This window comes from Juglans regia, chromosome 4, assembly GCF_001411555.2.
Source record: "Juglans regia cultivar Chandler chromosome 4, Walnut 2.0, whole genome shotgun sequence".
In the NCBI taxonomy this organism is placed as follows: Eukaryota; Viridiplantae; Streptophyta; class Magnoliopsida; order Fagales; family Juglandaceae; genus Juglans; species Juglans regia.
Window position 1 is genome coordinate 19,956,196 of NC_049904.1, and position 60,948 is coordinate 20,017,143.

At 35.2% G+C, this 60,948-nt stretch overlaps 2 protein-coding genes across 2 annotated transcripts; both read right to left on the reverse strand.

Annotated features, from left to right (window-relative positions):
* Positions 1-16,389: 16,389 nt before the first annotated feature.
* Positions 16,390-28,650, reverse strand: LOC109015190 (probable LRR receptor-like serine/threonine-protein kinase At3g47570). Its single transcript, XM_035689213.1, has 7 exons — positions 28,633-28,650; positions 27,959-28,574; positions 21,812-21,871; positions 19,601-20,242; positions 19,430-19,501; positions 16,960-18,957; positions 16,390-16,742 (listed from the first exon to the last, which is right to left on the reverse strand). Exons 1-7 carry the CDS (start codon positions 28,648-28,650, stop codon positions 16,390-16,392), a joined length of 3,759 nt encoding a protein of 1,252 aa, XP_035545106.1.
* Positions 28,651-55,436: 26,786 nt separating this feature from the next.
* LOC108995787 (probable LRR receptor-like serine/threonine-protein kinase At3g47570) lies at positions 55,437-60,251 on the reverse strand. The gene is made up of 6 exons (XM_035689066.1): positions 59,973-60,251; positions 59,397-59,465; positions 59,223-59,294; positions 59,051-59,122; positions 56,241-58,238; positions 55,437-56,044 (listed from the first exon to the last, which is right to left on the reverse strand). The coding sequence occupies exons 1-6, from the start codon at positions 60,226-60,228 to the stop codon at positions 55,692-55,694; spliced, it is 2,820 nt and encodes a 939-aa protein (XP_035544959.1). The 5' UTR covers positions 60,229-60,251; the 3' UTR covers positions 55,437-55,691.
* Positions 60,252-60,948: the final 697 nt, after the last annotated feature.

The window sequence follows — 60,948 nt, forward strand, 5'->3', positions numbered from 1 at the left end:
TTGGAGTATTGTGGAGAGGGATTTTGTTTGTGCAGTGCATGGTTTTCTTCGAGGAGCAGAATTGCCTTGTTTTTCTTATTACGTCAGCTCCTGTACTTATTCCAAAGGTTGAAAACCCAGCGTCCTTTTATAAGTTTAGGACAATCAATTTATGTTTTGTGTGTTTATAAAGTGTGCTCCAAGATTCTTGTAGATCGTTGTAGTAACTTATAATGAGTAGAGAATTGCGACTATCGTCTGGTGCAGTAAAAATCGCTGCAAATGACTATTTGTAGCGATTTTAGGGGTTATTTTCAGCGAAAATTAGTGCCGAAAAAGGCCCTGTTTCTTATAGTGTGTAGATCGTTTGGCTACTATTTTGCCGTGCATTATATCTTAGGAACAAGGTGCTTTTATTAACGAAAAGAGTATATTTGAGAATATTAGGCTTACTCAGGAGATGGTCCATTGTATTAACAAATCTGTGAGGGGTGGAAATATTATCCTTAAAATTGATATGGCTAAAGCTTATAATAATGTAGATTGAGAGTTTTTGTTCTATGTGTTGGAAGGTTTTGGTTTTTCTAAGGTGGTGTGTGATTGAGCTTCGTTATTGTATATTTTATACACTTAAAACCAATAAATCTTAATTATTTCATTATTTTATTGTTAGTTTTAGATGGAAAAATAGTTGAGAGGGAAAAATCCGAGTTATGATTTAAATTAATTAATAGCATAGTTTATGCTTGATTTTAGTACTTGTGATTTAATTTGATAATATTTCTTCACATGCACATGCAACAGACCTTTAATATTTTTCATTTCTTTTGTTTAGTTTTATTTTTGTCTTTATTTATTTATTTTATTTTTGTTTATCTAGTTTTATTTCTGTTTTTATTTATTTATTCATTATTTATTTGTTTGTTTAGTTTTATTTTCGTTTGTCTTGCAGCTACTCTGACGCACGGCAGCACCACCAGCAACGCTGCACCTCCACGGTTGCTCCAACACAACCCGTGAGCCATGCATGCACCATTGCGCACCTCCACGTAAAAGCTACATCACCACGCAGCAACCTCCTCCTCACGGCCTCCACCCGTTGCCTACCACCAACGCACACGAAACCATCGCCACCACCTTACCTCCACGATGCATTGCATGCACACGTCCTTTGCCCAGTCCATCCACTGCCACAACACGTCCAACAGCTCACTACCTCTGCACAACCCACTTGCACGGCCAAGAACCACAGTGCACCTGCTCCCACTGAAGCTTTATGCACAGCGCAACTGCACCTCTCCACCAGCCGTGAACCACCTTGCCTGCAGCGAACTCCTCCTCCACGTGAAAACATCCGATGCACTGCACCGCATACACAACATCACAACTTATTAACAGATGATAATGCTGCTGCTACACAAAAGGAGCACAACACTGCTGCTACACGAAAGGAGCACAATAGAGCACCTATACCTGCCGAATCTGTTCCTTCCGAATATTCTAACAAACTTCCTACATTGTATAACTGTTTAGGGGTAGTTTAGTATATTCAGTTGTATATAATATTCCTTTCTTCTTAGATAAATAGACTACTGTACAGCACAATAAGCGATATATACAATTTTACAGAAGAAATCAATATCGTCTTCTCCATTCTTACTCTCTTTTCGTCTAATGGCAAGCACACTAAACCAAACCTCATGCCAAATCTGACATGGTATCAGAGCCACAGGTTATTTGAAAGGCTCTCCAACTCAAGTTTGCCGACTCAACAAAAGTCTCTATGGCTTGTAATCTTACAGTAGGAGCAGTAAGATTTGTCTCTCTTGGCAGCAAAATTGGAAGGTTTGGGAGAAAATTTCCGAGCAGCCAAGGCAACTGTATCAACACTAGGAACAGCCGAAGTAATGTGTCGATGTCGCTCTTGTTGTTGAATATAGGAGAAAACCTTAGTAACGGGTGGCACTGGGTCAATGAGCATGAGCTGGTCCCAAACGTTGGTGAAAGAGTCATGAAGGCCCATGAGAAATTGAATCACGCAGTCCCTTTGATAGCGGTCAGAGATAACCTTCGTTGGCACAAGAACAAACAGGTAGCGGGTCATATATAGAAAATTCATCCCAAAGAGATTTTAACTTACCATAGTAGATACTGACAGTATCAGTGTCTTGGGATAAATTGGCGAGGGCCTTGTTCAACTCATAGATACGAGGTCCGTTTTGGGGAGAAAAAGGCTCCTGCAACTCATCCCATAATTTATGGGCATCATCCACGAAGGCTACTGAGGGTCGAAGAGGCAAAGTAATGGAGTTTTGAAGCCAGGATACAAGCATGTCATTACATCGTTCCCAAAGACTAAAAAGAGGGTCAGCGGTTGAAGATGGTTTGGAAATGTCTCCATTGATAAATCCAAGCTTATTTTTGGCCCGAAGAGCTCGTTGAATGGCACGAGACCAGGTAGGATAATTTTCTGTTGTAAGGGGTTCGGTTACAAGCAAAATGCTTGGGTTATAAGAAGTCTCAAGTCGGTATGGGTTGATTGGGTTGTTGAGGTCTCCAAATTTGAAGGTGGGAGGTTTGATGATGGGAGGATCGGTGGTGGCCATTTTCACCTCTCCAAACTGAGGAATTCACTTGCTTCTCCTTCCGCCAATCATCTTCAAACAGTTCACTCCCCCCACCCACATACTTCTAACACAGCTGGTATTTCTTATTCCTTATCATCTTCTTTTCATTCTTCTATACCATGGATCATTGATACGGGTGCTACTGACCATATGGTTTGTAGCCCTCTTTTTTTACTCATGTAACATCCTCAGTTTCGTACTCTGTCAAACTCCCCAATGGCGACTCTGTCCCTGTCACTCATGTTGGTATTGTGCAAATAACAACCACTCTTATTCTCCAAAATGTTTTATGTGTTCTGACATTTTCCTTTAATTTACTATCTGCTGGAAAGCTTGCCAAACAACTTAACTGTTCTCTTATATTTCTCTCTGATGTGTGTTTTATACAGGGCCTTTCTCCTTGGACAACGATTGGGAAGGGTAACATGACACATGGACTCTATCACCTCCACACCGAAAATGTCTCGCCTCATGCCCTGGTGCATACACTATCTCAGAATTTCCACCATCACAACTTTGTTTCAGCTGTGTACAGCCTATCGACAGCACCTTTGATTTATGGCACTGTCGATTAGGCCATACATCACCTTCCCGATTGCAACTTATCAATGAACCTCATGTACTAATTCAATTAAATACAAAGAAAAATTTACCTTGTTTAATTTGTCCTCTCGCCAAACAAACACGTTTGCCTTTTCCTTCTAGCACTCATTCTACTCACGCTTGCTTTGATTTAGTTCATTGTGACATATGGGGGCCACACTCAATACCAGCCCACGATGGTTCACGTTTTTTTCTTACCATTGTTGACGACTTCTCTCGTTGTACTTGGGTATACATTTTGAAAAATAAATCCGATGCACGGACTTGTCTTAAAACTTTTTGCAATTTAGTTGTTACCCAATTCAACACTCGAGTCAAAATTTTACGTAGCGACAATGGTTTAGAATTTTCCATGAACAATTTCTACTCTGACCATGGCATCATTCATAAAAAATCTTGTGTCGAGACTCCTCAACAAAATGGTTTAGTTGAGCGAAAACATAGACACCTTCTTCAAGTCGCCCGGGCTCTTAGATTTCAATCTAGCATCCCTTTACAATTTTGGTCCGATTGTATACTCACCACAACATATTTAATAAATCGGGTTCCTACTCCAATTCTTCAAAACAGGTCCCCTTTTGAAGTTCTTTTTCAAAAACCTCCTTCATATTCACATCTTCGAGTTTTTTTGTGCCTCGCCTTTGCATCCACCATTTCTCAAAATCGCCACAAATTTGACCCCCGAAGTAGACGATGTGCCTTTCTTGGGTACCCTTTTGGCTTTAAAGGCTATCGTCTACTTGATCTCGACACACACAAAATATTTGTTTCTAGGGATGTTATATTCCATGAACATTTATTTCCCTTCCACACTCCTCTTCTTCCCCATTCTTCTACTCCTTCCCATACTCCTTTTCTTCCCAACATCCAACTCCCTGACCCTGACTCAATTCCTGCTGCTACACAAAACCTACATTCACACAGTTCACCCGAGACACCCACTAACCTGGACCCAACTTCATCCGAAACATTCGTGCCTCCCACTTCCCTTGCAAACCCACCTTATCGACGCTCCACACGTACGCGTCGACCTCCCCCCCATCTTCATGATTTCATTTGTCCTTCCCATACCACCCCTCCACCATCTCAGAACATGCAATACTCTTCTTCACAAGATATCCATGCTGCCAGCAATACCTCTTCCTCATCATTGTCCTCGGCGATGCCATGTATTTCAGGTAAACCTTTTCCTCTATCTTCTTCTCTTTCTTTTCATAAACTGTCACCTTCTTATCATGCATTTGCATCTTCCATTTCTTCTACTTTTGAACCTACCTCTTATGGTGAAGCAATTAAAAACCCGAACTGGTGCAAAGCTATGATTTCAGAAATATTAGCTCTCGAACTTAACAATACTTGGACTTTAGTTGAGCTGCTTCCTCACAAACACTCAATCGGTTCCAGATGGGTTTTCAAACTTAAGCATAATTCTGATGGAACTATTGAGCGATACAAGGCGCGCCTAGTCGCCAAAGGTTTCACCCAACAAGAAGGTCTTGACTATAACGAAACCTTCTCACCCGTGGCCAAGTTGGTCACCTTCCGTACTCTCTTGGCAGTGGCTTCTATTAAAGGCTGGTTTCTACGACAATTTGATGTCCAAAATGCCTTCCTCCATGGTGACTTAGAGGAGGAAGTGTACATGCGAAAGCCTCCTGGCTATTTGAAAGGCTCTCCAACTCAAGTTTGCCGACTCAACAAAAGTCTCTATGGCTTGAAACAAGCTTCGAGACAATGGTACTCTAAATTTTCTAATGCCTTAATTGTCTTTGGTTTTCAGCAATCCAAGGCGGATTACAGCCTCTTCACACGCCTACACGACGGTTCATTCACGGCCCTTCTAGTCTATGTCGATGACATCATCGTGACCAGCTCCTCCTTGGATTCCATTGCTGATCATCAAAGCTTTCTCAATAATCATTTTCGCATCAAATGTCTTGGAGACCTTAGATATTTTCTCGGCATCGAAGTAGCCCGATCATCCAAAGGGATTTCGATTTGCCAACGGAAATATTCTTTGGATATTTTATCTGATGCTGGTTCTCTTGGCACTCGTCCACTCAAGTTACCAATGGATCAAAATCTGAAACTTAGAAAAGATGACAGCACGGTTCTCTCCGATCCTCTACCTTATCGGCGCTTAGTTGGTCGCTTAATTTACCTCACAATTACTCGGCCTGATATCAGCTATGCTGTCCATGTTTTGAGTCAATTCATGACTACACCGAGCTCTTCACATCTACACGTTGCTCAACAGGTCCTTAGATACATCAAGAATGCCCCAGGCCAAGGTCTTCTCTTTCCTTCCGATTCTGCACTTTTACTTCAAGGTTACACAGATTCGGATTGGGCCTCTTGCCCTGATTCTCGACGCTCCATCACGGGTTTTTGTATCTTCCTCGGTACTTCACTCATTTCATGGCGTTCGAAGAAACAATCTGTAGTATCTCGCTCCTCGGCTGAAGCCGAATATAGGGCAATGGCCACCACTTCTTGTGAATTACAATGGCTGTCTTATATCCTTAAAGATTTGAACATCTCTCTCTCGCTACCAGTTGACTTGTACTGCGACAATCAAGCTGCACTCAGCATTGCTGCGAATCCCATCTTCCACGAACGCACTAAACATATTGAGCTCAATTGCCACCTCATCCGAGATAAAATACAAAGTGGTTTCCTCCGCACCTGCCATGTTCGTTCGGCCTCACAGCTTGTAGATATTTTCACAAAAGCATTACCTTCATGTCAATTCACATTTTTTCTTTCCAAGATGGGAATAGAGAATATCTATTATCCATCTTGCAGGGGGATATTAACAGATGATAATGCTGCTGCTACACAAAAGGAGCACAACACTACTGCTACACGAAAGGAGCACAACAGAGCACCTATACCTGCCGAATCTGTTCCTTCCGAATATTCTAACAAACTTCCTACAATGTATAACTGTTTAGGGGTAGTTTAGTATATTCAGTTGTATATAATATTCCTTTCTTCTTAGATAAATAGACTACTGAACAGCACAATAAGCGATATATACAATTTTACAGAAGAAATCAATATCGTCTTCTCCATCCTTACTCTCTTTTCGTCTAATGGCAAGCACACTAAACCAAACCTCATGCCAAATCTAACACAACTGTGAGCCAGCCGTGGTTCCTCCTCTGTTTTTCTAACCTAAAACAGAGTATTTCATTTTCCTCTTTGAGCCACTGCGCCATCCGTGAGCTACTGCACCTTCTGTCCCGTGATACATGGTGAAGACGTCACTAACTCAAGAACCACCCAGTTGTCCGTGACCTCCACCGTCCGCAGCCCCACGTTGCATGCATGAAGCGGAAACTCCTCTCAGGCTCGCCATGGTTGCCAAAACAAATAGCCCTCAGTTTCTAACCCTAGGTAAACTGATGCAAAGGATCCGAGTAAGAAGATGTTGAGTTGTCTGTACGTTGACTCTGCTAAAATACCTTAAGGTGACATATTAGTATAAAGAGAGCAGGAAATCATGATCCTTCCTTAATTGGGACAATTTTAGGCACGTTTTAGTATTTTGACCATAACTTTAGCTAGCTATAGGATATTAAAATCGTGCATATGACCCAAATTCAGAAAGTTTTTTTCGGCGCTCAAGGCGTGGGCACTAGGGCTGTGCATAAAACATTTGGACCCGGCCCGTCCGTGTGGCCCGACCCGACCCGACCAAAATAGCGGGTTGAAGTAATGTACGGGTCGAACCCGCTAAAACCGCTATAAAGAAAAAAAAAAGGGCGATTGACACTTGAAATTCAATCTCTTCAAACAATATCTCAGAAACCCTAGCCTCCATCAAGAACGACGATGCCATCTCCAGCCGCTGCGGCCTCTGTGGCTTCCATCAACGTAAAATCGCAACCCAGCTTAGTTCAAACATCGGCAACCTTTGAAAAAGTCCCAAAACCTTCCAAATCCAGACACGGCTTCCATCACGCTCTCTGTTTCTCTGCCATGGCTACTGTTGAAGCTTCTTCGCATGCCCCAACGCCGTTGCTGAAAGATGAGCTTTGAGCCTTACCACCTCATCATCGTCCAAGATGGTGATCCTTCGAAGACCATCAACGTCCCTGATGGCTTCGATTACGAGCTCTATAACCACAACGACATCAACAGGATTCTGGGTCCCAAAGCCTCCTGCATTTCCTTCAAGGACTTTGCTTGCCGCTGCTTTGGGTGTCTAAGAAGAAGTATATTTTCACAATTGAGGGCGACTGCTTTGTAAGTTCTTTGATTTATGGTGCTAATGGGTTTGGTTTTCTGGTATGAAGGTGCAGATCTTGCACGTTGCTTGTTTTGGGAATTTTAGCTTGCTTTTCCAACTTCGATTTTCCTTTATTTTCCCTAGAAAATTTGAAGTGATGGGGTGAGGATGCTTTCAAGTTGTCTGTAATAGTGGGCGCTGGTTAAATTTGAAAATTCAAGAAAGGGATTATACATGGATATGTAAGGTTTTTTTGATCTGTTTGTACACGATTCGGACTCCCATTTCCTACTTCCAATGTCGGGTCGGGTCTGCCCATAGCTGTTTGGCCCGTTTTAAAGTCGAGTCGGATCGGATCGGGCCCAAACATGGACCGGGTTGGTCGGGTTGCAGCCCTAGTGGGCACCAAGCTATGCTCGGCCATTTATTTTTCCTTGCACCTTTAATTTCTGTTTATTTACATTACTGTCATTTATTTTTCTTGCACTTTTAATTCCGCTATTTAAATTAATGTCATTTATTTTTCTTGCTCTTTTAAATTTCAGTCTATTAATTTCAGCAATTTTAATTTACGTTCTTGCATTTTAATTCCTTATTTTTTATTGCTACACTTAAATCCAACAAACATGAATTTGGTTCATGACCATTAAATTTTCATTTTCATTGCACTCCTCCATTCATTATACATATCACCTCTTTTATTTTTTATTTTCTCTTTATAAATATTTTTACCATTTCACACGAGTTTGATTTTTAAGCATTTTTCCTAGGGAGACGATCTAGTAATTTAATCCTAATTATTACGCGACACTCTCCTATACTTGAGATAACCTTTGTACTGCTCATTTTTTAGTGATTCAAGTTTTTGGCTCCATTGTCGGGGAATCGAGTCTTGGCGTAAATTTAAACTTGTGATTTTATTTTCATTTTTTTATTCGTTGTCCTCCTTATTATTAAAAAAAAACATTTTCACCTACTACTCTGTCGCTTGAATCTTCTCTTTACTATTTGGATTGATGTTTCATGTCTTGGGTGAAAGACAGTTCAAATAGATTGTGTAGATTTGCATCATGCACTGAAAGAAGTTTACATAGCTTAGAGATAATACCCCTTCTATCCCTTCTACAAGCAACGGCACTGAAACAGAACAAGCCATGGTTGAACTTGCATCACGCACTCTTAGAGATTATTTGCAGCCCACTCACACCATTACAACTTCATGCATTGTGTTACCTAATGATGCACCTAATTTTTCTATAAAGCATGGCAAGATGTTTGTAATACCTTTGTTCCACAGGATGGATGCTGAGAATCCTTACCAACATCTATCAGATTTTGAGTTGGTTTGCACGACATTCATCAATAGGACCAATACTGATGAATACAATTGACTTCATTTATTTCCTTTGTCTCTATAGGACAAAGAAAAAATTTGGTTTAATTCTTTGAGGTCTAATTCTATTTCTAGCTGGTCTGATATGCAACATGAGTTTTTATAGAAATTCTTCCCTTTTTAGAGAACTCAGTTGATATAAGAGAAAATCAACTAGTTGAATCAAAGACCCAACGAAACTTTCCAGAATAGATGGAAAAGATTTAAGGATTTTATGCACATTTGCCCACATCACGATTTTGAATCCAGGATGCTAGGGAATTATGTTTACACCAGTCTCTCACTCCAGAATGCAAGCAATTTGTCCAAACCATGTGCATCGGAGAATTCTTTAGCAAGGAACCTAATGAAGCACTATCATTTTTTGACTATCTTGCCAAGAGTGTCCAACAATGGAACACTCGAACTAATCGAGTTCCATCGACCGCATAGCCACTGAGGGCTATTGTTGGTGGAGGCAGATATGAGCTAAAGGAGGACACTGATATTGAAGCCCGAATAGCTGTATTAACCAGAAGATTGGAGGTCATGGAAATGGAAAAAGTAAAGGCCGTGAAAGCTACAGAGGCTTGCTTTTTATGCGTTGATTCAAACCACAAGACCCAATACTGCCTAATCATGCTAGTATTTCAAGAGAATGGGTCTGAACAGATGCAATCAGCTAATTGGGTCAACAGAGCATAAAATCAAACTTTCTGAAATATATATAATCCTGGGCGAAGGAATCACCCAAATTTCTGGGGGAGGAATGATCAGCTTGGCCGTTCTCCACCATCTTCTTAGCTACCATTTCATCAGGTTGTTCCTCACCTCCAGTAGCAACCATATCAGATTCCTTTGAGCTATCCTTTTGTAGCACCTCCAGAATTTTAGTCTCATGTAGCTGCACATAGTTCTCAGCTTCAATCATCTACGAAGAAGTCTCTAGACGACAATATGGCACAGATGGCCAATACGCTTAAGCAATCCATGCAGAGCTAGGCCACCACAAATAATCAAAACCCTCAAGCCATAAATGAACTGCGAGGCACCATAAATAAGATGAATACAACACTGAGAACTCTGGAGAAAGGGAAGTTTTTGGCACAACCTCAACCTAATCCTCAAGTGTAGAGGCAACAACTACATGTACATAATGTATCAGGGGATGTTATTGGGACAACAAAGGTCGTTCTTACTTTGAGAAGTGGAAAGGAAATCCCCCAACCGAAAATGATCATGGATAGACAAGAAACTGCCCCTACACCTGAAGATGTAACAAAGCTTGAAGAAGTTGAAAAGGAAGCAGAGGTGGTGAGACCGGAGTTGAAGAGGCCTGAAATTTCACATGCTGAAACAAGTAGAGGGTACCAACCTTTCGTTCCCTATCCTCAGAGATTGGCAACTGGCCAAAAGAATAAATACCACACTGAGATCCATGAAATCTTCAAACAAGTGAAGATTAATATTCCACTATTGGAAGCCATACAACAAGTTTCTTCATATGCAAAATTTCTAAAGGACTTATGTACAGTGAAGATGAAGCTTATTGTAAAAAAGAAAGCTTTCCTAAATGAGCAAGTCAGTGCATTGATAATGAACGAGACTCTTTAGAAGTTTGGCAATCCCAACTCTCCCAACGTTTCCATTATGATCGGTGAGTCACGCATTGGGAGACCTTTACTTGATTTGGAGAGTAGTGTGAACTTACTACCATTCTTGGTATATGAGCATATGGGACTGGGGGAGCTGAGAAAGACCTTCATCATGCTACAGTTGGCTCATGCAAGGTGAAACGAAAACATCAAGCGGTGCAATATTGCAATTCCAACTATCTTATGTGGCATTCGTACTGTAAAAATCGCAATTCCATTTAGTAAGGCACCAAGTGAACAAATGGGAATTTTAGAGTGGAAGCAAAATGTCAAGCAGTGCATAAGAAAATATACTCCACTATAAAATGAAAACCAACGTTGGATTGCTCTTTCGATTCTATACTGTCATCCTCTCTTCATTTTTGGATTTCCATTTTTCACTTCTACCTCTTCTACTCCTTCTCCTTCCATGGCATCCAATGCTGGCAATTATTTTAGTGGCGATGCTGACCCTTACTGATCAAGGTGCTTTCATCTCCACTTGATGCTTCTCTACTTTCGAAATTTTGGGTCTGATTATTTCACAAGAACTAACAGTCATATTGCAAGGTTTTCATTGTTTTTTTTTTAATTGGATGATTATTGTTAACAATGACTATGTTTGTAAAAGTGTTCTGCATTTTTGGGTTTACAGAGGGGGCCTTAGCACGATGTTGTATAGAAGGAGCTTGTATATCTACCGATTTCTTTTTCATTTTTCCTGGAAAGGGTGTCACGAATACATGAGGGTGGTGAAATGTGGGGAAGTATTGGGGCTGAGAGGGAAGGAGAGATGAAACTCATCGTGAGACCATGAGAGACATGCAACGAACTAGGGGTGTCGGAAACTCTTTGGCGGAGGTTTCTGTGGGATCCCAATGTGGTGAGGTGTTGCTGATGGTGGCTTGCAGCGGTTCAAGTGGAGAAGGCTTGTTCTCTATTTTCAGGAGTTTGGAACATAGGTTTTGCAAGCTATAAACAAACTAAAGCGCAAGAATTTCATAATAACTTCTTCCTACGCATGCAACAAACAACCAAACCATGTAAGTTCAATCAACCAACGTCGATGGAAAAACATTCATGAAATAGTGTACCCAAAGACATTAGGGAAATAAAAGAAAAATAAAAATTTTCGTCAATGAATGCAGAAATTGCATGTAACCAAGTTCTTGATATGGCTATGGTAGCAAAACCTCCAACACATGAACAACCATGACCCTTCGATACATGACTCATAAAGAAAGATAAAAAAAAACCAGTAGAGAGAAAGCAAAACCTCCTTATCCTAAAGAGAGACCCTCTCGCTACCAGAGGAAACAATTGACTTTGAGGTCCAATCCAAGTGATGCTTCTTGCCCATCAAAGAAGGAGGATGTGCGTTCCGCGGGAAGTGAATGAGGTCAAAACCACTCAGGGACAAAGATCTTCGTTAGCTAACTGTTTTTAACCAACCTTTCAGATCTAAGATAGTGTCTTGGATCAACAAACATAAAATACAATGTTTTTTTTCGAGTACATGTAGATATTATTTTAGAGAATTTTCAGATGACACCCCCACCACACTACATTGGAACCTAAAGAGAAGTGAGAAATGAGAATCCAACCCTCCCCACGTAAATCCAAAAGATACCAAACATGGTGCGTGATTTTCTTATAGAAGCTATATTCTTCTATCCTCCCTCTGTGGCCGAGCATGAGCGTTCCCTTAAATTTGAATGATCTATCAGTCCAAGACTCCGAATGCTCATCGCATTTTGACATGAGTATGTGAAGTCTTTGAGTTTGATTGAGGATTATTGGTGTCTTCCAAGGATTCTTTGGGGTTACCATTTACAAAGGGAGATCTGGGTGTGGTAGAACACGGATGTTATATGCAATTTCTCCCCAAATCTGTATTTGGGGTACTATAATCTTATCTGGGTGTTGGTGATTTCGACGAAAAATGCAGTGTGAATGCATATATTAAATAGAAATAGATTTATGAGTTGAATAATTTGAAGTTAAACTAATCTTTACATCTTTTATTTATACACACTATTTTCTAGATATGCATTTGAATTTTAAGATATATCCAGTATATGTATTCTTTTCAAGATATAAGAAACGAAAAAATTAACATGAAAGAGATCTACCATTGGTGCAACTTTTTTTGGATTAGATTAATTGTTTTAAGTTTGTGACTATTTCTATTCCTCAGTAAAATTAAAAATGGAAAATTCTAGACTAGCACGCTATAGAAGACGAATGATTATAAATGATTTGTACCACTACTATTGATAAAATGGTTATAAGTTATTTAATTTATAACTTAAATAAATTAATAGTTTTAAGTTTGTGACTATTTCTATTCTTCAGTAAAATTAAAAAAGGAAAATGCTAGACTAGCACATCGCAGAAGACAAATGATTATAAATGAAATAGGAAGTGGAGGAAGAATGCGTCATGATGGTAAACAAAGTAGTGACAGTATAAGTGATGACATAGTTGTGCGACGTAGATGACAAACCATAATGGATGATATAGGAAGTGCAGCAAGAATGCATGTTGTTGGTGAACGATGAATAGATATTGCAATAGATGAATATCTAAATATATATCTATAAAATCCAACATAAATAACGGTCTGCACATTGAGGATCATAAATATAAAGTTTGGGATACACTCATGTGATGCAACCGCAAATTTGTTGAATAATCATATGCTGGTGTTGTCTCCATTTTGTGACACGTGTGTAGGTGATACACATAAATGAATCACTTTTATAATTTGAATAATACTAGATATAGTTATAAATTGTGTCGTATACTTATTTTGAAAAAAACAAAGTTTACTATTAAAAAAAATTATTTTTTTACATAGGTCTCATATTTATTCACTTCTTTTAGAAAAGAATACACGATGGGCACTCATTGCGATATTGCTTCTACATGGATGAAAGAAATAGATACAAAAGGTTCATGCTTTACATAAAAAGAGAAAGAAAAAGAGAAATTGGGTACCTCTAATTAGTTACGTTTCAAAATGAATCTCATTGTGAAAATTGCTTCTACATGGATGTTTGTTTTGTAAAGCAACTCCGCAATGTTTCCTATTTTTTTTAGTAGTGCTACATGTACTTAAATTTTTACTTACAATTTTATTTGCAAGACTCATTTTATTAGTTTTCTTTTGGAATTCAAATTTTAAATTTCAAATTTCATGATTTTTAACATATCAATAATTGACATGTGGAGAAGTAAGTTTTTTGTAAGTTTTCTTAAGTGCATTTAGCATTTTCCTTCTTTTTTATGTAACTCGTAAGAGTTTTTTTGGCTTTGCACAGATTTCTTGGAACTAAGAAGTTAGAATTATTCTTTGGTTTCTTCATCCTTTTTATTTGGTTTAAAAGTAGTTGAGGATGGAATGGGCTAAATAATGACCACAACCCAATGCAAGATTCTTGAAGCCCAGATAGGTGTAATAAAGCCCAGCCAATGAAAGGAGAAAACATCTTCTATTCTTCTGAAAGGAAAAAGACTACAAAAGTTAGAAAGTATAGGATTAATACGCAGCATTAACGCTAGACTACTAAGACTACTACATGAAAGAGACACAACTACAAGATGGAGGGTATAATACCAGATAGGGGTGGCAATATGTGGCATGATCCATTAACCTAATATGAACATGATACGAGCGAGTTTGAGTTTAGTCTTAACGGGTTTGAGTTAAAACGAGTTGACTCGATAAGACACAATTGCTTAATGGGTTGATAACAGGTCAATCTGTTTTGATTCATTATAACTCGTTATGACTCGTTAAAAAAGTTAAAGTTACAAATATACCATTATACCTAAAATTAAAATTGTTGGGATTTTAATTTCAATATTTTTATTGTTTGAATTGTAATTTTCTACTTGTAGTTAGTTTTTAATTTTTTTTTATAGATATTGTGATTTTAATATTTATATAAAATTATGCTAAACTTAATAAGGTTAAACAGGTTAATTTCGGGTTTGTTCGACTCATTTACATAAACGAGTTGGGTTGTGTCATGTCAACCTATTATATTAATGGGTCGGGTTAAAATTTGAGATTTTGATACGATAAACTTAACAGGTCGTGTTCAGGTTGACCCATATAGTATAATATACATACCTTGACACGATACGAACACGACATGTTAATATGATTTGACACCCTAATTATTACCAAGAGTGTTGGATCTATAAAGAAATTCATTTATCTGGTTTAATTTAATATGTCATATCTAATTTATAATATAACATATTATATAAACTATATCATTTTATAAATTTTTATATTTTTTATAAGATTTTTTAATCAAACAAGAATTTTTCATAATCAAAAGACTCGATAACAGAAAAAATGATCCAAACTTATTTACCAAAGACTGTATAAATGTGTAAGAGTGGCATTGGGAAAAATCCCTCACTATTATAAGACTATGCTAAGAGTTAGTTTGGGAACACATGTATTCTCAAATATTTTCATATATTTCCTCTCAAATATCACTCAAACGTAAAATATTTTTCAATTTCAAATTTTTATTTCTTTCATCTAATCATTATATAACTATTACAATTTTCACAAACTTTCAAACAAAATACAAAAATAAATACTACTTTTTCAAATTTCAAAATGATAATGATATTAATGACAATATTAATTATAATATATATATATATCACTACAAGAAAAACGAGTATTTGTGACAGATTATTTATGACGAGAATAACAAATTGTGATGAAAAAATACTTATTTTAGTAGAAAATAGTCATTTTTGTAGAAAATACCTGATCACAGATAATCAATTTTCTTATAGTAATTCAAACAATATTTTGATTTTATAATATTTTTGTGCAATTTTTCTCTCATTTCTCGAAACTTAACTAAACATCATAACTAAAATCATTTTATTACTATTTATAAGTAATTTATTACCATTTGTAGATATTTTGAAATATTCTAAGTGTCCAAACTAGGCCTAAGTGTCGACTTTATTTATGTTTTAGATGAGTATGACTTTTTTATCCAGTTTGATCCAAAATATCGCATCTATTGCCCATGCTTCAACTATTGCTTGGAACATTTACATTATTGTAATAGAAAGGTTCATTTTCCGGTTGGCTTGTTGTTTGCAACAAACTAGCAAGAAACTTGATGAAGCTTATTAATAAGAGGTCGGCATTCAGGTTGATGATAGTGAAGCCGAAATTTTGTTTAAAGTAGATTGTGCGCTAATGTATCTCCATCACTTAGGTATGAATTTATGTTCAAACTAGCTTTATGGAAGGATAAATGACTGATTCGGACCTAACCACAATGCCAAACATCAATAGTGTGAAGATCTGAGGCTTAAGGCCAAGCGAGACCTCCACTGATAGAGAAAAATTTAGAATTTTTGGGTCGTCCTATTTTTAAGACTTCGTTCCCTAGTGTAATTGGAGGGCCTATATATAGCCCCCCTCCCTTTAGATGAATGGTACAAATAGATTCTCTCTCACATATGTGTATCTCTTTAATCTCGACATTTAAGCAGTGAAATATGTGAGTATTGTTCTAGTTTTATCACGACCATCGACGATGACGATCTCAGATGAACAACTACGATGGAGAAGTTTGTGGAACAACCTCACTAGATGTGCGATTTGGTGATGAGGTAATATCGCTTCTATCGTGTATTCTGACCAAGTTTTTCTAGCACCTAGATATACAAGAGATAGATGACACGATACATTCATAACATTAATTGACATAAAAGTTGTAGTTTGGGGATAAAATGACAACTTAGATGGTTCCACGATAATATTGCAAAAGAACTAATAGTTTAAGGTGTAAATTGTAATTTTTTCTAAAAATAATGAAGCATAACACCTAAATCCCAAACATAAGAGGCACAAACATGAGGGAGTTGTAAGTAAACCTGACACTCAACTTAGCCTCTTCTACTATCTAGTACAAACTTTAATTTGACCTTATTGAGTTTCGCTGAAATATTTTTTATGTCAATTCTTTGTGTAGGTGACTCTGCACAACAATCCAAAGCCAATCTCATAACTGAAGATATGCAGTCCTCCATGGCAGCACGTTCTTTTTCATTTCTCAACAAATTGGCATCAACAATATCGAGTATTGAAGTGAGTAGTGATTCATCCACCCAACGCTTCAAGGTCAATTCTCCAATAAACATGCTATCTGTAGGCTTCTTTCTTGTGAATGTTTCCATTAGTAAAATGCCATAACTATACACATCGCCTCTTGTGGAAACAACTCCTTCTAATCCATACTCTGTGGATAACATTCTAACTCATCAGATATACTTTCTCATTTTATAATAGTGAACAAACAAATCTGAAAAAAACTAGTACTTGTAGATCAAGACTCAATATATATATATATATATGTTATTCTGGACTCAAAAGATATTTAATTGCATGTGAATGAGTCGAAGGATGAACATGAAGGATGAACATGCAATTTGAATTGGAAAAGTTTGAAAATTTACCTGGTGCCATGTACCCAAAAGTAGCAAGAGTCATGGTATGCATCATAGAGTCCCGATCATCTAAGAGTTTGGCCATGCCAAAATCGGCAACATGTGCAACCATTTCTTCATCTAATAAGACATTGCTAGGCTTCAGATCACAATGAATAATTGTTGTTGAATAACCATGATGAAGGTATTCTAATGCTGATGCGATATCAATCATGATATTTAGCCTTTGTAAGATATTCAGATAGTGATCTTGAGAGTGCAACCATTTCTCTAAGTTTCCATTATGCATGTATTCCAATACAAGGGCTTTGAAGTCAATATTGCTGCAAATGGTGATGATTTTGACAAGATTTCGATGACGAATATTTCTTAGCACTTCACACTCTGCATCAAAACTTTTGAATGCCCCTTTCACTTGCAAGTTCATAATTTTGATTGCAATATTCATCCCATCTGAAAGTGTTCCTTGGTATACTGACCCAAAACTTCCTTCACCAAGTAAATTATTAGAGTTGAATCCATTCGTTGCTTGTACAAGTTGTTGATGAGAAATTCTTCTCCATGTAACTAAAGGGTACAAGTCTGCTCGAGCAGGAGATTTTGGATTCCACTTTTTCCATTTTCTCCAAGCAAATGCAAGGGTCACTACAAGCATTATAAACCCAATTGTTGGCAATACATACCTTAGCATATGTGACCATTTTGTCTTCTTTCTTCGAGGATCACCTTCTTTACATGGGGGAACTTTCAATCGAGTTGCACCACAAAGTGCATTGTTTGACATAAATGATGTAGCTGAGAAGTTTTGAAATGGTCCACTTGTGGGAATTTCTCCTTGTAGTTTATTGAATGAGAGATTTAGATATTTGAGGTAATGGAGTCGTTCTAAGGACTTGGGAATCTCTCCAGATAAATTGTTATCGGAAAGATCCAAAAACTCCAAGCTTACCAATTCACCAAAAGATTCAGGAATTGAGCCTTGTAATCGATTTATTGCCAATGAGAGATTAGTCAAATCTTTGAGACCACCAATTGTTTTAGGAATTTCACCTGATAGTTGATTTCTTGACAAATTCAATCTCCTCAAGACCTTCATTTTCTCAATCTCAGATGAAAGAGAGCCACTTAAAGAATTGGATGAGAAGTCAACCTCCAAGAGATCTGTAAGCCTCCACAAGCTCAATGGAATCATAGAAGTTAATTGATTGAAGCCTAAGTAGAGAGCTCTTAGCGAAGTCATATTATCTATGCATCTAGGAATGTGTCCCGATAGATCATTACCAACTAAAAATAATTCAAACAATCTCCTTAGATAACATAGTTCTGTTGGTATGGTTCCCTTTAGTCTATTACCATCAAGGCCCAAACTTTGAAGCATGCGCAAACTTCCTATTGTGGTTGGAACAAGTCCTCTCAATTCATTGCTGGATAAGGTCAACGTAGTCAAACCACTTAAATTCCCGATCTCTATTGGAATGCTACCCTTAAGTTTGCAATCATATAGGTAAAGTGTTTGAAGAGAAAGAGAGAGGTTTCCAATGGACTTGGGAAGGAAGCCATTCAAGTGATTTTTGCTCAAAGCTAAATAAACGAGATTTATACAATTGGAAAAATAGGAGAAAATACTCAATTCTAGAGATTCAACTGTCAAATCATTGAATCCTAGGTCAAGCACCTGGAGGGATCTTAAATTTCCAAGCAATTTTGGAATTATGCCTGAGAATGAGTTCCAAGATAAGTCTACGAGAGCAAGCTGTGAAGTATTAGAGATAGAGTTGGGAATTGTTCCGCTCAATTTATTTACCCCAAGAAAAAGTCGTTGAAGATTTGGAAGGAAGAGACCCATATTTGATGGAAGATGGCCTGATAGGTTATTTGCCCCCATTCCAAGCCATCTTAATGTTGAGATATTGAAGATGCCAAATGGAATTGTGCCAAAAAAACCATTGGCTCCAATTTCAAAAACCTCTAGATTTTGCAGATTACCAATTTGATATGGTATTAAACCTGTTACAATATGAATAGTCATTGGTATTTTCTATTCAAGATGATAAAGAAGATATAATGAACCTAGAATACTCATTAGTAGTAAGAAAATTAATAACCATGACCTCAAATATTAGGGTTGGCACATTTCGAGTTGAATTCAGGCTCCTTTCCCAGTTCAAATTATACCATGCATGGAGGTGTCACAAATTGTTAGGAATGTTTCTGGGTCCTCTTGTGATTGTGTTACTAGACTTGTTGAAATCTTCTAGTTTCAATATATTTTAAAAGAAGTATTTTGTACTTCAATTTGAAATTAATTGTTCAATCAGAGATGATCATAGAACATGTATACTAAATCAATAATGGTATCGATGTAATTGACTCATATAAGACTATATAAGCATACCTTCAAAGTACGATCAAAAAACATGTCAACTAAATGATCAATAGCCTTATCTATGTGAATTGTTTCAAATAAGACAAAGAATACCTTCAAATTTGTTGTCATCAAGGTATAGCTCTGTAAGCATAGTTAAATTCCCTATTTCTGGGGGTAGTTTTCCTGTAAATTTATTAGTCAATAAATATAGAATTTGGGAATGTTTGTATTTGAACAAAAAGGATAATTATATTTTGGAGGTTGATAGTCGAGTAAACATACCTTTGAATTTGTTTTCACCAAGGTTTAGGTTTGTAAGCATGGTTAAATTCCCTATTTTCGGGAGTTCACCTGACAATTGATTACTAGAAATAGAAAGATACTGAAGATTGGGAAGATAATCAAACATATGTGTAGATAGTCCACCATATAGCATATTCTTGCCAAGTTCAATGTTTTGTAGTGAAGATATGTTGAAGAAAATGGAGGACATCGGTCCTGAAAGCTTGTTCGCTCCAAGATAAATTTTTTGCAAGGAAGATATCTTGAAGATAGAGGAAGGTATGGTGCCTGAAAGCTGATTGTATCCAAGACTAATAACTTGCAATGAAGATATGTTAGATAGAGATGGTGGAATAGTACCTATGAAATTGTTACCATATAGGTACAAAGATTGAAGATTTTTTAGCAACCCAATCCAAGATGGAATTTCTCCGCTCAATTCATTGAATCCAAAGTTAAAGATTTTCAACCGAGTAAGATGAGACAACTCATTTGGAAATGAGCCATGAAAACTGTTGTTTCTTATGCTTAGGCTAACAAGGAACGAAAGGTTCCCGATGTGCGGAGGAATGGTACCAACAAGGCCCATGTAGGAAAGGTTTAAAGCTTTGACTCGGAGATGTTTAGAACCACAGATGACACCTGCCCAATTGCAAACGGAAGTATTAGTAGAGGACCAATTTTTTGTCAAATGATTTTGGGGATCAAAAGAAATATGAGCTTTCAAGGCAAGAAGAGCAGATTGATCCGTGGTAATGTTAGGAGTTAACGCTGCCAAGGCAATGCTGAACCCGCACACAAAATAAAGCATCAGGAAACTTGTTGGGGAAGCCATGTGAAGTGTATGTTGGTTTAGGCACTCAAATTGAGGATTAACAAGTGATACTGATGTTTAAAAGAGATTGCAGCCAAAGAGGGAGGGAGGGAGAGGGTGGTTTGCGCGTTGTTGCCATCATTGACTTGTGCGGTAAAATTAACCATGATGCATGTGTTGAAGTCAAGGCATGCATCATGCTTAATGCATCATGAACATTAAAAAAATAAAATAATGTTCATTATTCTTTTATCAATATCCATGATGTAGCATCAAACATTATGAATGATTTGATATAAGGCTTCCGCAATATCAAAGTGATCACCCACTTAAGATTATAAATTATGCAAATATCAACGACAATCATTCACATTTTAGAAAATTGTTGTATGCTTGACACCACTTTTCAAAGGGTCTAATATCAACATTAAGGATGCAATTACTGCTGTTTTGACCAAAACATTACAAATTGCTCCTCACGTTTCTAAATAGTTTGGGAAAAAAAAAAAACATTGCTTCGACGGGGAAACGGATCGATCTCCAACTCGGAGACATTACATGATCAATTTCTTTCAACTTTGACCTGCTTTAATATATATAATAAATTATTAAAATTATTAATTAACACCTCAATTAATTATCAAATCTTTAAAATTTGGTAAAAATTACGTCATATGTGTCAGTTTTATGGATTTTAACGATCAGATTTGAACTGAGTGCAAATTTCTAAACTTTAGTAGTTATGCTAGTTTAGAGTGCTGAATATTAAAAAAAAAAAAAACAAACAACCATCAAATTAGCTATTAAATGCAATTTTGTTGAGGAATCAAAGCAACAAAAAAAAAAAAACACTTGTAATTAATATATAAATATATATATACACACACACACACACATATCTAAGGGACAACACAAATATCATAGTTTCTTGTTCAACAAGATTAAGAAAATCAAGAAAAATTGAATTTAATATAAGAATCAAGCATCATAATTTATAATCTTGTCCGATCCTTTTGTGCCCACATTATTATTCCTAATTGTAACTAAGGTCATTGGTTGTGTCACCAATATTGCTACTTCATTTAAGAGAAATCTGGAAAACTTTTTTCCAAACTCCAATCCGCAGGATAACATAAATGAAATTCTATTTTTCTTCTCTGTTTTTCGTTCCTCTGTACTCTGTGCCCTGTTCTTTATTTCTCTTTCAGTTTTTGAGATAAGTTTCATTGGATGCTCAAGTTTTATCATGGTATTAGAGCAATTCATCAAGATGTCAAATTTCTTGTAAAATTCACTAACGCTTCTCTTCTCTTACTTTGCTGTTCTGAATCTTTGTGATGATCCTACAAGGATTACCAAGATTCATGAAGAGTGTAAAATCCATTAAGGAGACTTACCCAAGCTGCAAAAACCAGGATTGCCAAGATTCCCAACTTCAACCCCAATTTGCTTCTCTCCTGCAATGTTGGGAGCATGTCTACACACAATGATAGATATGTTACAATCCGATCAACAGAAAATGAGAAGAATTCCTGTTATTGCTCTAATATTTGTAGACTTCTATTTGTGTGTATTTTAACAAGGTAATGGATTAAACAAGTCTCATGAGAGGAATCGCATGACTTCTATATTATTTGGGCGGCCTCAAAGACCCAAGATTTGTAAGTAAGGTTGTAAATGGACTAAGTTGTTCATGCTCAACTCATCAACTTGACTTGATTTTTGTTCTTTTAAGAAAAACATAAGTTTTGAATATTATAAATTAATTACTGTACTGATATGTATTTATTTATAAAAACTATATTATTGATATTAATTCAAAGTTGTTTTGCCAAAGTTTGTAGATAGAGTTAAGAGATTACCCTCCTCCACGATCATGTAGAAACTTCAATTTGATCTTGCTAAGTCTAGCTAAAACATTTTTAATATCAATCCTCTATTAAGGTAAATATGCACAATAATGCAAAGCCAAGTCCATAGTTTTTAATATGCCATCAAAAGAACATAAGCATGAGCGAGCGTTCACAACCCAAAAAGCATTATCAAATGTATAAACGGTCATTCCACAAATCTTTACAAATCCACTTATGTCACTTGACACTTATCTCACCACACTTTTCTAACCTACCATACTAACATGCCTGAATCTTGTATTATGACCATCAGATTAATCAGTAGATATGATAAAAAGATATTCCTTTATACAAATTAGTGATCTACTGGTAAATTCTGAGTTCCATTTACTGAACTAATATTTTGGCTGATGTTTTCAATCTCCTATCCTTCCTTTACTCTTTTTGGGTTGAATTCAGTGATTGAGTCATGCCAGGTGAAAATTTTAGATGTGATGTGGCTATTTTTAATGGCTAGTGTTTGATTATGGGTGATTCTAATGAGATTGATATATAAATTGTAATTTTATGGTGTTGATATTTTATATATCACTATGTGTAGTACTTGAGGAACTTTGTTGGAAGCAAAGGTGTTCAAATAGAAATTTAGGTACTAGTGTGTATTGATGGCTGAATGGAGATGGGTTAGTAGAAGTATCAAATCAAGTGAGATGTTTGAGTTTGTGCAAAAGAGCTATTCAGAGATGGGTATCACACTCACATTGGAAAACTTAAAATGGTGCATTTTAAATGACTTGCTTGATAACAAAAGCTTTATGAGAGTAATTTTCAATTTTAATTGGTATGTTTTCTTTAAGTTAATTAGTTTTGCGTAGAGTAAAGATGATTTATAATGAGCTGTTCCATTTTATATTTAAGATTAAATAAGTAGAGCTGATTGTAACTATTTTTGCAAGTCGTGCAGGTATGTGATTAGTTAATACCAATAACTGAAACTTCAAATCCTATTTTGAGCATGGATTATCCTTGGTATATATACTTGATTATTACTCTAGACTAAAATGTACCGAAGGAAAGTAGAATTAGCATATTTACGACTAAATTGAAATGGGAAAAAAATAAAAATAATAAAAAAAGCATTCCTTTATTCCTTGAAGTTCAATAACTTGGAAGCTTACAAGTTGTCCACTTATGTTAGTCTTGGACTTGGGATGAGCTAACGTTTGTAATTGGCTTGTTTTTAATCGTGAAACATGGTCCTTATCTTCAAAAGTGATGGTTATATAAAAAATTCTAATAAATAATCACTTCTTTTTTTAACAAATTTTAATCTATTTATTAAGATAGAAGTGCTACATATACAAAGAGTACATAAAAATAAATTCACAAACTGATATAATTTTATGTGATCCGTTAGATTTACTTTATAATAAAAATAACTTTATAGCTACCGTTTTGACTAAAATAAAGAAAGAAAATAATGGGATTAGCTCTTTTTGCCAAAATTTTGAATACCGTACATGACGCCGTACCGGTCAAGGCACTAGAACGAAATATTATGGTACCGGTATCGTTTCGTGTACCATTTCAAAATAGTTGATATATGAATAAATTATATATAAATATATATATTATAAATAGCCTAGTCTGAATTGGAGGTCAAAAAATGAGCTTGTAGTTTGAAAAAATTAAAAAAAAAAAGAATAAAAAATTAAAAGCCCGAAATATTGGCCAATACGGGCCGAAATACAAGCCGGTACGAGTCGAAATATCGACTAGTGCGAAATATATGTAATACCTGTACCAGACCAGTAGCCAGTACAACATATACTGGCCATACTGGCTAGTACAGTACAGTATTTAAAACAATGCTTTTTGCCCCCATCTTTTTTGTTTAGAACTTCTCTAGTTATATTTTTTTGGGTAGGGGGTGGAGATAGCCATAGGTAAAACCAGGTAGCAAGCTCCTAGGCAAGGGAAAGCTAGCTAAAGTAAAACAATAAGGAGAAAACTAAGAATACAAAAGGGAAAGTAAGGCTTGATTGAGTAAGGTAGGGTTCTTTTGAAAGGGGCACGACACAACCATCTATCACTCTCGATTATGGCTTCCTCCAATGCTAAAGACCATTGGAAAGACACTAGGAACCAGAGCATGTCTGGCCGGACATAAACCTAGCTTTTCCGGAGAATAAGATTTTTTATAATCTATCCATTCTGACACTATTTATAATTTAAAAGCAATTGAGCATGGAGTTTATACAGGAGTTTTATAAAAGTTGAGTTTCATTTGACCATGTAATGCTCGTTTGTATAGGACTTAGCTTTTATAATTTGAACAAAGATACAGTATATTTGGTCCCGTTTGAATTGAGAGATAAGATGAGTTGAGATACTTTATGAGTTAAAATTTATAAATAGTAATAACTCATCTCTCAATTCAAATCAGCATAAACTCTACTATATCTAATCAAAAATCTGTAAAAAATCTTGGACGTACTATATTATGAACATCTTCAAACAAGGTTTATTGGCATTGATTTGATGATGTCTATGAGAGGTGTTTGGTGAGAATGAGTTACTATGGCCAAACATACCGATAAGACAACAGTAATTAGGGATACAATTCTCAATCAACAATCCCCATTTCAAGGGTACTTAGGGTAGATACAAGATCGTACTAATCTGACCATTCATAGGATGCAATCGTGAAAGATTCAGTCATATGTTTAAGTTGGTCAAAGTTATTTTAATGAATCACTTTTGCTTTTGCCTTAATTGGCATAGAATGCATACATATCATATGATTGCCGTTTATCACCTATGTCGTGTGTTAGCGTAGCCACGTGAAAGATTCACGTGAATGGTGATAGAATTTTTCTATTATTTATTTTTTAAAAAATTTAATTACTCACAATTTTCCTTTTAATAACTTTGTATTATATAAAGGCCAAATCGCATACCTTGCGCCTTGAATAATGGGCCAAAAATCAAATAAATATAAAGGTTGACACTCATGTGATGCATCTGCAAATTTGATGGCTAATCGTACACAGGTGTTGTCTCCATTTTGTGACACGTGTGTAGACTATGCACATAAATGAATCAATTTTGTAATTTCAATAATGCTAAATATAATTATTCTTCGGTTTCATTATCCTTTTTATTTGGTTTAAAAGTAGGTGAGGATGGATTGGGCCAAATAATGACCACAACCCAATGCAAGATTCCTGAGCTCATATGGGTGTAATAAAGCCCAACCAAAGAAAGCACCTTCTATTCTTCTAGAAGGAAAAAGACCACAAAAGTTGGAAAGTGGTATGGTTGTGTTTGGGAAGTGAGGATTTTTAAAGTATTCTATAAAAAATAGTGAAAAAATAATGAAAAAATAATAATAGAATATTGAATAGAAGTAAAAGTACGTAAAAAATAATATTAAAATAGTGAATAGTAATAAAGTATTCTCAGAATACTTGAGAATACCTTGACACCCAAACTAAATTCCCAGAAATGCTAAACTACTGAGACTGCAACATAAAAGAGACACAACTACAAGATAGAAGGTATAATACTAGGAGTGTTAGATCTATAAAGAAATTCATTTATCTATTTTATAACGTGATACATCATATCTATTTTATAATATAACATATTATATAAACTATTTCATTTTATAAATTTTTATATTTTTTATAAGTTTTTTTAATAAATCAAGAATTTTTTATAATAAGAAAACTCGGTAACAAAAAAAATGATCCAAACTAGTTTACCAAAAACTATATAAATGTGTAAGAGTGGCATTGGGAAAAATCCCTCACTATTATAAGACTATAGAGCTAGTTTGGGAACACATGTACTCTCAAATATTTTCTTATATTTCCTCTCAAACATCACTCAAATAAAAAACACTTTTCAATTTCAAATTTTTAATTTTTTCATCTAATCATTGCCTAATCATTAAAATTTTCACAAACTTCTAAACAAAATACAAAAAAGAAATATTACTTTTTCAAATTTCAAAACAACAATAATATTAAAAGACTATATTCTAATAATATTTTTGTTCAACTTTTTTCTCTCTTTTCACAAAACTCAATAAAATATCTTAACACAAACTATTTTGTTACTATTCATAAACATTTTTACTACTATTTACAAATATTTTGAAATACTCTAAGTATCCAAATTAGGCCTAAGTATTAACTTTATTTATGTTTTAGATGAGTACGACTTTTTATCCAGTTTGATCCAAAATATCGCATCTATTGCCCATGCTTCAACTATTGCTAGGAACATAATTTACATTATTGTAATAGAAAGGTTCATTTGTCGGTTAGCTTGTCGTTTGAACAAACTAGCTAGCTAGAAACTTGGTGAAGCTTATTAATGAGAGGTTGGCCATGTTTATAGTAGCTTTATTGTGCACAAATGTATCTCCATCACTTAGGCCGACCATGTATGTATGAGGTTAATTTGTGCTTAAACTAGCTTTATGGAAGGATAAATGATTGTTCTGGACCTAAACCCAGTGCCAAACATCAGTATAGTGAAGATATGAGGCTTAAGGCCATGCAAGACCTCCATTGATAGAGGAAAAATTAGAATTTTTGGGTTTGTCCCACTGTTAAGACTTGGTTGCCTAGTGTAAATGGAGGGGCTGTATATACCCCTCTCTTCCTTTAGATGATTGGTACAAATAGAATCTCTCTCTCAAATACGAATATCTCTCTAATCTCGAAATTTTAGCAGTGAAATATGTGAGTGTTGTTCTGGTTTTACCACATGACACATTTCACCTTTGACGATGACTATTTCAGGCAAACAACTACGATGGAGAAGTTTGTGGAACAACCTCACTATATCTATGATTTGCCGACGAGGTAATATCACTTGCTCTGTGTATTCTAATCTAATTTTTATCGCACTTAGATATATGAGAAATAGATGACACGATACATTCATAGCATTAATTGACAGAAAAAGTTGTAGTTTGGGGACAAAATGACAACTTCCACCATAATATTGCAAAAAAACTAATAGTTTAAGGTGTAAATTGTAATTTTTTCTAAAAATAATGAAGCATAACGCCTAAATCCCAAACAAGGCACAAACATGAGGGAGTTGTAAGCAAACTTGACACTCAACTTAGCTTCTCCTACTACCTAGTACAAACTTCAATTTGACCTTTTTGAGTGTTGCTGAAACATTTTTTTATGTCAATTCTTTGTGTAGGTGACTTTGCACAACAATCTAAAGACAATCTGATAACTGAAGATATGCAGTCCTCCATGGCAACATGTTCTTTTTCATTTCTCAACAAATTGGCATCAACAATATCGAGTATTGAAGCGAGCAGTGATTCATCTACCTAGTGTTTTAAGGTCATTTCTCCATTAGACATACCATACGTAGGCTTCTTTCTTGTGAAAGTTTCCATTAGTAGAATGCCATAACTATGCACATCACCTCTTGACAACTCCTTCTAATCCATATTTTGTGGATAACATTCTATTTCATCATATATACTATCTTATTTTATAATAATGAATAAACAAATCAGAAAAAAACTAGTACTTGTAGATCAAGACTCAATATATATATATATATTGCTCTGGACTCAAAAGATACTTAATTGCATGTGAATGAGTAGAAGGATGAACATGCAATTTGAAATGGAAAAGTTTGAAAATTTACCTGGTGCCATGTACCCTAAAGCAGCAAGAGTCATGGTCTGCATCTTAGAGTCCCTATCATCTAAGAGTTTGGCCATGCCAAAATCGGCAACATGTGCAACCATTTCTTCATCTAATAAGACATTGCTAGGTTTTAGATCACAATAAATAATTGTTGTTGAATGACCATGATGAAGGTATTCTAATGTTGATGCGATATCAATCATGATATTGAGCCTTTGTAAGATATTCAGATAGTGATCTTGAGAGTGCAACCATTTCTTTAAGTTTCCATTAGGCATGTATTCCAATACAAGGGCTTTGAAGTCAATATTGCTACAAATGGTGATGATTTTGACAAGATTTCGATGACAAATATTTCGTAGCACCTCACACTTTGCATCAAAACTTTTGAATGGCCCTTTCACTTGCAAGTTCACAATTTTGATTGCAATATTCATCCCATCTGAAAGTGTTCCTTGGTATACTGACCCAAAACATCCTTCCCCAAGTAAATTATTAGAGTTGAATCCATTCGTTGCTTGTACAAGTTGCTGGTGAGAAATTCTTCTCCATGTAACTAGAGGGTACACGTCTGCTTGAGCAGGAGATTTTGAGTTCCTCTTTTTCCCTCTTTTCTAAGCAAATGCAAGGGTCACTACAAGCATTATAACCCCAATTGCTGGCAATACATACCTTAGCATATGTGGCCATGTTGTCTTCCTTTTGTGAGGGTCACCTTCTTCACATGAGGGAACTTTCAATCGAGCTACACCACAAAGTATGTTGTTTGACATAAATGATGCAGTTGAGAAGTTTAGAAATGGTCCACTTGTGGGAATTTCTCCTTGTAGTTTATTGAATGAGATATTTAGATATTTGAGGTAATGGAGTCCTTCTAAGGACTTGGAAATCTCTCCAGATAAATTGTTATCGGAAAGATCTAAGAACTTCAAGCTTACTAGTTCACCAAAAGATACAGGAATTGAGCCTTGTAGTCAATTTATTGCCAAGGAGAGATTAGTCAAATCTTTGAGACCACCAATTCTTTTGGGGATATCACCTGATAGTTAATTTCTTGACAAATTCAATATCCTCAAGACCTTCATTTTCTCAATCTTTGATAGGTTATTTGCCTCCATTCCAATCCATCTTTTTATTGAGATATTGAAGATCCCAAATGGAATTGTGCCGAAAAAACCATTGACTCCAATTTCGAAAACCACTAAATTTTGCAGATTACCAATCTTCTCTTCAAGATGATAAAGAAGATATAATGAACCTAGAATACTCATTAGCAGTAAGAAAATTAATAACCATGACCTCAAATCATGGGGCTGGCACATTTCAGGTTGAAATCTGGCTTCTCTCCCAGTTCAAATTACATCATGGAGGTGTCACAAATAGTTATGAATGTTTCTGGGTTCTCTTGCTATTTTGTTACTAGACTTGTTGAAATATTCTAGTATCAATATATTTTGAACAAAGTATTTTGTACTTCAAATTGAAATTAATTCTTCAATCAGAGATGATCATAGAACATGTATACTAAATCAATAATGGTATCGATGTAATTGACTCATATAAGACTATATAAGCATACCTTCAAAGTACGATCAGAAAACATGTCTACTAATGATCAATAGCCTTATCTATCTAAGACTAAGAATATATACCTTCAAAGTTGTTGTAGGTAAGGTATAACTCCGTAAGCATGGTTAAGTTTCCTATTTCTAAGGGTAGTCTTCCTGAAAATTTATTAGTCAATAAATATAGAATTTGCTACTATTTGTATTTGAACAAAAAGGATAACTATATATTGGAGGTTGATAGCTGACTAAACATACCTTCAAAGTTGTTGTCATGAAGGTATAGCTTTGTAAGCATAGTTAAATTCCATATTTTCGGGAGTTCACCTGACAATTGATTACAAGAAATAGAAAGATACTATACATTGGGAAGATGATCAAACATATGGGTAGATAGGCCACCATATAGCATATTGTAGCCAAGTGCAATGACTTATAGTGAAGTTATGTCGAAGAAAATGGAGGACATCAGTCCTGAAAGCTTGTTCATTACAAGATTAATTTCTTGAAAGGAATATATCTTGAAGATAGAGGAAGGTATGGTGCCTGAAAGCTGATTGTCTCCAAGAGTAATAACTTGCAATGAAGATATGTTTGACAGAGATGGTGGAATAGTACCTATGAAGTTGTTATCGTCAAGATACAATCTTCTAATTTTAGTTAGCGATCCCATCTGTGATGCTATTGCTCCATTGAATTCATTGTATCGAAAGTCAAAGAATTTCAACCAAGTAAGATGAGACAACTCAATTGGGATTGAGCCATGAAAACTATTGTTTTGGATGCTTAGCCTCACAAGAAATGAAAGGTTTCCGATATGCAGAGGAATGGTACCTACAAGGCCCATGAAAGAAAGGTTTAATACCATGACTCGATTATTCCTAGAACCACATATGACACCTACCCAATTGCAAACGGAAGTAGTATTAGTACTGGACCATCTTTTGTCAAATGATTTTGGGGATCAAAAGAAATATGAGCTTTCAAGACAAGAAGAGCAGATTGATCTGTGGTAATGTTGGGAGCTAGGGGTGAAAATCGACCCCTTCGGTGCGATTTTTGGACAAAACCAACGCCGACCGACCCTTAAGTTTTGGGGGAGAAAACCGGCCGAAACCGGTCGATGGGGAGGATAAATGCCAACGCCGGCTGATGCTTCATTTCTGTGCCAGTTCACGGCCGGTTCTCAGACCAAGCTTCGTCTGAGATAGTAGAGAGAGAGAGAGAGGATGAGAACTGAGACACGAGGAGGAAGACATGATGAAGAAGACGGATTGATATTGAAACGACACTGTTCTACTTATTTGTTTTAATACGTTATAAATAAAACGACGTCATTTGGTTTATTACCAAACGACGCTATTTGGTTTCTATAGGAATAAACGACGCCGTTCTACTTAAACTTAAGTAGAACAGCGTTATTTTGAGCACAGAGTATGTAAAAAAAATTAATTTCTTTAGTCGGCCAGTTCAGCGGTTCGAACCGACGCTGAACCGGCCAATATCAGTTTTCTCAATTTTGTATTGCTCTCCAACCGATTCTTCACCGGGTTTGGTCGGTTCTGAGCTCGGCCAGCCGGTTTGAGTTGGTCCCGATCGATTCTTCGGTTTGTTGTACATGCCTATTAATGGGAGCTGCTGCAAAGGCAATGATAAACCCGCACACAAAATAAAGTATCAAGAAACTTGTTGGGGCAGCCATGTGAAGTGTATGTCGGTTTAGGCACTCAAATTGAGGATTAACAAGTAAGACTGATGTTCAAAAGAGAGAGGGAGGGAGGGAGGGAGGGAGGGAGAGGGTGGTTTGCGCGTTGTTGCCATCATTGACTTGTGTAGTAAAATTAACGTGGAAAGACCGCCAATTCGTGCTGCATGCGTTGAAGTCAAGGCTAGCAAGCGACTACATTAAAAATAATAATTATAATAATGTTCATTATTCTTTCATCAATTAGGAAATTATTTCGTATAAGAATAAAATTATTGTCTAGGTTGATCAAGACTCATTCTCAGGTAAGGCTTTCGCAATATCAAAGTGATCACCCACATGATGATCAATACTTAAGATTATAAGATTGCTCTTTGAAGAAAAATTATGCAGATATCAACGTCAATCATTGTGCACATTTTAGAAAATTGTTGTAAGCTCGACACCACTTTTCAAAGGGTCTAATATCATAACATGAACGATGCAATTACTGCTGTTTTTGACCAAAACCCTACAGATTGCTCCCCAGGTTTATAAATAGTTTGAAAAAAAAAAAAAACACCTCAATTAATAATCAAAATCTTTAAAATTTGGTAAAAGTTACGTCATACGTGTTATTTTTATGGATTTTAACGAACAAATTTGAACTCAGAGTGAAAATTTCTAAACTTTAGTAGTTATGGATTTCATTATCAGTTTTAGCCTCGTCTGTTTTTACAGATGAGATGATATGAGATTAAAATTAAAAGTTAAATAAAATATTATTAGAATATATTTTTTTAATATTATTTTTCTTTTGAGATTTGAAAATCTTGAATTATTTATTTTATTTTGTATGAGAATTTGAAAAATTTATAAAATTTAGATGAGATGAGATGAGTTGAGAGAAGTTGTGAAAACAAACGAGAAATCAAATTAACATACTGACTATTAAAAAAAACTATCAAATTAGCTATTAAGTGCAATTTCGTTGAGGAATCAAAGCAACAAAAAAAATAAAATAAAAAAATAAAGAAAGAGAAAAAAGTAGAAAACTAGACATAATTTTGCATAATCTAATATGACAACATATATAGAAGAATATTGTCAACAAACAAAATCACTCAAAAAGAAAAAAAAATCATATAATGAAGAGAAATGTATATATTCCGTGCAACGTCAATTGTGATATTGATCATATCTTTGAAGGAAATCTGGAAAGCTTTTTTCCAAACTCCAATCAGGCTCTACAACCAAGTGTCTAAATTAATCAAGACTGCAGAAAGTTAATAATGTGATATTAGATGATTGGAGATTATTTATTCTATTTCACTTGTAAACCTATCATCTAATGCCATATTATGGGATGATTAGAGCAAAATGATAATTGAGATGAGTGGCTCTACAGCCACAGTACATGGGGATCCTAAACGATTGGGGGAGTCCGTGCATTTTTTTTTAGCTTTTTTTTCATGTACTTTTTTAATACTTTTAAATATTTAAAAAAAATTTACAACATCATTAAAAAATATTTCTTTAATCATTAAAAAAAAAAAACCACTGTCGGGATCCCCATGTGCGGCTTTAGCATTTCTGTTTATATATTTAAGATGTCATCATTCTTTTAAGTTAAAAAAAAGTCATAAAAGACTGATAGAAACAAAGGAAAAATATTTTGTATTTGAATGATATTTCATAAATAATGAAATTATGAAAAGTTTTGAGAAGTTTTAAGAAGTTTGGTGGTGTCCAAATATGGCATCAATTTTTTAAATTGTTTTACTTAATCGTTTATGAATTATTTTTTAAAGATTTATAATTTTTTTATTTTTAATAAAAAACATGTTTAATTTAAAAAATAGTTGAATATTTTAAAACATGTCAAAAAATTATAAAAAGGAATCCTACTCTGGTGGTCGTGTCCCGTCCTAAAATCATCTCATATATTCTCACTATTCAATCGGGGCCTAAAATTTTTTGTTGATTTATTATTGGTATAACTACATTTTCTAGCCCCTTAATTAGATAATAATAAGGTTGTTGATCACATGCCAATGGAAGTTGTGTCACAACCTGCTGGAATAATATACAAGGCATTAACTTTATCATATCCGTTTTGTCAAATTCATGGGGACTACTTCCCTTGATTTTTATAGACATATGGTCAATGCAAAAGCCATGCCCATTAATTAAAAGTTGTGGTCGATTTTGAGAGGAAAATCTACATTTTCTAACCCCTTCAATGGTGCACGGCAGCCTTAAAAAGTGGAGTTAACTCGGTCTAGTTAGTTGAAAACTGCATGCTTCCACATGTATGATGTTGACATTGCTATTGGGGAAAGAATCTATTGGCCGTCGGCTTCAATTTATCCAATTCGTATAGTAAACGCACTCAAAAAGGTCTATAATTACTAGAAAAATAGATTTTTGTGATCAATTTATTACAATCAAAAGATAATTCGCAATCAATTTTAGTTGTAAATAGTCATTTCACTAGAATTAACTGATCACAAATAAGCAGTTATCTTGTAGTTCATTAATTAATTAATTAATTTAAGATTACTGATATATATATATAAATAATTTATAAATTAACATGATTTTTATGTGATTTATTATATTTATTTTATAATAAAAATAATTTTATAATTGATAAATTACATGAAATTATTTCAATTTATAAAATTAATTCATCTACTATGGGTTATCCTTGTAAAAATCTGTATTAGTGATTTCTTACCTTTTTTTTTTTTTTAATAAAGCAAGAATCCTCAAATGATTTCTTATACTTTTAATTTCATTTCTTAAGAAGTCGTAGTCAGCTTCATATAATTCTATTGTCGCTTGTCTATTTTGATATACATGATATTTAGACATCATTAATGTATAATCTTGTCTCATCAATTGTTATTTTTTCTTAAGATCCTTTATGTTATTCATCAAGTTTTTTAATTCAAGCCTTAAATTATAATCTAGACATTTTAACTCATATATATCACGAAAACCAACACTATGAGCATAATGATAATCCATCATAAAATATGTCATTCAAATATAAACAACAATATAAAATAGCAAGATAACAATTAAAATAATAATATAACAATATAATTACTAATGTCTATGATACCAAAAGCATAAATCTCATGTAATAATAAATAGATACTAATAATATTATAATATTAATAAGAATAATAGGTGGTAAAACCAGTCATATGAATGATAGTATAAAGACATGAAGAAATGAAGATTTACAAAGTGAGGAGGACTGGAGTGAAGTGGTTTGGGCGAGAAAGGAAGAGGTTTCAGATGGGAAATTTTAAATGCTCTTCTTCCTTCGCGAACCCCTTTATATATATACTAGAACAGTACAACACAGTAATCCAAATAATACATGAACAATATCAGCCGACACTAAAAACAAGAACAAGATTAGCTGTCACTAAAAACAAACTAACATAGTACAAGACACGTGAATTAGTATGTACAAAGTCAGTGGTTATTTTCCTGAACAATAATCTGATATGAATAATAATTCTCTGAGGAGATAATATTTCTAACGACTTTCTTTTGTCACACTGACTAATCGAGATATTAGTAATCTTCTGGAATCACATAATCTGGGGATCATAATTTGCTAATTAAAGATCAAACAGATCTTGAGAATCCATATAGGGTGAGTAATCTTAAGAATGAGAGGCGGTTGAGTTACCCTTAAAAAGAGCGGCCTGTTGAGAATGAGAGGCCTAATGGACTGGTGATAATGCGAGTTGCTATAATGGAGGTAATCTGGTGAGATGCTGTGCTTCTTCTTCATCATTGCTTGTGTCATTGCTTTGGGTAATTTTTTCAAATCCTTCTTGTTGGTAATAGATGCTAATTGCACTTGAAATCTGCTCTGTTGGACTAGAACTTCTAGAGTCTTTGTAACTTTTGAAAATATTTTGAAAATATGATCATAATTGTATTTTTTCCACCATTTGATAGAAATTTGGCGAGCTAGAAACATAATGGTTTTGAGAGAGAGATGAGGTTTGATAACATATTCTCTCATAATCCAATTTAATTTTGTTTTGGGGAAGAAAATGAGTGGTGAACAATGGTTTATACTGGTGGACTGTCATCTTGTGAAGTAAAAATTTGAAAACTCTTCTGGAGGGGAAGAGGAAGGAGGAGAGGTTCTGGTCCGTAATTTTCACACCATAGTGAGAACCATTTTGGGAGTGTGTTGATTTCTTGTAATTTATCAAAATGAAAGAACCATGAATGTCTCAAATTTTTATTTTGTTTTAGGAACATTTTCGTCCATGCCTGCTGGTAATCATAATAATAATAATAATGTGGCGCCCCCGACCCCCATGTAAGGAAATACAGGAATCGAGACGCCGGGATGATAACAACACGGTCACACATCCCAACAAAAGTGCCAAGTATGTGTACATGCGACAGTGTACAATAACAACGCAGCGGATAATTAAGTCTACTGAGTACTAGAATTTGAATACAAGTAAACATCAGTAAAAGGGTTTAAAAAGTTATACAGTCATCCAAAATTAAAATTTAACACATGTCCCAAAATACAAATGAGTGATCTCAAATCACTCTTTGGGCGGAGCCGACTCCTCAGGCTCAGGCTCACCCTCATCTTCATCTGCATCAAAATCTGCGTTACCACAAAATGGTACTGCAGGTAAGTATAACCCAAATAATCCTCAGGAATAAAATATATTTAATGCAGCCAACATGTAAGCATATGAAGAAATATGCATTTTCCTCAAAACATCATTTTCCCCGAAAATGATTATTTTCCAACACACGCCAAAATCCCAATTGGCCCAAAAATAATCCGTAAAACATTTTCCCAGAAAATGGTTTACACAAAATCCAACACACGCTATTTTCCTAGAAAATAGTCCATTTTTAATGTATGCACCATGATCTCCCCTATGGGTCATCCGCACACCCTGGCTTCGTAGCGATGCCCACTTCCGCTCCCAACACGTACGTGGGAAAACATCCACTACACAACGAGCGATGCTCAGTTCCGTGCCCAGCGCGTATGTAGCCAAGCATCCTCTAGTCCCCGCCAGCAGAAGGACCACGGAGTCGGCACGAATCTCTCGTCCGATCCCATTGTCGCCCGGCGACAATCCAGGGGACGTCACTCAATATATTATGCTCCCGAGTGACTAGAGGAGCTCCACCGAGATAATACCCCATCTCGGATTGGGGTTCATGATACACACGCACCCAATAAATCATTTCACATGAAAACTCAGTTTTCAATAAACACATGAACATGATTGTAATACACGAAAATCCAGTTTCCTTTACAAACATGATCATGCATGAAATCATGAAATGCTCATGTACCAACTCTAATCCACAACCATCAGTAACCAACCCAATCAATCCAACCGAACGACTTCAATCACCAATCCATCCAACCCCCGTACTCCTCGGACTCAGTCTAGCAAAACCAATCAACAGTTCAAATACAGTGTAATGTGTTAGTGTAAAAATACATTAAATTCACAAGAATTCTTTGGAAAATACTTACAGTGCTATATAGCAATTTTCGAAGGATCACGAAGCTGCAAGAGGCGGCAACACAGCAACAGAACAGTGTCAAATACGCTGTGGCTGTGGGTCTCAAAGACCCACTTTTCAACGGAGACAAACGAAGACCCAAAATTGATAGGGTAGGGCCTAGGGATGTCGGTGAAGCTAGTGGTGGTGAAGGTTGGCCGTGGGTGGCGGCACAAGGGGTGGTTTAAGGCCAAAAATACTCAAAACGAAAATGGAGTTGGATGTGCTTCATCGGTGACGGATTGGAGGTGGGGTTGGGTCCAATGGGTTGCCAAGAGGTCAAGGATGAAGTGGTGAGAAGATGGTGGCCAATGGTGGTGCGACGGCGGCGCAGCGGCGGAAAGAGTGCCGTGGCTTGGAGAGGCTCGTGGTGGCTAATGGCAGCACGAATGGAGCTGGAAACAGAGGGGTGGCGTCGCTGGTGGCTGGGGGACCTGGGGAGCTGGACAATGTCGACCACCGCCGGTGCACGACGGCGGGCTGGGGAGGAGAAGAACGGACGGAGAGAGAGGGAGGGTGCTGGACGCTCGTGAGAAGGGAAGAACCAGGAAAAGAAAAAGAAAAGAAAGAAGAAAAAGAAAAAGGAAGAAAAAGAAAAGAGGAAAGAAAATGCAGAGAAAGAAATGAGGTCTAATCCTCATATCTTGGGCCACAAAAATAATCCAACGGAAACGATTTTAAAACAGCTAGTGAAATAAAATATTTCAAACGCAGTGATTAACATGAAAATAAATAATTAAACCCAATAATAAGTTAATTTAATTCGAGAAGAAATTTAAACACATAACAATAATTAATTTAAAGAAAGCACTTCAAAAATAATTTTCGTAAACTAAAAATCATAAAAATAACCCAATTAAAAATCCAATAATTTTAAAACAAGAGAATAATTTTTTGAATAAATAAAAATAATTCCTTCAGTAAAAATACATTAAAATACGGGGTGTTACAAATGCGGCAGATCATAAGAATGAGAGAACTTTCTTGTTAAATAGAGATTTTTTTCCCATTGTTCCAAAGTGAGAACTTGTTTAATGGTAACTTTATGAAAAATAATAAGTGGGAAGGCAGCCGGAGAAGGTTGAGGTTGAAGAGAGCAAGAGAATTCAGAAAAAATAATTGAGTCGGTGTCTACTAATATGAATTCATAAAAATGTTAGGTTTTCTTAATGGTTTGGGGAATATAATGCCAATCTGGTAAATGAAAGGCATCAAGTAATTTTTGAGTGTCAGATAGGTATTGAATTTCAGATTCAATAGGAAAGACTAGGTGCCAATGAAATTTAATAATAATAAGAGATGTAGAGGTTGAGATAATAATAGAGAATTAATAATTTGGGAAATAGAAGAGGAAGGAGAGGAAACAACTTCGGATTAAGTTGGTAATTTTGGAAGAGCTAATGGTGAGAATGAATTGTAGGATGGTCTAATGTTTTGTAGTAATGACCCTAATACCGTATATGGTCTTGGAGTTACAGAAGGACAAGCTGAAGGATAGGGAGAAGATGGTAGCCGTGCATGGGAAGATTTGGACTTTACTTTTGACTTTGAGGTTGACATGATTTTCCCTGTAAAAATTCGCAGGATAGAAAATCAGAAAGATAATTAGATTCTTCTTTAATATGTTCAATATCAAAATAAAAAAATACTTAATATAGCTTGGCATCTAGCAAATATTTGCTTAGCAGTCAGGTTTTTCACATCTTTAATCAAAACTTCCTTGGCTGATTTACAATCTATTCTAAGTAAAAACTTTTGATTCAACAAATCATCTTGAAATTTAGAAATACATAATACAATAGCTAAAATTTCTTTTTTAATAGTACTATAATTCTTTTGGGCAAAATTCCAACATCCTGAATGGAATCGAACAATATGTTCCAAATCAGTTGATAATTTTTGTTTCATAATTCCTCCATATCCAAGATCAGAGACATCTGTTTCAACAATTTTAAAAGTACGAGGAGATGAGAGTCTTAAGCATGGTGATTTCTTAACATGAGCCTTAATTTGTTTTATAATATTGGTATGTTTTTCTGTCCATGGAGGTGGATTCTTTTTTAATCTTTTAAATAATAGTTTACATAATGGCTTGAGAGATTCATAAAAACCTGTAACATAATTGAGACTCCTAAAAATCTCTGTAGTCGATGCTATCTTTTATTTCATCTAAAAATTTATCAGCAAATTCTATTGCTCTACTAATTGGTGTAATAGTTCATTGATAAATTTCATGTCCAAGAAATTTAATTTTACCTTGAAATAATTTATTTTTGGTGATGAAACGACTAACCCATTTTGGTTAATAATTTAGACAAAAGTATTTAAATGTTTCCACTATTATTCAATAGATGAGGAGAATATTAATACATCATCTATATAAACTATTTAAAAATGAGTGAAATGGGTAAATATTTCATTTATAATATTTTGAAATTCAATAGGAGCATTTTTTAATCCAAATGGCATAACGTCCCATTCATAGTGTCCAAAGGTTACTGTGAATGTCGTTTTATAAAGGTGTTTTTCAGCAATTTGGATTTACCAAAATCTATTTTTTATGTCAAATTTTGAAAATATCGTGACATTATATAATCGAGATCATAAATCCTTTTTATTATGAATTGGGGATCTAATCTATTGTAATATTTTATTTCAAGGCTTATAATTGATGACAAGATGAGAAACTTCCCTTTCTAATTCTGTCTATTTTTTAATATAAAAGGCAGCACAACTCCATGATGATTTACTTTTCCTAATTAATCATTTTGTTATTAAATCATTAATTTATTTTTTACAAAATTCTAACAATTCATTATTCATTTGAATTGCTCTAGCTTTAGTTGGAATATTTTTCTCAGAAAATTCTTTTTTATAGGGTAATTTAACTATATGTTATTTTCTATTTCAGAAAGTATTGGGTAGGTTCGAGCATAATTCATTTTCAATTATAGTCTTAAAAGTATCAATTTTTTGGGTTAATAATAGGTCTTTTAATTGTTATTGAATTCTTTTATATTTTAATTCTTGTTTTAGGAAACTTCTCTGTTTCTCCTTTCTTTTAATTATGTTTTTTGTTAAAGAATTAATTTCTCTGGTTAATGAAACTTCCTTTAAAAAGTTAATTTCTTTTGATATAAGGGGAAACAAGAATTTAAATTGAATTTATTGTCCAAATATATTAGTAAAAATTCATTTTTCTGTTACAGAGAAATGGTAAAGTAGAGCAAGGAATGGATTTCCTAATATTACTTTAGTATTAATATTTTTTATTTAAATAAATATTGTTTTAAAACAAATTCCATTATTACAAATATGTGCATTAGATAATTTATAATTTATATTTAGTTTTGTTCTATTGGCTTGGGATAATGTTTCTTTTTTTTTTTCAAAATATATAGAAGGTATCAATCCCTATTGTATACAATTTAAATCTGCTCCTGTATCTAATAGGACAATTGTAGTGAAAGAAATTTCTTGATTAATTGAAACTGTTACTTCAGCATACCATTTTGGAAAATTGATCTTATCAAGGATATTAATAAAATTTTTTGTTTCATCTTTTATAACTGATGTTGAACACTCTTCTTGTTGTTCTTTATTATATTCTTTATCATGGAAATTATTTCTATTTTTCTCTATTTTTAATAATATAATTTCTTGTAATAATTGTTCATTTGAAACTTCTAATTTAAGATTAAATGTTTTCAAATTTCTAATCTCTTATTATATCTCATTAATTTCTTGTTGTATATCTTGTATCGTAATTTTTTATTTTATTTTTTTGTTTTAAATCCTCCTATTATTTCTGAAAAATTGTAAGGTGTTGAGGATGACGTTACCGAAGTGTTTTGATTATTAAAAGTATATTTTAACTTTTCTAAGTAATCTTTTCTTTCTTGGGAGTCACTAATTTTGCCTATTAACTCTAATATAACATCTTCTTGTTTTGAAAGTACATTAATGATTTTATTACATATACAATTATCCTTATCTAAACAATTACAAATCTATACTTCATTTTCTTCAGAATCACTATCAGAAGATTGTTCTGAAAAACTTGATTCTTTTAATTGATAGATTTCTTCTTATTCTGAAGAGTTTTCTTCCTCTTCACTTGAATGTATTATAAAAATGTCTAATAATTTTTCTTTTAATGTTTCAGATATATCTAGTTCATTAATCTCTTGTTTGACTTTACAATTTAATTTATAATGTTCAACTTTTCCACATGTATAACAAACAATTTGTTTTTTCTTTTTATTAGTCTTTTTAGGATTTTTTATTGGTTTATTATATATTTGTTTATCTTTTATCTTTATATATGGTTTTTTATATCTTCATTTTTTGTTAGAATAATTCTTATAAATTCTTTTTCCTTTTTTGTGTCTTTTTGAAAGGGCTAATAATGGGGTATAACCAAACTGTTCACCAAAGGTACCTAATTTTTTTCTAGCAAATTTCTTTTATTTCTTTATTTGCTTTTTTAATCTTAAATCATTGCACAAAGTTAAACCAGTTTTATTAATATTACTTATTATATCACCATATGTGAGATTATGAAAGTCAATAGTATCATCTGATTTTACTAATGATTCTTGTACCTTTTGGGCGAAGTAATATGGAAGTCCGGCTATGAACTTTTCCTTCCAATATGATTGTTGGCCGTCATTTCTGATCATAACTTTAGTTAGAAATACATCTTTATACCAACAGAAATTAGATAATTGAGGGCATTTTAAATTAATCATTAAATCACTGGTTATTTTCTTGAATTGAACAAGATCACCAACAAAGTGTTTAGTTAATGCAAATATTAAAGTACTTACAACATCTTCTGATGGCAAACATTTTCTGTTTTAATTATCTGCATGTTTTCATCATATTTATATGTAGTTAATATTTGTGTCATTTGTTCATGTGAAAGATAATGATCCCACCAGCCTTTTAATTGGCCAGTAAATCCTGTAATAATAATATGTGCTACTCGGTGATTAGTTTTTCTATTAATTTTATAGACGTTAGCAACCATAATCATTTCTTGAAAATGATTTAATAGTTATTACTCAGATAATCCATCTATATTTCATTCATATAATATATTTGGTGCGAAAGCAGATCTTACTATATGTTCTCTTTCTTCAAATTGCATATCTGGTGGCGTAGGCCTCGGATATCAATTACGAGAAATAAAAACATGATGTTTAGATTCTTTGGCTGAAAAATTATTAACATGATCTCTTCTAATCTTATTTACTTCTAAATTTATAAATTGGTTTTCAGTATTACTAATTTCAGAGTCAGATAATACAGATGAGTCTGTCTTGCTTAATACACTAATATGTGGTTGTTTTGAGGTAGATGCAGTTTTACTAATAGTTAATTTTTCTAATTTACTGAGATTTGTTCCAATAAATCATTTTTATTTTTGGAAAAAATAGTTTTTAAATGATATGAAATTTCATGATGAACAAATAAATGAGTTTCTTTTACTTATTTAATAGTGAGTTTTATAGAAGATATTTGAGCTTCAATTCTTTCTAATTGTTTACCAATGGTTTTTAGGTATAAATTGATATAATTGTTTTGTTGGATTATATTATCAATATTTTTATCGGTGTTTGTATTATTATGTTTTTTTATTGGTGAAGCCAAAATTTGAGTATTTCTCTGGTTGATCTTGATGACTTCAGAAGAGAATATTCTTCATAAACAATTTGATTATTCTCTTCTTTAATCCATTGGTTAGTAGTCCTGTTTATGGTAGACAATTGATTTGATTTATAAATTTCAAACCATGTAAAGAAATGTATTTTAATCTGTATTTTCTCTAATTACTCATAATATTTTTCTTGAATATAATCTCTTTCTATTTTTGTAAATGTTGAGAAAAATACTAATCTTTTGTGACTATTTTCTTCTTTCATATAATCTTATTTGAGATATTATTTGTTAATTTTAAATTGTTCTTTATTCAGGGTATATATTTGGGCATCATCTCCAACTATTTGTGAATATGTTGGAAAAGAAGGTTCATTTTCAAGATTATGAGAGGTGGATGCCTTATCTAGATGGTTAACAGTATATACTAGCGTATCAATAATATTTCCGGGAATAATTCTCCGAATCTGTGTCAAGATTCTGGGATCTTGTGTCAAAAGATCTAGTGTCAAAATTTTGAGATTTATTCTGAGAGATTGAAGTAAGAACAGATCTGGGTGTATTATAACTAGAATGTGCTGTAGAAGAATAATGTGATAAAGATTTTCTAAAAGGTTGAAAAGTTATTTGAACTGTTCCATTCATTTTTTAATCTATATAATTAAGATCATCTTTAGAATTATTTTCTACCTTAGGTAATGGAGTAATATTCTTTCATTGTCATTCATTAGGGAGAGTAATTTGATTTCAATTGATTTGTTTTGGAATTTGTATACTAGAGTTTTGTGTATTAGATTGTAATAATAATGTATATCCTTTTGGACTAGTAATAAGAGTTTGTGGTTCTAATGTTGTTTTCATTAGTTTATAATGGATCCTATAAATTACTGTTAAAGGATGTGATCCTTCCATCATCTGATAACCGTTTGTCTTAATATTTAATGTTAAAACATGTAAAATATTAGTATCGAATAATGAAAGAGAATAATTGAGATAACAATTAAAATAAACTGGTTATTGGAACAAGCTTGATTCTACCATTCCAATTAATGAATCATGAAAATTATAGTGTCTTCCATCTCTTAAACAGAGTAATACTAAGGTGTTTAATCCACTTCTAGTGAGTGGTTTTATAACTACTTGTACTAGTCCAATATGAATGAAAGAATATTTCTGTTCTTTGTGGTGTTTAATTGCTTCCTTTGTTAATAGTTGTAACGATTCATAATTATTATTTAAACTAATGGTTTTTTCTACTGCTTTAATTGTATAATTTGTAAGAAATGATAATTTAGAAGAAAAAGTAAAATGTTTGTATATTTGATTTTTTGGAACATTAGGAATTGTCCAATCTTGTAGATTTTTTTCTATAACTATTATACTGTAATATTTTTGGTTGATATTATCGGGTTCTATGGGGATACTAGTAGTGGATTCACTAGGTTTGAATAAAGAATTCCTTGAAACAAGTTTTTAAATAAAGATTTCCTATATCTAGAGGTAAATAAGTAAATTAAGAACTTGAGGGAATACTATCGGGAGCACGTTTAAAGCCTTTCAGCATGAATGGGCTGACCAACGGATTTTCATGGCTTACCAACACAAGTTTCCTAATTTACTTCAATCTCTTTTGCTATGAGTTATCCTTGTAAAAATCTATTTCAGTGATTTCCTACCTTTTATATATATATATATATATATATATATATATAAAGCAAGGATCCTCAAATGATTTCTTATACTTTTAATTTTATTTCTTAAGAAGTCACAGTCAGCTTCATATAATTCTATTGCAGCTTGTCTACTTTGATATACATGATATTTAGACATCATTAATGTATAATCTTATCTCATCAATTGTTATTTTTTCTTAAGATCCTTTATGTTATTTATTAAGTTTTCTAATTCAAACCTTAAATTATAATCTAGATATTTTAACTTATATATATTACCAAAATCAATACTATGAATATATTAATAATCCATCATAAAATACGTAATCTAAATATAAACAGAAATATAAAATAGTAAATAATAATAAAAATAAAAATATAACAATATAATTAAACAGAAATATAAAATAGTAAATAATAATAAAAATAATAATATAACAATATAATTACCTATTTATTATAATTTAATTGTAGTCTTTTCAGTTTCAAAAGTTATGATGTTTCGTAGGGAAGGATGCATATACTAAAAAAAGTCAGATTTTCTGTCATTATCATTAGTGAGTGACAGCTTTCATGCAAGGCTGGCCTTATTCCAAACATCATCTCACAAATTAGTGCGCTTGGTATTCTTCTTCCTGTCTCCATTAAATGAATGCAGCTTTGCTGGAAGTCCACAAAAACATTAATATTTTCACATGAATGATATTGTTTCTATTTGGATTTGTAACTACAGATGGAATGTTTCCATATGAATGACGTTTCTGTTTGGATTTGTCAGTCATGTACCGATAGAATTTCGTGGTGTTGTAGCTTTGCTGGAAGTCCTTTTAGAGTACTAACATTAGTTTTATGTATTTTTAAAATCATATTTTTTAAAGATTGATTGAAGAACGAGTAAGGTTGATATTTAGGACCAATTTGTCTTTATAAAATTAAACTATCTCATCTAATATAATCATTATAATTTTTTGTCATGCGTTGAATTCTTGAATGACTTGTGCAATAAAAGTAATTTTGTTATTATTATTATTATTATTATTATTAATTGTTTAATTTATAAGGTCCATTCTGGGCGATTGCATTGCCCATGCATGACTCTCCCTTGTCACATGAGCGTGAATAACACTCACTTGATTCGATTCTATCGATCATAAAGCTACAAAAAATGTTCTGGTCATGACATCTTGTCATGTGCCGTCTTTAATTAGACGATGATAAAGTTGTTGATCACATGCAAGTAGGGGTTGTGACAGCTAGCTAGGAGTAATATACAAGGCATGCATGCATTAACTTTATAATATCCATTTTATCAAATTCATCGGACTAGACTACTTACTCCAATAATGCATTTTTAGACCCTCTTGTCATTAATGCAAAGGACATGATGCCCATTAATTAGTCATGCTTGATTTTTCATTGGAATGTCTACATTTTCTAGCCCCCTAAATGGTGCACGGCAACCTTAATGTCGAGCTAATTGTAGAGATTTCATGAGCTTCAAAACTCATGATCATGCATGTTTCGTAGTGATCATGGATGGATCCTCAAGGACTCAGATTTTCTGCCATCATCTCACAAATTCTTTGACCTGTCCCATTAAAATGAGTACTATTTGGACTTTTCATATAACGATGAGAATTTCGTAGTGTTGTAGCTTTGCTGGAAGTCCTTTTAGAGAGACAACTTGAGCTGTAATCGAGTTAAGTTGAGTTGGTTTATTATTGGGTTTTATTTCATATATTCATAAATTATCTTTTTAACGAATTTGAATTTATTGTTCATGAATTGTTTAGTTGTTATATTATTTGTTAGATGAAATAAATGTCATTATTGAAATTATATATATATTTTTCAATTTTTATTATTAACGAGTTACATTATTTAAATTAATTGGTTAGGTAAATTATGTATAAAAATCTTGTAATCGTAACAATTAAACCACTCATAACTTTTTACACATGCAAGTTTAGACGAACTAGAGTACTCGATCGGCTTTCTACATAAACTTTTACCTACATATTTATATCAATGAATAAATTTAAATTTAAATTTAAATTATTACATATATCGCGCTACTGTTTTTATCTTTTTATATATTTAAGTCATAAAATATTGAAAAATACAAAGTTTTATGAACAGAAGAAGAGACACGAAAATTTTAGATTCTGTGGAATTATAATTATGATATGATATCAGTCATCCGAAAGAGATTGTTAGCAGCGCAGGAAAGAAAAAAGAGGTATTTAGACCATAGATGCAAGGAGCTACATTTCAAATCAAGAGACAACGTATTCCTTAGAATAACCCCAATGAAATGGGTAATGAGATTTGGAAAGAAATATATTGAACCATTCGAGAAACTGGAAACAGTCGGAACTGTTGCCACAACAAATGTCTCCAGTACAAGATGTATTTCACATGTCTATCTAATGAAAGTACATCATTGACGGGATAACCCGTGCATTGCTCGCCGACTGTCACTGTTGATGACACCGGAAGGATCGTACGTAGCGGCTAACCCACGTACAGTGGCTGCCCACCACGTAAAGTGGTGGTTCGGGCTTAGGGTTGGACTAAGGGGGCTTCTGGTGGAGCCAAGGAGGCTCGGTGGTGGTGGTACGGCAGTCCACAGTGGTTGAGAGAGGGATGGCCTTGTGAGTGAGGGAGAGAAGCCCATGAGAGAGTGTGTGCATGTATGGGTGACAGATCGGGGCTATGGACGGTTAGGATGGGTCGGTGGTGGCTGGAGGAGGCTAGAGATGGTGGTCACCTGCCGTGGGTGGTGGCGTACGGTGATGGAGGGAGGAGAACCCGTGTGTGAGGAGGAGTCTCGTGCGGTGGATCTACGGGAGGCTACCGGTTGTGGGTCCAAGGAAGGAGGAAGGCGGAGGGTAGGGGGAGTCAATGGTGGTGCTTGGTGGCCATGGAGGCCGTGTGCAGCAGCGCTAGAAGCTGCGCACGGTGAAGCCGTGCTTGGGTCTCTACTTGCATGCGACGGGGAAGGTGCCTGCATGGAGGGGGACAAGCTCACTGGAGGGTGGTGGCCGGTAGGAGGAGAAGCTGCCGTGGAGGGGGTGGCGCCGTTGGGCGACGCACGGCATTGTAGTGAGCACCAAGCCCATTCGGGCTATGCATGGCCAAGAGAGAGGAAGAGAGAGCATGGGAGAGAGACGCAGGTATGGGGAGGCTCACCGGAGGGAGGTGGAGTCGGTGGAAGGGGCGGTGAGGCTCACCGGCGTATGGCGGCACCGGGCTAGGCAGTGGAGGATTTGGCGAGATAGAGGACTGCGTACGACGTATGCTGGGGAGAGGGAAGAGAGAGAGAGGGCTGGGGGAAAAGTGAGGAAGAAAGAGATGGGGTTTGGGTATTTAACTCAGTCCATTCGTCTGGGAGTCCACGCAACGATCTAACGATGGATCTCAAATACTGATTTAAAATGCATAAAACATTAACTTAATTAAAAGTATTAAAAATAATAAAGATAGAATATTATTTAAACTAACTTTAGTTTATAAAATAATATTCCTTCATCATTAATAAAATGATGAAGCCTTACTTAACATATTTAAGAGAATAAAACCATTTAATTAATTAAAGGTTTCAACATATTTTAAATCTCATAATATCTTAAATAGTTGTAATCATTTTAATAATGATATTAAAATAATTTCTGACAATTATAATATTTTTGGAGCTCTTCAAGAATATTATAATTGTCGTATTTATAATCAATCTTAATTCAATGACACTGGAAATACTCCTTATAAATATTTCCAGGACATTTAAAACACTGGACGTGCCCTAGAAGTCACAAGATATATTTGAAGACAGGCGATCGAGGTTTGGCACGCCTGACGAGTCTCGCAGTTGCTAGATAGAAGGGGTAGACAATTCACATAATCTCTGCCCTTAGAATTTGCTTACGTCAGAAAGAATGAATGTACGTCAGAAAGAAAGAAGTGTACGTAAGAAGGAATGAGTAGGGTGTTACATTCTTCCCACCTTAAATAAATTTCATCATCGAAATTTGCTTAAGGTTCTAAGGATTTTGCTTAGCATTCTAAGAATTTGTGTAGGCTTCTAAGAATTTGCTCATCTTTATCAGGGAGAGTACGAATGGGCCCTCGCATTATCTTCACGCATCTTCGCGCATGTTTGGCATCTCAGTCACGTCTTGTACAATAATTGCCTTCACGTCTTGTCGTTCCTCCATTGACATGCTTAAAGTCAGCTTGAAACACTTGAGTCCATCCATCACGTAGAGCTCATACCTTCCATGATAAGATTCTTGCCAGCAAGGCTTGAAGTCGCCATCTCGTTTTACATTTCAGTCCTACCTTAGTTTATGGTCGTTCATTTGTTTCTTAACTATTACAGTCTTCCTAACGTTTCTAGTCCATTCCTCAATTAGCATGCAACTATTGCTGCATGTTCTAACGTTCCATCATCCATTCCTTATCGTCTTACTACGTTCAGTCTCTGATACCTCTCACATTCTATGCATTTAGCATGACTACCCCTTTCTAGTTGCCAGTCTAACATGCATGCATTCATTAGGTCATATTTTAAAAGCATCGTAGGATTAAAATAAAAATACTTTCTTGTACTTATTGTAGGAAGAGAGATGCCTTGGGAAGATGTCAGTTTAGATTTTTCCTTCACGTGCAATTCTCTTTTTAAAAGTATTCTTTCTTTGAAAAAGGTTTTCTTTCATTGGAAAAAAGTTTCTCTCTTCAATAAAGGGTTTTCTCTCTTTTATTTTGAAAAGAATACTATAGAGTCTAGCATAACCTGGGCTTTGCTCTGATACCACTATGTAATGTCCGTCTCTGCGGTGTGACTTTGTATAAATATATTTAGAAAGGACGATGGGAATTACCGTTCGATCTAAAACCTTTTACTTGCACACCCAGGTTGCAAGACTCTACGTTTATAAAATAAAATGTGCATTGACAATAAAAGAGGTTTACAGCGGAAAATATTAATTTTACATTAGAAAGGCCTCTCATACATTTAAAACTCATGCCTAGACTTCCTTGCTCTTCCCCATGGGCCGTGTCCGTCTTGACCATTCAGTTCTTGTGGGGGGAGGGACATACATAAAAACTGAAATTAGTCGATGACTCGTAAGCATTACTTCATACAGTTAAAATATAACAACATAGGTTTTCATTCATGCATACTATACGTGAGTGCATACGTGCTTACGTGCGTTCATTTGAAAACGTCACTGGACGAGATTTTTCTTTTAAAAGGCTTTCTTTTCGGAAACGTGTCTCCCGTCAGTACCTTCATTTCTTAAAGATTCGTGCTTTCATGCATTCGTGTGTTCATGCATACATCCATTCATTCTTATCACTTTCATAGGCCAGTACACACTGTTACGCCCTGTGTGTTAGGGTTAGCGGCCCTATGGCCAATGGATTCGCCCGTGGCCGCGGGTTGGAATCCCATTCCGTTAGGGTGCAGCACTAGGTGCACTACCAGTACTACTGCCCGGTATTGCAATCTGCCCATTCATTCATTGGGTACCCCTTTTCATTCATTCATATGGCCGTTACGTATCTTCATACATTTCATTCGTTCATTCATTCATGCCAGCTCGAAAGAGCTGGAGCTTTCATTCTTTTCTTATCTTTCATTTAACATGTCCTTTCATGAGAAAATATTCATTTTCCTAAAAAGCATCGTTTAAAACATGGGCTTAAACTTCATCTTTCATGGCATCCATAAGTATCACCTTAAACATCGTCTTTCATGGTATCCATGAGCATCACCTCATGGCATCCATAAAAGTGCCGGTTCGTAGGATCCATGAAAGCGTCCGTTTTCATGACTTTCTTTGCTTTCCTTTTTCGTGAGAAAACATCGTTTTATGATTATAACATATCAGTTCATTGATTTTCTTCTAAAATACGTACAATAGATACACCGTATAGTCATCCATTCACATGCGTACAGCTAATACTTTGGGTGCGTAAACAGGGGCTGCCAAGGAGGGGTTGTTACGTACGTATACCATTGAACACTTAGCATTTTCTTTCTTAAAGCATCGTAAAGAGAAAGCGTTTCCTTTTTCATTTTCGTATATTTTAGAAAACTCTAGAAGAGTATGAATGTAACACTTATCTGGACTCCATGCTACTTTCATATCATGCAATGCATTCATGTACTTGTCAGATGACAACCTATATGCATACATATACCTTAGCATCATTCTCTATCTAATGCATAAGCAACTTAAACTAGAAATAGAACTATGCTTCACTTGGAACACTCTCCTTCAATCCCATGCTCTTCCATATCCCTTACTATGACAAGACCTCCGTCATTATGGTCACCACATCTTCCAACTCAAGGTCTTGCTTTCAGTGCTCATTTACTAAAGTGAACCCATGATTCACCTTAGGGTTAAGACACTAGGACCTTCGTCTTACTCTTCTTATTGAACTCATCTCGATGCATGACTCAGACCGACAAAGTCACGCATCGCAATCCTAGACAGTATACCCATCACTATCTTCATGCACCTTAGCTCATACTAATCCTCATTCTCATCCATACAAGCCACATGGCTCTAAGCCAAATCTGAGGCTTAAGCACCGTATAACTATGCTTAGGACAGATTACCCATTACATATAGTGAATCTATCCGGCACAGGTGTCTCACCATGTTACACATGTACCTTACACCTTATCACCTAATATCAACATATAACATGTTGATCACCTGCTCGTAGGGATAAGGGCCATACTCCGATACCAACCTTCTCTCAACATGGCTAGCATGACTCTTCATGCTATCCGTCCCTTTTGACAGTTCATCGCAACACTTAAAGCGATAATACTCCGTTCACAACTATGCCTTATGTCACGTCATACAGCTTGAGACTACTCCCAAGCTACACCATTTCCTTGTCGCGTCACCTAACATCCTGTTACGTCAACTCCTAACTCATCATGAATATGGTTCCTCATGTACTCTCGTCACATCGTGACATCTCGTCACGTTCTGCTACGCCATTCCTACACTAACCCTTCACCCATCGAAAGCACAATTGTCAGTAACCACGTCACGAAGTGGCGTTGCCCAGCCATAAGTCCAACACGGTGACACTTGTCACCTCAGACTACCGGCTACACCATGATTACTTCGGGACACTATTCCACAGTTCCTGACACTACTCACCATGCCCTATGCCCATCAACCACTTAACCAACCTTATCTCTGCGACACGCCACACAGTGTATCGTTGCACCTCATGGAGTACACTCTATGCATACTCCCTTCACACATGTTACGACCTATCACCACTATGGCGTACACGCCATATGGTGCATCAATCCACCACATGGAGTACATTCCGCATGTACTCCCCTCATACAGATCACGCCACATCACCATTATGACATATCCGCCACATGATGCATCACTTCGCCATACGGAGTACATTTCACATGTACTCCCTTCATACACACCACGCCACATCACCATTATGGCATATCCGCCATATGGTGCATCACTTCACCACATGGAGTACACTCCACGTGTACTCCCTTCATACACGCCACGAACCATCACCATTATGGTGTACACGCCATATGGTGCATCAATCCACCACATGGAATACACTCCTCGTGTACTGCCCTCATACACATCACGCCACACCACCATTATGGCATACACGCCATATGGTGCATCAATCCACCATATGGAGTACACTCCATGTGTACTCCCCTCATACACACCACGCCACATCACCATTATGGCATAGACGCCATATGGTGCATCAATCCATCATATGGAGTACACTCCATATGTACTCCATTTATACACGCTACGCCAGCTCACCATTATGGCATACCCGCCATATGGTGCATTACTCTGCCATATGATGTACACTCCACGTGTATTCCCTTCACACACGTCACGCCACATAAAGTACACTCCACTTGTATTCCCATTCCACATGCCACATCACCCATACAGTATAGGCTCCATAACCACACTACACAGCACAGTCCATAACACTTCACAGCACACTTCACAGCGCACTACACAGATAAGCCCAACACTTCACATACACGGCACAACACATCTCCATACTACATAGATATGCCCAACACTTCGCAACACAACACATCACATCACCACACTTCACAATTACCAACAGCACGGCCTACAACCTACTCAACTAATCAATATCTAACATAAATATGAGAGATAGAGGTTTATACCATCAACATGATAACTCATGCGTTGCTCGTTGACTGTCACTATTGATGACACCGGAAAGATCGTACGTGGCAGCTAACCCACGTACAGTGGCTTTCCACCATGCGTAGTGGTTGCCCACCACGTAAAGTGGTGGTTCGGGCTTAGGGTTGGATGAAGGGGGCTACTGGTGGAGTCGTGGAGGCTCGATGGTGGTGGTATAGCTGTCCACTATGGTGGAGAGAGGGATGACCATGTGTGTGAGTGAAAGAAGCCCGTGAGAGAGTGAGAGAGAGTATGCATGCATGGGTGGCAGATCGGAGCTATGGGCGGTTGGGATGGGTCGGTGGTGGCTGGAGGAGGCTGGACCAATATATATAGACCAAAATATGATCAACCTATAATTAGTTTGATGATTAGGGTATAGGGATTAAACAAAACACATAAGGGCACTTTTGGAATAACGGGGATTCATATACATAACAGTATAACTTCGTATGGAGCCATACTCACCGATAGATGAAGGGCACAAAGGCGGTGAGCTGGGCGGTTGTTTACGATGGATATGCTGGTGGCTAAGTACAGAGAGAGTGATGAGAAAGAGACCCACTGACGAGAGAAAAATACGTGAAAAAGATAGAGTAAGCCGAGAGAGTGACACAGAGATGCCATCAGTGGCTTACCGAGTGGGACGCGGCGGACAAGGAGCAGCATGGAGTGATCGTCGAAGTTTTCTGTGCCGGTGGTAACGACGTGGAAGGACTAGCACCGTGTGTGGTGGCTTTGAACGGAAAAGGCACTAGGCTGTTGTTGCTCTGTTGTCGGGGGCTAAAACAGGCGACAACGGCTGGGTTTTCCGTGAGATGGGTGGCTCGCGATGGTGCTAACGGTGACTGGATGCACGGGGTTGGATTTTTGATACAGCAACACCACGGACGTGCCACTAGTAGTCCCGGACAAGCCTTGTGTTATGATCCCACATTGACTAAGTATGAGATTGGTTGGTGGTTTATAAGTTTTTAGGCACCCTTCCCTTGCAAGCCAGTTTTCATGGGCGAGTTCTACCTAATGGGTTCAAAACAAATAGTATCAAAGCCACCCCACGTATGCAGTCCATGTTACGACGGTTGCAATCTTGCGGCGCGGGGGGTGATGCAGGCATGGCACTGTTCATCCAGGACAAGGAAAGACCTAGCGCACAGCCAGCCCATGTGAGCATCAGGACCCCCGTGGAAATTAGTTGTGGAGCGTGGTGGTTGTTACAATCCCACATTGACTAAGTATGGGATTGGTTGGTGGTTTATAAGCTCCTAAGCACCAATCCCTTGCAAGCCAGTTTTCAAGGGTGAGTTCTACCTAGTGGGTTCGTAACACCTTGCTAGCAGCAGCGGAGTGGAGGTCTCGGTTTGACCTTCCTTGATGAGGAGGATGGGAGGCGGCAACTCTAGTCTAAAGGTTGAAGGTGAATACTATGTGCATGAGACTGAGGGCTAACAGCAGGTGTATATATAGAGGATTGGATAATCAAAAGAAAACCCTAGATGAGGGAGTGTTATGTATGCAGTGAGTAAATGGAAGTGAACGTGTAGAACGTGGAGTCTAAAATTATTTTTGCGAGCTAGGCTCTTTAACCTGAAAATATTTGGCCCACGCGTTGATCTTGTATGGGGTTAATGCATGGCCTTTTGCCTAAGTTTTTGGGCCTCGACTCAACCTAGAAAAAAATTACCCTTGTCCCATAAATTGTTTTAGTGAAGATCCACTTGGTCCATTAAAAGATTTTAAACCTATCCAAAAATTATAATCCACCAAAAATATTTTAGGCCCATACTCTCTTCCAAAAAATTTTACTCAAAATTACAAATGGGCTTTTCATACCTATAAACCCAAAAATCTTGTAAAGCGGGCTTGGCTGGGCCCGGGTGTTACAATACCAGGAGTGTAAGATCTACAAAGAAATTCATTTATCTGGTTTAATGTGATACATCATATCTATTTTATAATACAAAATATTTTATAATATAACGTATTATATAAACTATTTCAGTTTATAAATTTTTATATTTTTTATAAGATTTTTTTATAAATCAAGCATTTTTCATAATCAACAAACTCAGTAACAAAAAAAATGATTGAAACTAGTTTACCAAAGACTATAAATGTATAAGAGTGGCATTGGGAAAAATCCCTCGTTAATAAGACTATGCTTAGAGCTAGTTTGGGAACACATGTATTCTCAAATATTTTCATATATTTCCTCTCAAACATCACTCAAACACAAAACACTTTTCAATTTCAAATTTTTAACTTTTTCATCTAATTATTACCTAATAATTACAATTTTCACAAACTTCTACATAAAATACAAAAACAAATACTGCTTTTTCAGATTTCAAAACAATAATAATATTAAAAAACTATATTCAAGTAATATTTTTGTTCAATTTTTTCTCTCTTTTGTCAAAACTCAATAAAACATCTTAACTCAAACTATTTTGTTATTATTCATAAACAATTTTACTACTATTTATAGATATTTTGAAATATTATATGTGTCCAAACTAGGCCTAACTGTCGACTTTATTTATGTTTTAGATGAGTATGACTTTTTATCCAATTTGATCCAAAATATCGCATCTATTGCCCATCAACTATTGCCAGGAACATAATTTACATTATTGTAATAGAAATGTTCATTTGCTAGTTGGCTTTTCGTTTGCAACAAACTAGCTAGCTAGAAACTTGATGAAGCTTATTAATGAGAGGTCGACATTTCAGGTTGGTGATAATGAAGCCGAAATTATGTTTACAGTAGCTTCATTGTGCAAAAATGTATCTCCATCACTTAGGCCGGCCATGTACGTATGAGGTTAATTTATGTTTAAACTAGCTTTTTGGAAGGATAAATGTATCTCTAATCTTGACTTTTAAGTAGTGGAATATGTGAGTATTGTTCTAGTTTTACCACATGACATATTCAACCGTTAATGATGATGATTTCAAGCGAACAACTATGATGGAGAAGTTTTTGGAACAACCTCACTATATCTGCGATTTGCCGACGAGGTAATATTGATTCCTTTGTGTATTCTGATCTAATTTTTCTAGCACCTAGACATACAATAAATAGATGACACGATACATTCATAACAGTAATTTACATAAAAAGTTGTAGTTTGGGGACAAAATGACAACTTAGATAGTTCCACGATAATATGGCAAAATAACTAATAGTTTAGGGTGTAAATTGTAATCTTCTCTAAAAACAATGAAGCATAACGGCTAAATCCCAAACATAAGAGGCACAAACATGAGGGAGTTGTAAGCAAACTTGACACTCAACTTAGCTCCTTCTACTATCTAGTACAAACTTTAATTTGACCTTATTGAGTGTCGTTGAAACATGTTTTATGTCAATTCTTTGCAAAGGTGACTCTGCACAACAATCCAAAGCCAATCTCATAACTGAAGATATGCAGTCCACCATGGCAGCATGTTTTTTTTCATTTCTCAACAAATTGGCATCAGTAATATTGAGTATTGAAGTGAGCAGTGATTCATCTACCCAATGTTTTAAGGTCATTTCTCCAATAAACATGTCATCCGTAGGCTTCTTTCTTGTGAAAGTTTCCATTAGTAGAATGCCATAACTATACACATCGCCTCTTGTAGAAACAACTCCTTCTAGTCCATACTCTGTCGATAACATTCTAACTCATCATATATACTTTCTTATTTTATAATAGTAAACAAACAAATATGAAAAAAACAACTTGTAGATCAAACTCAATATATATATATATTTTGCTCTGAACTCAAAAGATATTTAATTGCATGTGAATGAGTCGAAGGATGAACATGCAATTTGAAACGGAAAAGTTTGGAAATTTACCTGGTGCCATGTACCCAAAAGTGGCAAGAGTCATGGTATGCATCATAGAGTCCTGATCATCTAAGAGTTTGGCCATGCCAAAATCGGCAACATGTGCAACCATTTCTTCATCTAATAAGACATTGCTAGGCTTCAGATCACAATGAATAATTGTTGTTGAATAACCATGATGAAGGTATTCTAATGCTGATGCGATATCAATCATGATATTTAGCCTTTGTAAGATATTCAGATAGTGATCTTGAGAGTGCAACCATTTCTCTAAGTTTCCATTATGCATGTATTCCAATACAAGGGCTTTGAAGTCAATATTGCTACAAATGGTGATGATTTTGACAAGATTTCGATGACGAATATTTCTTAGCACTTCACACTCTGCATCAAAACTTTTGAATGCCCCTCTCACTTGCAAGTTCATAATTTTGATTGCAATATTCATCCCATCTGAAAGTGTTCCTTGGTATACTGACCCAAAACTTCCTTCACCAAGTAAATTATTAGAGTTGAATCCATTCGTTGCTTGTACAAGTTGTTGGTGAGAAATTCTTCTCCATGTAACTAGAGGGTACATGCCTGCTTGAGCAGGAGATTTTGGATTCCTCTTTTTCCATCTTTTCCATAAAAATGCAAGGGTCAGTGCAAGCATTATAAACCCAATTGCTGGCAATACATACCTTAGCATATGTGGCCATGTTGTCTTCTTTTTGCCAGGATCACCTTCTTCACATGGGGGAACTTTCAATCGAGCTGCACCACAAAGTGCATTGTTTGACATAAATGATGCAGCTGAGAAGTTTAGAAATGGTCCTCTTGTGGGAATTTCTCCTTGTAGTTTATTGAATGAGAGATTTAGATCTTTGAGGTAATGTAGTCCTTCTAAGGACTTGGGAATCTCTCCAGATAAATTGTTATTGGAAAGATCCAAGAACTCCAAGCTTACCAATTCCCCAAAAGATATAGGAATTGAGCCTTCTAGTCGATTTATTGCCAAAGAGAGATTAGTCAAATCTTTGAGAGCACCAATTGTTTTGGGGATATCACCTGATAATTGATTTCTTGACAAATTCAATATCCTCAAGACCTTCATTTTCTCAATCTCAAATGAAAGAGAGCCACTTAAAGAATTGGATGAGAAGTCAACCTCCAAGAGATGTGTAAGCCTCCACAAGCTCAATGGAATCACAGAAGTTAATTGATTGTAGCCTAAGTAGAGAGCTCTTAGCGAAGTCATATTACTTATGCATCTAGGAATGTGTCCAGATAGATCATTACCATCTAAAAATAATTCAAACAAGCTCCTTAGATAACATAGTTCTGGTGGGATGGTTCCTTTTAGTCTATTATCATCAAGGCCCAAACCTTGAAGCATGCGCAAACTTCCTATTGTGGTTGGAACAAGTCCTCTCAGTTTGTTGCTGGATAAGGTCAACGTAGTCAAACCACTTAAATTCCCGATCTCTATTGGAATGCTACCCTTAAGTTTGCAATCATATAGGTAAAGTGTTTGAAGAGAAAGAGAGAGGTTTCCAATGGACTTGGGAAGGAAGCCGTTCAAGTGATTTTTGCTCAAAAGTAAATCAACGAGATTTATACAACTAGACAAATCGGAGAAAATACTCAATTCTGGAGATTCAACTGTCAAATCATTGAATTCTAGGTTGAGCGTCTTGAGGAATATTAAATTTCCAAGCGTTTTTGGAATTAAGCCCGAGAATGAGTTCCAAGATAATTCTACGATTTCGAGCTTTGAAGCATTAGAGATAGAGTTGGGAATTGTTCCGTTCAATTTATTTATCCCAAGAAAAAGTTGTTGAAGATTTGGAAGGAAGAGACCCATATTTGATGGAAGATGGCCTGATAGGTTATTTGACGTCATTGCAATCCATCTTATTGTTGAGATATTGAAGATCCCAAATGGAATTGTGCCAAAAAATCCATTGATTTCAATATTCAAAACCTCTAGATTTTGTAGATTACCAATTTGATTTGGTATTAAACCTGTCACAATATGAATAGTCATTGGTATTTTCTATTCAAGATGATAAAGAAGATATAATGAAGCTACCTAGAATACTCATTAGCAGTAAGAAAATAACCATGACCTCAAAAATATCATGCATGGGGCAGACACATTACAGGTTGAATTCAGGCTCCTCTCCCAATTCAAATTATATCATGTAGGTGTCACAATTAGTTAATGAATTTTTCTAGGTCCTCTTGCGATTTTGTTACTAGACTTGTTGAAATATTCTAGTTTCAATATATTTTGAACAAATTTAAGTATTTTGTACTTCAAATTGAAATTAATTGTTCAATCAGAGATGATCATAGAACGTGTATACTAAGACTGCATTTGGTTTTAAAACTCAGCTGATCTCAATTAAACTTAGTCTAATTTTAAGCTGAATCTAACATCTAAGCATTCAACTCTCAAATTATTAAACTAATCTCAACTCAAAACCTTCTTACACATGGGACCCACAACTTTTTTTAAATTTAAAACATTTTTATATATTGGATCCACAACCTTTTTCAATTTTCCATAAAAAGTATTAAATTCATCTTAATATTCAAACACATTTTAAACTTAGTTTATATGAGCCCCACATAACTCCTTTCACTACTCAACTCATTACTATTTATAGAGAACTCAACTCAACATCCAAATGCAACCTAAATCAGTAATGTTATCGATGTAACTGATCATAAGACTATATAAGTAAACCTTAAAAGTACGATTAGAAAACATGTCTACTAAATCAATAGCCTTATCTATGTAAATTGATTCAAATAAGACTACGAATATATACCTTCAAATTTGTTGCTGGAAAGGTATAGCTCTGTAAGCATAGTTAAATTCCCTATTTCTGGGGGTAGTCTTCCTGTAAATTTATTAGTCGATAAATATAGAATTTGCTACTGTTTGTATTTGAACAAAATGGATAAGTACTATATTAGAGGTTGAAAGCAGACTAAACATACCTTCAAAGTTGTTTTCATCAAGGTATAGCACTGTAAGCATAGTTAAATTCCCTATTTCTGGGGATAGTTTTCCTGTAAATTTATTAGTCAATAAATATAAAATATACTACTGTTTGTATTTGAACAAAAAGGATAACTATTATATATTGGAGGCTGATAGCCGACTAAACATACCTTCAAAGTTGTTGTCATCAAGGTATAGCTCTGTAAGCATAGTTAAATTTCCTATTTTTGGGAGTTCACCTGAGAATTGATTATGAGAAATAGAAAGATACTGTAGATTGGGAAGATGGTCAAACATATATGTAGGTAGTCCACCATATAGCATATTCTCGCCGAGTTCAATGATTTGTAGTAAAGATATGTTGAAGAAAATGGAGGATATCGGTCCTAAAAGCTTGTTCACTCCAAGATAAATTTCTTGCAAGGAAGATATCTTGAAGATAGATGAAGGTATGGAGCCCGAAAGCAGATTGAATCCAACAGAAATAACTTGCAATGAAGATATGTTAGACAGAGATGGTGGAATAGTACCTATGAAATTGTTATTGTTAAGATACAATTTTCTAAGTTTAGTTAGTGATCCCAACAATGATGGAATTGCTCCATCGAATTCATTGTATCCAAAGTCAAAGAATTTCAACCGAGTAAGATGAGACAACTCCATTGGGATTGAGCCATGAAAACTATTGTTTTGGATGCTTAGGCTCACAAGAAATGAAAGGTTACCGATATGCGGAGGAATAGTACCTGTAAGGCCCATGAAAGAAAGGTTTAAGACCCTGACTCGGTAATGTCTAGAACCACAAATGACACCTACCCAATTGCAAACAGAAGTATTAGTAGACCAATTTTTTGTCAAATGATTTTGGGAATCAAAAGAAATATGAGCTTTCAAGGTAAGAAGAGCAGATTGATCCGTGGTAATGTTGGGAGTTGCTGCCAAGGCAACGCTAAACCCGCACACAAAATAAAGCATGATCGGGAAACTTGTTGGGGCAGCCATGTGAAGTGTACGTCGGTTTAGGCACTCAAATTGAGGAATGACAAGTAAGACTGATGTTTAAAAAGATTGCAGCTAGAGAGGGAGGGAGGGAGGGAGGGAGAGGGTGGTTTGCACGTTATTGTCATCATTGACTTGTGTGGTAAAATTAACGTGGAAAGACCACCAATTCGTGCTGTGCTTTAGAAAAATTATGCAGATATCAACGTCAATCATTCACATTTTAGAAACGCTACAAAGTACAAATTGCTCCTCACGTTTCTAAATAGATTGGAAAAAAAAAGAAAAAGAAAAAAGGAGCTTCGATATTGGGCAAACGGTTCGATCTCCAACTCAGAGACATTACATTTCAACTTTGACCTGCTTTAATATATATAATAAATTATTAAATTACTAATTAATGCCTCAATTAATAATCAAAATCTTTAAAATTTGGTATAACTTACGTCATATCGTGTGTCATTTTTATGGATTTTAACGAACAAATTTGAACTCAGAATGAAAATTTCAAAACTTTAGTAGTTATGGATATCATTATCAGTTTTAGTCTCGTTTGTTTTCGTAGATAAGATGAGATAATATTAAAGTTAAAAATTAAATAAAACATTATATTAGAATATATTTTTTAATATTATTTTTCTTTTAAAATTTGAAAAAGTTGTAATGATTAGATGAGATGAGTTGTGAGCAATTGTGAAAACAAATGATGAATCAAATTAGCAT

Coding starts and splice junctions, on each gene's coding strand:
- LOC108995787 (XM_035689066.1), bottom strand. CDS start 60,228: ATGGCTGCCCCAACAAGTTTCCCGATCATGCTTTATTTTGTGTGCGGG. Junction 59,123..59,222: donor TGATGAAAACAACTTTGAAG/GTATGTTTAGTC, acceptor ATAAATTTACAG/GAAGACTACCCCCAGAAATA. Junction 56,045..56,240: donor TTTTGGGTACATGGCACCAG/GTAAATTTCCAA, acceptor TGTTATCGACAG/AGTATGGACTAGAAGGAGTT.
- LOC109015190 (XM_035689213.1), bottom strand. Junction 18,958..19,429: donor TGATGACAACAAATTTGAAG/GTATTCTTTGTC, acceptor ATATTGTAACAG/GTTTAATACCATATCAAATT. Junction 16,743..16,959: donor TTTTGGGTACATGGCACCAG/GTAAATTTTCAA, acceptor TGTTATCCACAG/AGTATGGATTAGAAGGAGTT.